General features: G+C 44.2%; 1 protein-coding gene, 1 long non-coding RNA gene and 4 other non-coding genes across 11 annotated transcripts; 5 read left to right on the top strand and 1 right to left on the bottom strand.

The window, feature by feature from the left end:
- Positions 1 to 4,925: 4,925 nt before the first annotated feature.
- On the top strand, positions 4,926 to 23,788 carry LOC141371921 (uncharacterized). Its single transcript, XR_012377269.1, has 4 exons — positions 4,926 to 5,257; positions 17,958 to 18,103; positions 19,075 to 19,168; positions 23,657 to 23,788. It is a non-coding gene; the product is annotated as an uncharacterized lncRNA (long non-coding RNA).
- Positions 20,332 to 49,429, bottom strand: ZNF184 (zinc finger protein 184). 6 transcript variants are annotated; one of them, XM_073890146.1, is made up of 7 exons: positions 45,082 to 45,474; positions 44,424 to 44,551; positions 34,296 to 34,363; positions 34,018 to 34,093; positions 26,212 to 26,338; positions 25,803 to 25,898; positions 20,332 to 22,779 (listed from the first exon to the last, which is right to left on the bottom strand). In XM_073890146.1, exons 6-7 carry the CDS (start codon positions 25,841 to 25,843, stop codon positions 20,793 to 20,795), a joined length of 2,028 nt encoding a protein of 675 aa, XP_073746247.1. In that variant the 5' UTR covers positions 25,844 to 25,898; positions 26,212 to 26,338; positions 34,018 to 34,093; positions 34,296 to 34,363; positions 44,424 to 44,551; positions 45,082 to 45,474; the 3' UTR covers positions 20,332 to 20,792. The 6 variants fall into 6 exon arrangements, with proteins under 6 accessions (XP_073746247.1, XP_073746244.1, XP_073746243.1 ...); XM_073890143.1 differs by lacking the exons at positions 34,018 to 34,093; positions 45,082 to 45,474 and adding an exon at positions 49,307 to 49,429 and having other exon boundaries at positions 20,332 to 22,750; positions 44,397 to 44,551; XM_073890142.1 differs by lacking the exon at positions 34,018 to 34,093 and having other exon boundaries at positions 20,332 to 22,750; positions 44,397 to 44,551; positions 45,082 to 45,477.
- Positions 49,066 to 49,147, top strand: TRNAS-AGA (transfer RNA serine (anticodon AGA)). Its single transcript has one exon. It is a non-coding gene; the product is annotated as a tRNA-Ser (tRNA).
- Positions 49,430 to 61,127: 11,698 nt separating the features above from the next.
- TRNAS-AGA (transfer RNA serine (anticodon AGA)) lies at positions 61,128 to 61,209 on the top strand. The gene has a single exon. It is a non-coding gene; the product is annotated as a tRNA-Ser (tRNA).
- A 7,040-nt stretch (positions 61,210 to 68,249) lies between these two features.
- Positions 68,250 to 68,331, top strand: TRNAS-AGA (transfer RNA serine (anticodon AGA)). The gene has a single exon. It is a non-coding gene; the product is annotated as a tRNA-Ser (tRNA).
- Positions 68,332 to 68,760: 429 nt separating this feature from the next.
- Positions 68,761 to 68,832, top strand: TRNAD-GUC (transfer RNA aspartic acid (anticodon GUC)). The gene has a single exon. It is a non-coding gene; the product is annotated as a tRNA-Asp (tRNA).
- The last annotated feature ends 2,794 nt before the right edge of the window (positions 68,833 to 71,626 follow it).

Below are 71,626 nucleotides of genomic sequence, written 5' to 3' on the forward strand. Positions count from 1 at the left end.
CCAAGACACAGCACAGGAAGCCGGATCCAACCAGACAGGTCCAAGATGACTGACAAAGTAGGCCAGAAACCCCTGACCAAATAAGAAAGAAAAGGCAGAAAACCCTGCTTCCAAGAAATTACCCCCCCCAAATAATGAATATTCCATCGCCTTGTTAACAACTGTACATAAAAGATAGAAACCCAAAGCCCATAGCACGCAGCTCACTCTCTTGAGCTTGCAGCTCAGATATGGAGAGTGTACTTTCACTTCAAGAAACTCTCTTGCTTCTCTGTTGTGTTGTCTGTCCTTGAATTTTTTCTTGTGATAAGACCAAGGGCCTTTGGTGACATCTTTGGGGTGCTCTGGATCAAGGCCTCAGGGTCTGGAGTCTCCCCAGTTCACCCAGCAACAAAACAAATAATTGTAAAAATTTAAAAATTATATAAAACAAGAAAATGTGAACAGGGATATTATCTGGATCCAGTGAGGAACATAGAAGCAGTGTAAGTACCATGAAACACGAAACAAACATAAGGTGCCATTATTTTAGATTGAAAGCAGAAAGTACCGTAGGTGAGGAAATTTGAGTCATGGGAGAAGCGAGTATTACCTTGTGCTACCAGGTTTTGTAGTTTTCGAGCATCACATCTCTATCTGTGTGTCTGAGCAAGGTTCATTTGTTGCCGCTTCTTCTGGGTGAAGTCTACAATCATGTGGAATATTGTCAGTTCCTGAAAATCAAAGATACATAGACCTATAGATAGGTCTAGTACTAGGATGAAGAATGAAGTAGCCAGAAGTGAGATAGGACCAAACTGAAATAACACTGAGAGTGTTCAAAGCTGTAAGGCCAAATAAAAGACTGCCCCAGAATGCTAACTACGTGGTAAGCCTAAAGAGTCAAGGTGGGGACAGGAGGCGGCCCCCAAAGGGTTGTCAGCAAGGAAAACAGTCGAACTGATAGTCTGCTGTGTTTGACCGTCCTGAGGTTTTCATGGATCTACCGGTGAATTGATGCATTGGTACATAGAACACTAAGCAGAAAAAAGGGGCAGTAACTACCTTTAGGAAAAACAAAAATCTGTACAAAAAAGGAAAATTAATCATAGTGTACTGTGTGGCTCAGCTGTGAACAATATGTAGTCCTAGTTATCAAAACTGATTTCACCCAGCCTTGTGATATCAGTTTATTGGAAAGGTTGGGGAGAAGATACGTATGGGAAGGTTGAGAGAGGTAAAAATGCTTATCCTCCATAGCAAAAGCCAATATATAATTACCTAAAAATGAAAAATCAGGAATAAAATCAAGAATAAAAAATAAAATAAGTGTTTCTTCTTAGAAACATTCAGGGTAACACCAAAATAGCCAAAAGACTTAATAATAGTTCCTTTGGACAGCAGGTCATGGACGTAGGGATAACTGTTTTTCCTTATAAACCTAATAGTACTGTTTGGCTTTTAAAAATATGCATAGATAGTATTTTGTTAAATAAAAAAAAAACCCTATTTTTGTAAATGTTTCATGGACAATTATGGAGAGATTTATTATTATTAATTGCCTACATAATTATTCACACTACCTCCTTGCCCAACAATCTCCCAATACACTTTTTTAAATCATTAGGAAATATTCAAGATGTTCAAAATATTACAAATGTTAACATAAAGAATACACACGTAACCACGTAGCTGAGGAAATCAGCATTAACAGTACAAATGAAGTCCCTTCTTCCTTCTCTTCAGAAGTTATAATGACTATACCCAAACAGCTAAACTTTCTGATTTAAAACTAGTTATCCATTCCCTCTCTTTATTTTACTAAGGTTAGAGTCATCTGATGTGATTTCTCAAGTATCTGCTTAAGGATTCGCTAAAGGTTCTTAAAAGCGTTTTCTCTGCTCGTTGATGTGATATCTAGATTCTTCCCATAAAAAAGCCAAATCTCCTGATTTCCCTTACCTATCAGTGGTACAACCCTCAGGCTTGAAGTATAGCCATTGCCCTTGACTTCTGTCTCTTTGACACCCCAACTCTGTCTTGGCCGGTTCTGTCCTTACATGGGATGAGGTGAGGGAAAGATGGTCTAGTACAAGGGAAGGAAGTTTGTTCCCACTGCACAAGTCCAGGAGCAGAAGCTCAACCTCACCCGGGTCTCCGCTGGCGGGAGAATGTTAGCGGCTCCCTGCTCCATACCCTACAGTTTTCTTTGCCTGTTTTAAAATGTAGGTTTTATTTATTGTTTAGGTATGATGACATCAAGAGATGATTGCCACTGAGAAGAGAGCTTGTTACTCACTGTTCCTGAGGTGCATGTATGCCGTGCCCGGCCAGGCAGCGCCACATGTGGGGGGAAGCACCAAGGTTGGTCAGGAGGCTGAAGAGGTGGGAGGAAAATGTGGGCAAAAGCCTTTATTGTGGTTTCCATATGGAAAAGAACAGACGAAGGAGGGTAGGCAGGTTTAGAATTGGCCAGTTTGAATTATTTCAGTGGGGGAGTGTAGGGACCTGGGGTGATTAGGAAAGGTAAATAGCAGAGAGTAGCAGCCAAAGGGGAGGTGGGGAAGGGCGTTTGGGGCCCTGGATTGGTTAGTTTGCCTATGAAAGCTATGCTGGGGGCCCGGCAAATTGTTGGCTATCTCTAGGACTCTGCTAATCCTGAGAAGGGACAATCCCCCTCGCGTCTGTGAGGTTCCAAATATCAGAGCGTCAAGGAAGAAGAAGAAGAATACGGTTAATACAACCTTTAGTCTTCCTCACCCACGAGCTCTCAGCTCATGTGGCACTTCTTCAAGGGAGCTTTCTGGGACTCCCAGGCCAGGGCATTTTACTCTCACAGCTCCTTCACAATTTGTAGCTTATGTGATTATTTGATTAAAGTCTGTCTTCCTAACCAAACTTCTTAACCAAATCCAACATGAGGGCAGGTAATTTCTTTTTTGTCTACCTTTGTACCCATAGCTACAAAACCGTGCTTGGCACACAGTAGATGTTCAAGAAATACCTATCAAATAAATAAATGATCGAATGTCTCTGAGCCTTAGTGATTGGCACACCAAAATGAAAAACTACAGGAATTTCACTCATACCTACAAGTTAAATCCCTGAGACCAGCAGCTTAGAAACTATTTTCCAAGGAAATCATGCTTGGCATTTAGGGTGCTAGGTCAAACTTAAATAAGCTTATGCAATGAATAATATCCCTAACGTGTCTGACTCACAAACCATCGTTAACAGTGTGGGAAATACGGATTCTGAGTTCTGGACGGGAGAAGCCCGCACTTATCAGTGCAGTCAGCTCCTATGGGTGCATTCTAAAATTAGCAAGGATCTGGAGTGAGGCTCCATCCCGTGCGGAGGGAGAGGGTACCAAGCAATTCGATTTGCTCTCAGTTTACTTTTCCATAAGAGAGGTCTGTCCATAATCCCCTACTGTAGACATGAGCATGAATCCTAATGAACTTTGTCCTAAGACGTTTTGAAACATGCAGAGATCATCTTAGGACTGAGAAATTTCTGTGCAGCCCATGCAGAGGTCAGTTTCTGTTTATAAATTGAGGACCGCCTGAATGCCCAACCCATTACTTGACTCTGTGTGTACAGAATCACTGCAGCTTTGTAGCTTCATAGATCCAAGCTAGAAGAATGTGAGCAAGGAAGTCATGGTGTGGTGGTCGGAAGAATGATCCATTAGACGAGACTTGTAGCCCCAAGAGCGCTACTTGTTCCCCGAACACAGGGCAGTCATTTAGCCTGAGTGTTTCCTCATCATTTCCACTTACTGCACAAAACTACTAAGAAATTTAAAACACATAGAAGCGCAAAGAGCAAAATGCTCAGATCTTATTTAATAACTCCTAACACTGGAGTGAAGACTAATGCCGAGTGCTTATCTGGGAGCCACTGCTGTCAAGCTGTACAGGAATGTACTCAGTCGGTGGAACCCTAACGAAGACGTCCGCGACGTTACGCATATTTTGAACATGAGCAAGGTGAGGCAGGCATAGTAGTTCCAGCAGGCCACAGAGCCAGCGCTTGAGTCTGCGAAGTCTGGGGCCGGGGAGCCCATTCTTCTGTGCTACCGTGCGTCCCTGCAAGGAAACACACTTTGGGAAAGTGGGCCGGGGCTCTGATGATTGTATTGTCCCCTCCCCCGAAGCACGGGAGGCAAGGCGAGCGTTCGTTCTCCGGACCCACAGGCCACAGTGGCACACGCGCAGCGCCGGAGGGAGAGAAGGGGTTCGTGGCCTGATGCGAGGGCGACATCACGGAGCAAGACAAGAGTTGTCTCCCGAGATGTCCCCTTGGAGGCTGGTTTCACCTGGTCTTGCATCATCCTTTTGTTCTCCATGGCCTCCTCTGAGGCTCTGAAACAACAGAACCTGCCCCTCACCATCCCTTTGACACAGACGATTTTGCGGTTTCACCTTAATCCTAAATTTCCCTGGTAAAGCAACCACAGGTGGCTTCGACCTCAGCGGCTTCAGGATATACTCCTTCGTGAGGGTCTTCTTCCAAAACCTCAGGCTGGAACGCTGTAGGCCAGGTTCGCGGTTCCAGAGCGGCGGGCACGCGGCCGCTCGGCCTCCCGGCCCCGCCCGGGCCGCAGCTGCGCAGACGCTGGGCTGGCAGACGGGCCCGATTTCAGCCTCACACAGGAACTTGCCTCCCGGGGCGGCACCCGGCTCTACACGGCCTTGGCCTCCTTCGCGGGCTGGCACAACGCGCGCAGTCGCGCGTCCCTCCGGCACAGGGGAGGTGGCCTCTCCGAGCGACGCGCACCCTCCCGGCCCGCTGAGAACACGGCTGAGAACTACAGTTCCCAGAAAGCCCCGCGGCGTCCCGGCTCCCGGACTCCATCTCCCAGGAGTCTTAGGGACAAGCCCCGCCCACACCGAGAACCCTGTGTGACGTCCCTGCCCCAAGCTCCCGCTGGCGTGGGGTGGGCGGCCCTCGGCAGGCGCTGGGCGTGCCGGTGCGCCCCGTTGGGGGCGGGGCGGCCGGCCGTGGGGGAGCGGCTGCCTTTTCTCACCAACTGATGAGTCGGGGTGAAGCCGTCGCCCTTGCTCGTTCCCCGGCCTGCCGCCTGCTGATGTGCGTCCCGGATGTGTGCGCTGGCGGACTGAGCCCCCTCCCGGGTCCTGACTGCGCCCGACCGAGGGGGCCGCCGCCCTGCCCGGAGCGAGCAGCGCACGGTGCTCCTCCCGTCGGGCCGATCCAGTAAATGTGCGCCCAGCCTCTCTTCCTCCCTGATACCTGTTTGTACCTACCCAGCTAGGTATGGAGAGAGAGGCGTGTGTTTATATGCAACAAATTACGGTGTACATGTAACAGGTTACATCCTCAACTCCCCCACGTTCGTGTTTTACACTGTAAGTTTTAATAGTGCTGCCAAAGACCCAACTAATCCTGCCCTGTGTCAGCTTTCCTTCTCAGGCTTTCTAAACGCCAGTGTTCTTATTTTGTACCCTTAGCAAATGCTTCGGTCACGTATTATCAAAACAACTTTATAAAATTAGTTTTATTAGTTGTGATAATGGCATTATGGTTATGTTTTAAAAGGAAGAAAAAGTCCTTTATGGGTTAGGAGATACAACTCATATAATATCTGGGTCTTATTGAAAAATACTCCAGGAATAAATAAAAGGGGAATGAGGGGGCGATCACTAAACAAGATTGGCAAAATATTGATCAGTATTGAAGCTGAGTGAGGGATACAGTGGAGTTCACTATACTAGCCTGTGTCTAATGGAAATTTCCTTTAATGATTTTTATGTGTACCAGTATTCCTCATGGAACAGTGAGGTCCACCAATTCCTTCCTGCCTCATGTTCAAGTCATCCCTTCACCACTGCCCAAATGAAGAATTTTTCCCTCCAGTCACCTCCGTGATGCTAGCGATTCCTTTCCCTGGGACCCATCTTGTTACTAGATTTTCCACCGTACCTCTGAGGCTAAAGTAAATCTCTGCTTTTCCCAGAACATGCCTTTTATCTTCGTGCTCCCCCACTCTCTCTCCTCCTGGTCTCAGACATACGTGACCTTGGCATCTGACTTACAGCCTTCTGCTCTATTTCTTGGTCTCGTTTCATTCTGAGTGACATCAGTGTGGCTCACAGGGTAAACGCTCGGTAAATATTTGTTGAATCTCCGCGTCCACATGGATGAATCATCCAGCAACCATTCTGCCTTTTCTCTGGAACCCTGGTGTTCTTGGCAGGCAGGAATCCCCATGCCTTTGGCCAGTGTAGCATCTGCGCCTTGTGCTTTTCCTCTCCCACCGGTGAATCTAATCCTTCCCTTTTTAATTCTTGTTCCAAAAGTTCTCCTCCTCCTCTGCCTTTAAAAGGTGCCTGCCGTCTGCTCCCCACCCACCAGCTTCTGTCCTCCACACTTTGCACACCCACCACTTAGCTCCTCTCCATCCCAACTTCATTGGAGATCCAGTCCTTTATGTCTCCTTTATGACTTTGCTCTCACACTCTTCAGTTTTCAGTCTTCTTCTGGTGACTCATTTCATTATCACTTTAAACAAGTCTAATAGATCTCTTCTATTTAAAAACATCTTCATTAAACCCACATGCTACTCTAGCCACCAAGCTAATTCTCTCCTAATATTGCCAGATTTCTGTCCCTTTAGACTGTTTCTTCAGCTCTACACCATGCCATCATCCGCGTGTTCCCAGCCCCCGGAATTTGACCTGTCCCCTTGCAGCTCAGCTACATCTGCTCACAGGGAAAGGAGAATTAAAACTCCATGGGGCTATCATTTTCACCAATCAGATGCAAAAATTCCCAGATTTGACAGCATAGTTGTTGTCAAGGCTGTGGGGAAGAGTCGGTCTCAGAGGTCGCTGGTAGGAGCAACCCCACGAAGGGGAGTGTGGCAATATCTGACAGTTGCATATATCTGCACCTATTTAAAATGACATATATACGAAGTGATTCATTGAATAGTTTGTAATAGCAAAAAAAAATTGATAAGAAGCTAAATGTCTTCCATCTACGGAATTGGTTGAATAAATTCTGCCTGTCCATACAATGAAATACTGTGCGTCTTGTGATGGTTCATTTTATGTGTCAACTTGGCTAGGCTCTGTGCTGAGTTGTTTGGCCAAACCCTAGGTGTTTCTGTGAAGGTATTTTGTAGATGTGATTATTGAGTAAAGTTGATAACCCTCTGTAACGTGGGTGGGCCTCATTCAATCAGTGGTAAGCCGTAAGACAAAAACAGGTTTCTCAGAGCAGAAGGAATTCTGCCTCAAGACCTTAACACCGAAATCTTGCCCGAGTTTCCAGCCTGCTGGCCTGCCCTAGGGATTTGGGACTTGTCAGCTCCCATGATTGCATGAGCCAATTTTTTAAAATAAATCTCTTTCTGTATCTAAATCTGTATGTCATCTATATGGATTCTGTTTCTCTGAAGAGAATGAAACACCACCACAAAAAAAAAAAAAAAAAATCTCCAGAATATATTTTTGAGTGAAAAAAAGCCAGGTGAATAACATTCTATGTGCCATATCCAGTGTTAAAGAAGAATTAAAACAAGAATATGAATTTATGTTTGCTTTTATCTGCACCAGAATCCTTAGAAGGGTACACAAATTAATTAAAGTGGTTACTTGAAAGGGACTTCTGGACAGGTGCAGGACAGAGGTAGGGGTGACAAGTACAATGTATTTTCGTGATTTTTGAGCCATGTGACTATTTTTACCGGTTCAAAAACTTGCATTTTCTGTGGATTTCAGGAGCTCCTACTTGCCACACACAGTCTTGCCTTGGAATTTCATCTCGCTTCTCAGAGCTTTGACCCTCCTAGTACTCTGACTTGCTTTATCTCTTTCTCTGACTCTTCTGTTTCTTGACTTTGGACATTCTCCAAAGTTCTGTGTTTAGCATCTTTCCTCTGGCTCTCCGCAGCTTAAACCATTAACTCTGCGGTCCTGGTCTACATCGCCACACAGCCTTCCTCATGAGCTTAAGACCTACGTTTCCACCTATTTCCTAGGTGTCTGCAGATCACTATTCTGTTGGCGCCACAAACTGATGTGTGTGAAAAGGAACCCATCATCTTCAACCCCACTTGTTAGACTGGCTACCGTGTCGAGTGGTATCCCCAGCCCTTTAGAGGGCATTTTGGTGGTCACAGTGACTTGGGAGTGTTACTTTGATTTAGCGGGCAGGAGTCGGTGATGATAAACATCCTAAAATGCGTGTGGCAATCTGGCACAGTGGGAACTGTCCCCCTCAAATGCCAGTAGGGTGACCGCCTCACCTGCCAACCCATTGTCTTGGTTCAAGCTATGGTGCCATCTGCAGCTCTTCTCTTTTCCTTACTCCTACAGTTAGCCCATCACCCAGCCCTGTTGATCCCCCTTTTGCTGCCGTCTCTGGCTTAGTTCACATACGAGCTCTCAGCTACAACTTTGTGAAGGCTTCCTAAACTGGTCTCTGCCTCTGGGCTTCCATTTCCTGCTCTTCACATTTGCTGTCAGTTATCTTCCCCCAAAACATAGCTGATCGTGGTACTCTTGAGTAAGCATACACCCGAGACTGAAAGCCCGCTTTGCCCACCTTCTCTCCACTCCTGACCTGTGTGGGGCAAAGCATCCCTTTCCACCTCCTCTGTGCTCCCCTCTGGGGAAGGACCAAGGTGCTACTCAGGAGCTCCTAGATTCCCATGCGAAAAAAATCACCCTCCTGGGGCGCCTGGGGGGCTCAGTCGTTAAGCGTCTGCCTTCGGCTCAGGTCATGGCCCCGGGGTCCTGGGATCGAGCCCCGCATCGGGCTCCCTGCTCGGCGGGGAGCCTGCTTCTCCTTCTCCCTGTGCGCCTCCCCCCCCACCCCCGGCTCGTGCTCTCTCTTGCAAATAAAAAAATTTTTTTTAAAAATTCTGGATCTTGAGATGGGGAGATGATCCCGAGTACGAGGGTGGACCTCCTAAGAGGGAGGCAAAGAAGAGGAGGCGGCAGTGGGGACCGAGGCTGGAGTGATACCACCATCTCTAAGAGGCCAGGAATGGTGTCTCCCGTGCAGCTTCCCGAAGGAGTATGGCCCTGGCAATACTTTGATTTTGGCCCAGCGACACTGATTTCAGACTTCTGGACACCAGGAACGTGAAAAGGAATGTGCTGTTTAAAGCCTCCAAGCTTGTGGTACTTTGTCCCAGTGGCCGTGAGAGGCCGTACTCTTCTGCCCTTGCCCTTCCAGGCTCGGGGGTGTCTCTGGGATGGCTCAGTGCCAGTGCTCCGTTGGCCTTGCTTGGTTCCCCATCTTGGGGGAATTTTCTTCCATTGAACTGCTTGAGGGGGGCATCAGTTTCTCTCTGGGACTCTGCCCGGAGGTGCGGCAAAGAAAGTAAGGGAGCAGCCAAGAAGAGGCCCCCGAAAATCTCTTCCTTTACCAAGAGACCCACGTTTGTTTCCGGATCTTCTTGGGCAGTGATGGGGCCATCGGCCGTCAGAGCTGTGAGTCCAGGTTTTGCTGGCCCTAGAGTGTTCTGCTCAGAACTGCCTTTCTAGGGGGTCTTAGTAACCATACATTCCCTACTTCCTGGGCCTTGAGCCTGGATATTTTCTTGCCGGTCCAGGACCGAGGTGAGTCAGGCAGTGGTGGGTTCATCCACAGCTCAAGCACCTGGACGCCCATCTGAGGCACAGGGTGTGACCGAGACAGTGTCTGGAACACAGGTCCCATCCCATTGTGAGGGCATTCTTTCCCTCCCTTCTCCACACCCCTTTACAGGGACAAATCCAGAGAGAGAGAAACTTCTCTGACCTTTCCCTTGTTGCATCAAACTATTTTTTCCTGGGAACCCCTCTCTACCAGCAGCTGGAAAGAGATCTAGCACCACTGAAATCGAATAATTGCAGTTCACAGAGGAAAAAGTTAATGGATTGTTGTTTTTTTCTTCCCATCAACACTAATTTGCTCTGCCATATTTCTGAAACCTTTAGCAACTGCCAACACTCTCAGCACTGATAGACTACAAAAGGAAAGAACAGGGAGCAAAGTAATGATGCGTGGTGTAACAGTATGTCTTGTTCCAACGCAGCAGACAGGCGTGATCTTAGTTTTACAGGATGTTTTTGTAGAAGAGCCAGAATTTTTGCAGGCAGGCAGTTGGATTCCTAACACCTATGCATGAAGATCACCAGCTGAAACCCAAGCTGTGTTCGCGCAAGGACTCAGATGGAGGTGGTGGCCTGGTGACCGGACGCGGGCACAGTGGATCGGATGTCAAGACTGATGACTCCACACCGGCACCAAGATGGTGTGAAAGTGAGACTTTCTGGGGAGAGCACAGCAAGCTCCCCACATGGTCAGAAAATAGTGTAGAGGGGTTCCTGGCGTGGGGTTTTATGATGGATGGGGGGACTGGGTGAGAGTTCTCACATGTGAGCCAGGGATTGTGTGGGTTGAACACCCTGCACCCCAGCATGCCCAAAGAAGAAGCACCAGGACTACCAGGCGGGGGGTGGGGGTGGGTGCCCAAAGCCAGGAATCAAAAATAGAAAGACCCTTAATTACAGGTGGTTTCTGCATGAAGTCGAGAACCTTACGGGAAAGAGTTCACGCTCAGGGAAGTGAGTGGCTGTGTATCAGACGTTCAGGACAGAGGTTCAGGAGCCGATTAAAGGGTGATTCTGGCACAAAAGAGTGCCACTTGCTGTCTGGGGTTTATACAGTCCTCTTTGTCAGCTGCTTGGATTATGGAGAGAAAACAGTAATAAAGATCAAGTCCAACTTTTCAAAGAACTCTCTCCAAACATCTGTTTCCTAGAAGGCGAGGGGACGTCTGTGCTTGTGTGTGTGCTACAAAGGATCGGGGCCGGGGGGAGGATGGAGAGGCAGTTTCTGGGATGGAGGGAGAAGTGAGGGCAGCGGGGTCTTCTCCTTTTTACGACCTAGACCTGGAAACCAGGTCACTTCTGCTGAGTGCTGCTCAAGGAGGGGTGACAGCCCCCGAGTTGGGGAGGTTGAGTGGGAGAATGGGCTTTCTGGAAGATCATGTTTTAGGACCGGAAATACTGCTAGGGCCATTTTTGGAAAATAGTGTTTCCAGCCAGGGAAGGATCTGAGAGACGGAGCTTTCCAAGCAGAAGCCACAAGGACCACTCTCCCTCAGTCACTGTGGTATTCACTCAATTCCTCAAATTTTGTACTTCTAGCACCCAGATTTATAAATGTTAACATTCTGTGTGGGTAGGATTCGGGAGGGTACTTTTGAGTTCTTTCATGTTTTTGAGTGTTAGTTGTCATTTTGCCGATCTCCAGAAAATGTTGCCATTATTCCATCAGTGTGGTAAATGGCAGAGGAGCTCTGTGTTTTCGAGCAGTTCGTACCAGAAACTTCGCTGTTTCATATTGAAGAGGGCACTGCAGGGCCGGTTTTAGAGTGAACTGCATGGATCAAGCGGCTCGTGAGAAACTCTGAGACCTTTCCCCAGCCTGCTGAAGAAGCAGTAACAAGATCCTCAGTGAGTCACGTACTTTAAAGCTGGAGAAGCACCGCCCTAGATGGTTTCTCAGCAAATCGATGATCAAGGTCCATGGGAGTATGAATGCTACACTGAAGTTTTTGGTTTTGGAGTCTAGTCTTTTTTTCATAACCGATTAGAAGATGAAACTACCTTATATGATCTTTATGTCCCCAAATTGATTGTTTTTTTTTCAACATTTTTGTATGCTAGAAAAATGAAGATTGCCCAGCTTAAATTTTACAGTAATCTTAAAAAAATATTAGAATTCATGTATCCAGTCTTTTCACTTTCATCATGCCCTATTTTTTCCCCGTTTACTCAACTGTAACTTTATAATTAAATGCATTTTTTTTTTTGGAAAATGGGTGAATTGATTTTTCAGCCAATTGGTCATACATTGATTTCTGTCTAATTCCCTTATGACAAATTGATTTCAAATGAATTGGTCTGATTCCACAGGAGGAAAGGTTTGGTGAAAGGTGGTGAGAAGTGGCTCAGGCACTGAAAAGAATCAATTTTAGGAAAACTCACAGTATCCATTTTATTATTCTGTAGCTCTCTGATGTATAGACAGGTTAAAAACCTATAGTTCTATTGATGGTCAGGATATTTAATTTCAGGGTTAAATGGTAATGCTACTTTCTGTCCATTGCTTCATGATCATTACAGTATAGACATTCATTTTAAAAGTATTGATCATTTGCTTTTTTTTTTTTTTTCAACTGAGGGTAGACTGGCAGTCCTCTGGTGCACTGAGGCAATGAAGTTTGCCTTGATGCTGTGATTTAGATTTTCAAAAGTTTTGTCAAGGAGCTTCATCAAAGGTTGTTACTATTTTTTTTAAGACTCATCTTGTGTTTGGGGAAACATTTTGGCAAGGAAAATGTCACGCAGATGGAACGCTGAGTACATACAACTATGGTGGAGATTGAAAGAGGTGTGTGTCTATGCGTTCTTGCCCCTGGAAGAAACCCAGTCGACTCAACACTCAGAGGGTGGCATTACTTTTGGTGACTTGCTGGTGGGCACCGTGAGGAGGTAGGAAAATAGGGACTTGGAAGCAAGCGGGAATAGAATTTGAATGCCCATTGCACCCTTACTATATGATTGACAGGAAAGTTAGTTACCATTTAAATTTCAATTTTATCACCTGTACAAGCAGGTATAGCAACACAAACCTCCTAGGGTTGTCGTTTTAAAAAAATGGGATAATGCATGTGAAGCGGCCTGGAATGCTGCTTTTTAATAAACAGTAATTATTATTGCTGTGGTCATTGTCCGGGGCCTGGTCCCCAGGGTTTGAGGCCAGGTGTGGCCGGACTATAGGAGTTTCTTCACACGGACCAGCGGAAATCAGATCCGTCATTTGAGACTCCCGTAGAACACAGGCCGCTCCTTTGTTCATTAGCTGCAGGACCGGCGCCTGTCGGGAGGGCTGGCGGGTGTGACGAGCGCAAGCCCCGCGCTCTCCTGGTGGGCAGATGTACAGCGCCAGCCAGGCCGTCACCAGAAAATAAGGATGCGGAAGAAGTGTGAGATTGTGCAAGGGGCGTCGGCTGTGTGATTCAGAAGGTTTGGGATCATGCTGAAGTCACTGATGCCGAGCGCCCCACACCGTCCCATTGGCCTCTGGCTCTCTAGGTCCCCCCAACTCACCTACGTACCCTTCCTTCAGGGGCCCCTGCGCCTCTCTTTCCTTCTTAGGGCCCATCCAGTTTCACTTCCTATTCTCTTCAGCCTGGAGGCTCGAATTTATCTAGGGACTTGGGCCGTGGGCCCTTTCCCTCCAAAACATAGGATCCTTAGGATGAATACTGACTCCTCTCCTCCCTCGTAATGTATCTGCCCTACTTTTTTTTTTTAAATTTTTTAATTTATTTATTAGAGAGAGAGAGAATGAGAGATAGAAAGCACGAGAGGGAAGAGGGTCAGAGGGAGAAGCAGACTCCCCGCTGAGCAGGGAGCCCGATGCGGGACTCGATCCCGGGACTCCAGGATCACGACCTGAGCCGAAGGCAGTCGCTTAAACAACTGAGCCACCCAGGCGCCCTGTATCTGCCCTACTTAACTTCCAGCCAGTTACCCAGTTATAAACACAAACTGAGTAGCTACCATCTGAGGGGGTGGGCCCCCTCCCCCTGCCCTTCTCCTTCCTGCTTCCGGTAAACAGAGCCTAGGCTCTGTGATCACTCTTTAGTCTTGATCCAAAATGTTCCCAGATTATCAGTCTACTTTCTCATTTGCATTTGTCCCAGTGCGAGAATTCACAAGAAGATGGATCAGACTCTGAAGACAATTCTTCAGGTAATTCTGGCACTTCTTTTAGAATATTTCCTTTGCCTTCTTGCTCTTCTTCCCTTGCATCTCTCTTACGTAAGCAGACTTAACTGGGCCTGGAGGTGAGGTAGGTGTCCTTGCCCCTCATTGCCACTTACAGGCCATCCTTTCCGCCTCGGCCCTAGACCCCCCCCTGCCACCAAGACATCCGCCATCAAACTAGACCACCCACCACCCCTTCTTGGAGCCATCTCCTGATCCCAAGTCACCGCTTCATCTCCTGAGATCACAGCACCTGCCCCACTCTTCCCAGTTACAGTCATGTAGTCAGTCCACCCAACGCCCGTGCTCTCGGGTCTCAGCTTCCTCTCCTCCAACCGTCTGCTTTTCTCTTTCTCTTCAGGCATCTCCACCCGGAGGCACACCCTAGACCTTGCGTCCTCACCAGTGAGTACACGCCTCACAACCTCCATGGCAAGCAGCCCGCTTCCTGACTGCCATGTCCTTCCTACCTTTTCGGCTTCCTCCCTCTAGTACGACATATCTGTTTTCAGCCTCAACAAAACCTAAAACAGTAAGACCTGTGGGTTTTTCTTTGCTTCCCTCCGTTCTCCGCGTAAATGCCACAGGTCATTATTATAATCCATGTCTCTCAAGCAGCCTTGCTCTCTTAACCCTCTCTTGGGTCACACTGTCCTGGGAAAATCCTGGTTAAATCCAGTTTTCAGCTTATTCTATCCCTGCCCCCATGCAGCGGAACATCAAAGGGAGCTCAGAGATGGTGATGGGTCTCCTTGGAAATTCCCTTTGACTCTTCAAAGGGCCTGTCTGTCGCCCTCTTCCGTTGGTCACTCCCCCGCGCTGTCCGAGGTCCCCATTCGCGCCTTGTATCCTCTCATTAGGCCTCTGACAGCTCATCACCCACTTCTCCGTCTCCGCTCATGACCTCTAATTCTGTGAAAAAACAGAAGCAACTGAAGGAGAACTTCCGCAGCCTTCCTCCACCAACCTCCCTACAACCACAGCCAAACACTCTGTGCTCCCTCCTGTTTCTGCAGCCATCCTGGTCACGCTCCTGTTTTAAGGGCAGCCCTCCCCCTTGTGCCCTGAGCTCACTGCGTTCTGCTCCCTTCGGGACTTCCCTTTAACTTCACTCCTCTCTGGGTCATCAGCTTTTCCCGCTCTACTGGGTCAGGCGTAGGAGCATTCAAACATACTGTCCTACCTCCTATTAAAAGTCATCACCTCGGCGCCTGGGGGGCTCAGTCGGTGAAGCGTCTGCCTCCGGCTCAGGTCACGATCTCACGGTCCTGGGATTGAGTACCGTGTCGGGCTCCCAGGGAGAGCCCTGGGAGCTTCTCCCCCCGCCCCTCCCCCCCACTCACTCTCACTTGAAAAAATACAATCTTAAAAAAAAAAAAAGTCATCAACTCAATATCTGCCTCTAGCAACTACCCCAATTTTCTTTTCTCGTTCTGGCAAAACTCAAGTGCCCAAACTTGCTTTCTCCAGTTGCTTCCTTCCTACTCTCATGTTCACCCCACCAGTCAGGTCTTGGTTCCTGCAGTCCACCAAAGCTGCTCTTCAGGTCAACATCGATCTCTTCCCTGCCAAATCTAAAGGTCAGTTCTCAGTTTTCATCGTTGGCAGCCTCTCAGGAGACGAGTCGATCACCTTCTCATCCTTAAACACTCTTCAGCGGGCTTCCAGTGCACCCCTGGATTATCTCACTACCTCACACGCTGCCTGCCTTCTGCGTGGATCCCCACCTGATGTCTAAAAGCTGGGTTTCTAAGGGCTCAGTCCTTGAAACTCTTGTTTCTCTGTACTCTCCTCCAAAGCCACACCATCCGCTCCCATGATTTTAAATACACACTGTAGACTCCCAGCAGTGGACCTCTCCTCCGTACTGCAGACTTGCGCATCCTACAGCCGACTTGATGTGTGCACTTGGGTGTCTAAAGTATCCGGAGCAACACTTGGCCCAGGTAGCTAAAATAAAAACACCATGAAAACGTCGGCAAAGATGCAGAGCAGTGGAAGCTCTCGAATATGGGTGGTGGCGGTTTGGCAGTGTCTACTGAAGTTGGACCTACGTATACCCTGACACGATCATTTCACTCCCAGGTGTACTCGGAACAGAGATGGGCACATATGTGCCCAAAAGACGTGCAGGGATGTTATCAGGTGGCGTTATTCCCAACTGCCTCGAAGTGGAAACAATCCACGTGATACACCTGTGGTAGAATGGAGTGCGACGTTCACAGCTCCTCCCAACAACATGGATGAGCCCCGCAAACACAATCTGAGTTTAAAAAGCTAGTCACACAAGCCTGTTGTATGAGCACAGGTCAAAAACAGGTGAAACTGATCTCCGGTGTTGGAACGCAGGACGGTGGTTCCCTGGGGGACGGAGACAGGTTGTGACTGGAAGGGGTAGAGCAGGGGTTTACTGGGACGCTGGTAATGCTCTTCTTTCGGGACCTGAGTGATATTGTACCGATGTGTTTTGTACACTTGTATCCTGTGGGGTTTCCCATGTTTTAACAGGTTCCCAGACTGAATTCAGATTCCTCACCCCTTCTGTGAACCTGCTCCCTCTTTGGTCATCTTTTCTCCAGGACTCGGCAGCTGCTTTCTTCATGTTACTCAGGCCGGAGCCCTTAGAGCAGATGTAGGAAAGACGTTAGGGTTCGAGGCAGACGGCCAGGAAGGAATGCTTGAGACATCTTTGGTGCAAAAAGGTGGTTTTCGTAAAGCACGGGACAGGACCCGTGGGCAGAAAGAGCCGCGCTGGGGTTGTGAAAAGCGGCCCATTGTATACCTTCAAGTTGGGAGGCGGTTAGGGAGAGCGTGAGTCAACTGGGAATTTGGAAGCAAGGTTTCTAGGACCTCGCGGGGGCTGGCTGTTACTGGGGAAAGGTCATTTATTACCGTCTAATAGAACCTGAGTCATGAGACCCTTCAGACGTCTATCGGTGGACCGTGTGCTTTGCTTGGGGGACGATTGCCAACACGTGTCTTGGGGGAGGGTGGTAGAGATCGAGGAAGTTTCCAAAGGAATTCTTATATTTTAAAGTAGACTCACAGGGTCCTGGGGGCCGGGCTAGCATTGCCTTTTGCCCTCAGCAGAGTAGTAGTATACATTGCGCTCGGCTCAGGCAGCTGAGCTCCCAGAGGAGGTCTCTCTGCCCGTTTCAAGGACTTGTCAGTGGGCTGTGGGTAGTAAGGAAATTTTTCTTTTGCCTTTGCTTCCCACGTCAGAGCCATTCTGGTTTCTTTCTCTCGCACTTTCATGTCCAAACCATCAGCAAACCTGGTCTGTTTTTTCAGAGTAGCGCCTCAACCCAGCTACTTCCTACGTTCACTAACCCTTCTTTTTTTTTTTTTTTTAAAGATTTTATTTATTTGAGAGAGCGAGAATGAGAGAGAGCGAGCACATGAGAGGGGGGAGGGTCAGAAGGAGAAGCAGACTCCCTGCTGAGCCTGATGCGGGACTCGATCTCGGGACTCCAGGATCATGACCTGAGCCGAAGGCAGTCGCTTAACCAACTGAGCCACCCAGGCGCCCCATTCACTAACCCTTCTGTCCGGGTCACCTGGGCCAGCCGGGGTAGCATGCCACCCAGGCCCCGCAGTCTCTTCCCTCCACCACAGCCAGCGACCCTCCTAAAACCTAAGAAAAATCCTGTCACTGCCCTGCTCAACAGCCCCCGGTGACCTCCCATCCCGTTCAGAATAAAATGCCCAGTCCTTCCCAAGGCCAGGAAGGCCCCGTGTGCACGCTTCTGCAGCTGCCTGACCTCATCCACCACTCACCGGGCTCCGGCCAGTGTCCTCCAGCTGCCGAAGACGCTCTGTCTCAGGCCCTTTGTGGCCACAGCCCGGTGCCCAGGAGGCTCTCCAGATACCGTCATTCCTTCACTTCCTCCAGCCTGTGCTCGGCGGTCTCCTCAGAAAGGCATGTCCCAGCCAGCCTACTTCCACAGCCCTGGTGGGATTTCTCACCAGCCATCCATGCTGCTCCAGTGTTGGTTCAACCACTTACCCCATCGCTTGGCATTCTACACATCCATTTATAATGTGAATTCTGTGGAAGCAGAGGTTTGGTCTTGTCCACATCTGACCCCCAAGCACTCTAAGGTTAGGTAGCTCATAAGCACTGGCTGTGGTTGGATTATTTTTGATGGAAAACCCCAATTTTTTTTTGCTTTAAAGATTTTACTTTGAGAGAGCACAAGCAAGGGTGGGGGCAGAGGGAGACGGAGAAGCAGATTTCCCTGCTGACCCCGGGATCGTGACCTGAGCCCAAGGCAGCCGCTTGACCAACTGAGCCACCCAGGCGGCCCTGAAGACCCAAATGTGTAAGAATGATGAGGTTATTGATATTTCCCCTTTTCCCCCAACAACGTATTTGACAAAAACCTGGTCAGGTGGCCCTTTATCTATAATCTGGTGGCAGATAAGGAAATTGCCAGTCTAGGACTGAGGGAAAAATGTGTGGTCTTTACATGCTCAGTCTTGGACGCTGAAACACCCGAAGAAACTACATTATGAAGGTCATAGAATTTTTTGTAAATAGTAGAGAATTTCTCGTCTCATATTGTCTGGTTTTATTGGTTATTTCTGAGACCCTTTTATTTTGGGGCAGCTTGTCAGTGGATGGTACACCTCTCATGTAAACTGAACTCCTAGCTTTCTGGGCTGGTTATAAGTTCAAGGAAAAGGCTAGAACTTCTAACTTCCAGTTTTCCTCTTTAGATTTTAATTTTACTTTGCCGTCTAGTAAGACATAGTGGGATAGAGCATGTTATTATCCATAGTTACTTTATAGATGTTTGTGGCATATAAGTGACACAATTAAGAAAAAAGGACTAAGAAACCACTCGCAGGAACTTCCTCTCTCGGCTCTTAAGATGGGGGGGGAGGGAGGAATGTACATGGCGAGGGGGCAGCTCAGGTCACCTTCACTCACCACCACCGTGTAGGATTAGGGTGTCTGAGCAGAAGCGGCAGTTGCAAATCTGCCCCCCTGGGGACGTGGAATGTGTTCTGGGACAAATAATAAAGAGGGTTTCTGGAGCTACTCAAAAAGAAGATAAAGAAACGAAGGTCATGCCAACCTCTGGAGGGCCTCTGCTTCTGCGTCCTGCAGGCCTGTATGATCGGGGAGAGATCTGGGCAGATGGGGGACAGGCAAGCAGAGGAAGTAAGCTGGGCAGTGACCATATGCTCCGGGTGCTCTGGACCTGACGGCATCTGTGATGAGTGGAACCAAGTGGGATCTTTCAAGGTTGGTGACACATTTCCACATAAATTCTACTCCTTCATTTAGGAATTGGTGGCACAAGGACAGGCGTCCTCGCATCCCAGACTGTGGTGTTTTCCATCTGGGGGTCTCCTTTGACACGAGAGGACCCTTCACGCAGGTACAGACACTTCATTTCCTTGCCCTGTGGGAGGGGCTCCGACCCCACCCCAAGCTTACTCCGTGCCCTGCCCGTCCCCACCTCCGAGGTGGGGGGACTCTAACCCCCACATGATGGAAGCCTTGAGGGATTATGAAATTCCAAGGTGGCATTCCTTTACAGATGTTCCAAATTACAACAGAATAAGGTCGTGAGATTTAAAATGGCTACATTTTTCCTGAATTCAATCTGTTTTTCACTGTCTGGCACCTCCACTTAAGGAGGGGACAAGACTCCAGTGTAGGTCACTGGCATTTATAAAAGCCACAAAGACTACACTGATTTTTTTTTTTCACTTGTGAGAATCTGCAGCACCCACTCCCCACAAACCTTGCTGTAGGAGAGGCTAGAACTTTGCTCTGCTACCCTCTGTTCTCCGAGCTCTCCATTCTCAAGGCCCAGCTGGGAAGTCGTTAGTTGCCCAGAAAAGAGCTACCTGGTAATCTGACTAGATCTGGAAGAAATCAAAGGGGCCTGTCCCTTCTGGGCTCAGCCCCTATGGATTTCTGGCTCGCACGTTACCCTGACCGGGTCTGCCTCAAATGGCCGGGCAGGCCGGAGCCACACACGGCCAGGGAGGTCGTTAACACTGTCACCTGCCTTTGGTATCTGGGGCCAAGGAAAAGCAGGTAAGATGACCTTTACACAGCGGTTTAATTTCTGCACTTTGGTGAGGAAATAAATTAACCCTACCTCCCAGAGCATGAGAACCCAACTTATGAAACAAGATGACAGTCGAAATTACGTGTACGAGTTATATGAGGCTTCTAGGAGGAGCCACTGGAAGCTACTGACTAAAGGAGTGGGTCATCTAATCCAGTTGTTCTTTCTGGGCTGCACATTAGGAGTTTAAAAAAATAAATACTGAAGCCTGGTCCCCACCCACTAGGCCAGTTAAATTAGTCTCCGAGGGTGGGGCCTTAGCAGCAAATTTTATAAAGTTCCTGAAGTGACTGCACTCTTCAATGAGGGTTAAATAACACTGGTTTCGCTACAGAGGAGGATCTCTGTAGTTGTGATAAACTCCTAGGATGCTAAAACATACTAAAAGAAATAGGAACAGGAAGGTTTAATCCTTGCCCTGAGGTAAGCCAGTATATACTAATGAATTATTAATTTAAGAATGCTTTTTAATTCTTTTTATTAGGAAGCAGTTACTTAACTTAAATGCATTAGAACAGGAGCATAATAGATCCCCCGTCTAGTTACTGAAGCACAAATGCTTTCTATTAGCAAAACATGCATAAATATACACACTGTAGATGCAACACAGCAAAATGCTGATGTACAGTAATCCTAATCAAGAGTATATCGTGAACATACAAAACTGGAATATAAAACTCCAAACTCCTGAAACCCATCTACTCCAGATCCCTCATTCACAGAGCAAACTGAAACTTAAAACAGTTGAATTTTCCAATGTCACCGAGTTGCTTAACAACAACATCACTGGATTCCTTCAGCCCTTTGTGTCCTTTCCATGCCATAGTGGATGGTGAAAAGTAAAAATATTTTGAGCAGTTTGCTTACTTCACTCTGATTCCTCGGTACTTAACCAAAGGACAACGCGGACTTCCCGGAAGAGTCATATGCCCGGGTGCAGTCTCTGATGTTTGTTGAGAGCAGAACGGTATCTGAAGGCCTTCCCACAGTCGTTACACCCAAAGGGTCTCTCCCCTGAATGAATCCTCTGGTGCTGGATGAGGTACGTGCTCTGGCTGAAAGTCTTCCTGCATTCGTGACAGTTGTAAGGTCTCTCCCCCGTGTGCGTGTTCTGATGTTCCGTCAGGTGGGTGCTCCGGCTGAAGGCCTTGTCACACTCGGTGCACTTGTACGGCTTCTCTCCGCTGTGGATGCGCTGGTGCTGAGTCAGGTGAGAGTTCTGGCTGAAAGCCTTCTCACATCTGTTACACTGGTAGGGTTTCTCTTCGGTGTGAGTCTTCTGATGCTGAGCAAGAGAGGAACAGTGCCGGAAGGCTTTGCCGCACTCGGCACACTCGTAAGGCTTTGCGCCTGTGTGAATTCTCTTATGCTGTGTGAGGTGGATGTTCTGGTTGAAGGCTCTCCCACATTCGTTACACTTGTATGGTCTCTCCCCAGTGTGTATTTTCCTGTGCTGAATGAGGGATGAGCCGTAACTGAAGGTTTTCCCGCACTCGTGACACTGGTAGGGCTTCTCGCCGGTATGGATCCTCTCGTGTTTGGCCAGAGATGAACTCCGAATAAAGGCTTTTCCACACTCCTTACACTCGTACGCTTTCTCCTGGGTGTGCGTCTTCTGATGCTGATTGAGGTTGGAGAGGTAACTGAAAGCCTTCCCGCACTCGGTGCACTCGAAAGGCTTCTCTCTGGTGTGGATTCTCCGGTGCTGAGTCAGGGAGGAACAGTAACTGAAGGCCTTGCCACACTCGGTGCATTTGTACGGTTTCTCTCCAGTGTGGATTTTCAGGTGCTGAGCGAGGGATGACCAGTAACTGAAGGATTTCCCGCACTCGGCACAGTCGTACGGTTTCTCCCCCGTGTGTGTTTTCTGATGCTGAGTGAGGTTCGAGTGCTGACTGAAGGCTTTCCCACACTCATTGCACTCATACGGCTTCTCCCCAGTGTGGATCATGTGATGGCGGATAAACGTCGAGGGCCCGTTGAAGGCCTTCCCACATTCATTACATTTATAGGTTTTCTCGCCGGTATGAATTTTTTGATGCTGAGTGAGGTGTGTGCTCCTGGTAAAGGTTTTATCACATTCATCACATTTAAAAGGTTTTTCTCCTGTATGAATTTTCTGATGTTCCATAAAGTGGCCTCTCTGGCTAAAGGCTTTTCCGCACTCATTGCAAGTATATGGTTTCTCGCCAGTATGAATTCTCTGATGCTGAACAAGATGGGTCCTCTGACTAAAGGCTTTCCCACATTCATCACATTTATAGGGTTTTTCTCCAGTGTGAATTCTTTGATGTTGAGTAAGAGATGGACCCTCAATGAAGCCTTTTCCACACTGATCGCATTTATACGGTTTATCTCCAGTATGAATTCTTTGATGGTTTATAAGGTTTTCACTCCGGCTGAAGGCTTTTTCACATTCATTACATTTGTAGGGCTTTTCTCCAGTATGTGTTCTCTGATGGCGAATGAGAGCTGAACAATAACTAAAAGCTTTCCCACATTCGTTGCACTTACAAGATTTCTCTTTTTTAACTGGGTTTGTATTCTGTTTGGCGCTTGTTTTAGTAGAGGTCTCTTCTGGAGATTTTTCTTGTGTTGCAAGGTTTGAACTCACACTGATGCGTTTTTCAGAGTCCTTAGTTACAGGGCCTCTCTCCCAGGTGGGTACTGTCTTTTCAGTGATTTTTATTTCTCTTGCCCGTGTCTGGTGGTTTGCCTGATGCTTCTCCACACTGCTTCCACACCCCCAGCTTTCTAAAGAGTTAGAACTACAAGGATCATCCCTTCTGTGTCTTTCCACTACTGCCTCTTGACTTGGCTGCTCCCCAGAGATGTTCAGCACTCGGACTGAACTGCTATTTTCTGGTCTTGTCTCGCAGTCTGAAAGATAAAGAGAATGTCTCTGTTCTCTAAATAGAAGGGAACAAATAATTGCTGTTGTGGGAAGGACCTAATGAAGCTAAAAAGAAAGCCCTTAGGAAATCTTGAGGGTTTTCAAGTGTAGCCAATTATATCTGGGGAGAAAGTTGGAAAGAGCGAAGGATAATGATAAATAAAACACGAAGTGGCAAGAGAATGTCTCACTCAGTTTCGTAGATAATCTTGAAGAACCAGGAACATAATAGTTAAATTAGAAGCTGACCATAGGGACGAGAGATGGCCCAGGAGACACCATCAGACGAAAGCAAGTCTGAACGCGGATTCCTTGCCAACGAGCAGCAAACAAAAATCTGAGAACAAAGATTTCAAGTGAGGACAACTAGGGAAGCCCTGGCTAACCGGGACCACGGTCGTTAGCCGGGCACACTGAGGGAACAGTTACATCTCTGCCAGGAATGGGAAAGGTGCAGGCAGAGGACAGACTTTAAGGGAGGAAGACAGCAAGTTCAACTCCAGGCATTCTGAGAATCAGGAAGAGAACTGAGGGACCAGACTGCAGTGGTGTTTGTGGGGGTGGAAGATGCCAAAAGTAGAACCACCCAGATGTTCAGACAGAGGAGAGGAGGGATCGGCCCTAAAAAGGGAGCACAGGGTAGGAGAAACCACGGGAATGTCTGAGAAAAAAAGAGGGCAGGGGGGACCCTGAAAGACAGGGTGATGGGCGGGGTCAAACTTACTGCAGAAAGGCAGCAGAGGGACAGGCAGGCAGGCGCATAACCGGGGGGCGGAGTGTTGCTCAAGCCCAGGGAGGGGACAGCTACACGCAGCAGGGCAGTCAATGCTGGTAGATTCAGTAAAGAAACAAAGCAGCTTAATTACACATCTCTGTGGTTCTGTTGGTGACAGGAGGGCCGCTATCACCACCATCGTCACTGCCAGCGGGCACTGGGAGGCAGAGATGCAGGACAGCCTCCGCCCCCTCCATCCCGGGCGCCCTGGCTACGGGTGTGGCGTCTGGAAGCTGAGGCCGAAGCCGAACAGCTGAGCTCCCCCAGCACAGACCCGAAGAGTCGGGGGAATGGCCAGCTGTGCAGTACAAGAAATGGGTGTGTTTCCACTAACGGACTAACACCAAGAAAGACCTATTTGTACAGCACTTGGCCGTGAAGAATACCTTCTGGAAGTATTCCACAGTGAGGAACACAGAGATCATGGGGTCTGAGGCTGTTAAAGAGGAAAAGGGTGTCCAGCCCTGAGGGGCAGAAGAAGGCCACAAACGTTATCCACGTTGTCATGTCTTAGATCCGTGGTGGGGCAAAGAATGAAGGACTGGAGAGAGTTCCAGAAGGCCAGACTGAGCAGCACCATTCCTGCTGCAGAAAGGAATTCTCACTTTACTAAAGCAAAGCTGTGGGCCTCGACCACAACACTGCCACACCCCTGTGCGCTGGGACCCGAGAGACACAGCACGGGTCAGGGCTACCGGTCAGGATCCCGCAGGGGCCAGGTCTCCACCGGCCCAGAGGAGATGGCATGAGGAAGGTAAGGAGAGGAACCCAGACAAGGCCCAGGACGAGCAGCCACCTCACTGTGGGTGCTTCTACAACTCCCAACTACCCGCACGTGTCTGTGAAGCTGCACGTTGTTCTTACAGAGATAAAAACAGCCAAATCCACAGTTGAGAATGAGTCCGCTCTGGATGCTGAAGAGCGCAGGGCTAGGGGCGAGAGGCCAGCTTACCAAGACTACCATCATGTCTCATTCCATAGTAAGAAGTCAACCAAGGAATGGGGCCAAATATTTCAAGTGTTTGTCTTCTGCCTACCGACCGGATCCCTGGGATCATCTACGTTATCTACGTAACAGGAGGCATCTAGTGTTATTTTTACCTAAATAAATCTCTCTTTGGTAATGACTAAAGCATTCTGTGAAAAACCTAGGATTTTTCAGTACACAGTTAAATATTTTAAAATTGCTTTCTATCTGCTCAAGTTGGGATTTTTAAAAACTTTAATTTGTAGTAAAACCTGACAACTTTTTTCCAAAAGTTAAGCATGACTTAATAAAGCTCTTAATTTTTCTAAAAAATCACTTTTCTAAACTGTGTTCTGAGAAACCGTCTTCTAAGAGGAAGATTTTAAAGGTGCAGCATGAAAAGGCGCCACGGTTGGGGCGGCGGGGGAGGAAGAATGTTACAGGCTATGCAACCCTGTTGGGAGTTCACACCGCCCCATTACGTATTTAAGAAATCCCTGAGTGGTCTTTCAGTAAGAGACCTGCTAAAAGTTTGATGACCCAACAATTCTCAAATTTGAACATGGAGTACTTTTTTTTTCCTCCCCATAAAAAGAACCCCTGCTCCCACCTCACTGACTTTGGAGATCTATCCCTCACCTAGCGAGACTAAGTCTGTATATTTTTTCAGGGTCAGATCCTTGAAGCGCCTCTCTGTGCACTTTGGGAATTCATGGTCTACAAGAAAGTTATTCACAATTTCAGGGACAGTCTTAGATTAAGTTGTAGAGTCAGAAGCTTAAGAAACAGGTGATAAAAAATGAAGACTGCAGGTATGGAACTGACTTTTGTAGAGTTTGGCTGGGAAAGCGAGGTGACAGACTGGATGGTGGCCAACAGGATGAAGAGTGTTGAGTAAAAGCATCTGGAAATTTAGGGTACTATTTCTGTTTGAAAGTACTAGTCACCAAGCCTGGAGATCCAAAACAAACAAGCGGTAAGGGCTGAAAAGTGAGGTGCGAATTAAGAGACCAGGGTCCCAAAGGAGGTGGGAAAAGAGGGAATCCAGAGTCCAGGTCAAGAGGCTGCCTTCAGAAAAAAAGCAGGAAGGATACCGCCTCTGAAAGGAGTATCAAAATAGAATATATGTTGAGACCATTAGTGTTTTGACAAAGCCCCAAGAGTCCAGATGGATTCTCATTTCTCCACGGGAGATGGTAAAGAGAAGCAAATACATCTGTATTTCAGACATAAAATCCTCTTATCAGGCTAATGGTTAGAGTTAATGATACTCACCGAGCGGGTATCCATTACTTACCTCCCAAAGAACCTACTGGGATGCCAGGCTCCACGATCCATGGCTCCGTCCCTTGCTCTAACTGGGAAATCACATCAGGTTTGGAAACTTGGAGTCCTGCTCACGGGGGGAAAAAAGGTGCCTGATTACAGTAGGAAGAAAGTCCTACATGAGACAAATCCGAGAGCAGTGAATAGCACATAAAGCCTTGATGTTACAAATTCCCAGACACAGTATAATTTGGGAACCAATGTGGGCTCAGAGAAGTTACTAGTTTGTACTTCTACTTGCTAGGAGAGTAGAAACCTTTTCAAAGCCTTTCAAAATTTAGGAGTCTTAGGTTCCTTAACTTCATTAAAGGCAAAAACTCACCTAAGCACAAGAGACCCCTCTTCCTCCACACCCTGAGATACTGAGAAATCATCCTTACCTATGGAGACCAGGTGTGTATAATTTTCCAGTGTCACATCCCTGAACAAATCTCTCTGGACAGGATCTAGCTGTTTCCATTCTTCCTGGGTAAAGTCCACTATCACATCCTTGAAGGTCACGGATTCCTGAAATACCAAACAGATTTGTCCTTAGCCATAGAGCCTTCACCTGAGAGAGGGGTGAGGTTTGCGGTACGGACAGAAGGAAGGCAAGACAGCCATGGGGCTATCCGAGAAATGACCCTGATGTTTCTTCTTTGTGAAATGAATATAAAAACAGTACCTCACGCATAGGGTGACTGTGAGAAATTAGTAAGAAATGTTCAACATGAAATGCTTCATTTAGGGCCTGGCATACAACTGGTGCTAAGTCTGTATTGGCCCTGTTGTAGTTCATCATCATCTCTGTGTTCTAAGATACACAAAGTATTGATAGCATACCTATACCAATATCAATAAAACGTCTTACCTACCTACAATGTTTAACAATAACCAAAAACAGTTTTGAAAGAATTCAGGGAGGAGACTTGCCCTACCACATTTTAAAATGTACCAAGAGATAAGGTAAAAGAGAGTGCCTAGTATGGAATAAAACTCAATGAAACAGACTCAGGATTATAAGAACTGAATAGGATTAAGCAGCTGTCAAATTAGTTAAAATAAGATGAATTAGTCACTAAATATTGTCATAACAAATGACTGAGAAAAAAATTTAAATGAGTTTCTTACTTTCACGGCACACATGAAAATTTCTGTTGGAGTAGAATTTTAAAGAAAAAGCAAAAACAGAATAAAAGCGTTCATAAGCTTGAAATACAGAAAGCAAAAAATCCTAAGACAAAGAGACTGACAGATATAACCACATAAAAATGCAAAACTTCTAAAATAAACCATAAACAAAAGGCAATATTCCAAATTCCCATAAATAGCAAAAGAGATGAACCCACAACAATAACAAAAAAGCCAACAACCCAAACAAGCAATTCACCCACGACAGTGTCAAATGAGCCACAAGAGAATGCTCCACGTAAAACATGGAGTGGGCGAGGCCCAGAAGCACATGTGGGTGGCGTGGCAGGGACGGAACCTCGCTCTGTCCACCCAGGGGGCAGTCTGACAGGACAGGAGCCATCAAAACTTATAAATGCACCTATCACCCAGTCCAGTTTTGTTGCTGGGAGGGATTGATTGTCCAGAAGCACCGCCGAGGGCAAAGACATAGCACAAGCACCCTGCAACCCTCTGGAGGATAAAAGGCAAACTTAAATGTCCGTTAGTAGGATCGCAGTTGACGAATGAACGGCATATCCCTACTAAAGCGCCTTCTGTGGACATTTTAAAATGACGTCTCTTTCTATGCACTTATTAGGAAATACGTGTGATATTAAGAATGGTATATGTGGCGTGATCCTTTTATTTTTACGAAAAGGAAGGTTTATATGTAAATGACAGAGAAAACCCGAAAGACGACATTACCAAGTATCATCAGTGGGAGCTGGAGGCGGTACAGGGGGCGTCCTACTACTTATTCTTTAGTCTGTATTCAAAACTGGGTGAGTTAATTTTGTTTTAAAATTGGTAAGTCACCTTGTGAGATTTGTTTCTAACACAGGAGCAAGTGGACTAGCTCTGCCGGTGTCACGAGCTACCCCACTGAACGATCTGGAACAACGGTTTCCGTATTTGAACAGCAGTGGGACAGAACAGTGACCCTGAGAGAAGGGAGACCACGACATGACCCCAAGCCCCCTCGGCACCCTGCCAGCAGGCTCCCCAGGCTGCAGAGCAGGGAGGCAGGGCCCCTCAAGAACAGCGGTCAGACAGAGCCGAGGACACGAAGGTGACAGCTCGGGACTGCGGATGCAGGGCATCTATGGGGCAGATGCAGGAGAGGAAGTTCATTAATCTGGTGGAAGCACCGCAGCTTCCACGGGCAACAGGAAGTCACAGAGGACAGAACCCAGTGTGAAGACAGACACGCAGACCATTCCAGCACCTTCCGCAGCAAGGCCAGTGCACCCAGGAGGAAAGTGCAGCCGTGAGTCTGGTCTGTTCGATCCTTACTGATCAACAGGGAGAACGGGATCCACGCTTCCAAGCCTTACGCCGTCAAAACTAAGGCTTACGTCGTCACGCACCGAGAGCGTCCCAGTGCACCTGGAGGGTGATGTCCCCAACTGTCCGCACTGTTTCAAGCACACACAAAGACGTCCTGCAGGACGGTGCCTCGTCGGGGGTCTGCCCCATAGCTGCCCGACAGCAGGTGCCTGCCAGAGGGGTCAGCTCCTTCTAAGAATTCTGGACTCCAAGGCTCAAGCAGGCTTCCCCGGGGAGAGACATTCTCACAGCTAGAAACAAAGGGCCTCCATGCGACCCTCACAGAGGGAAGACTCGGAAGCCTGCACCAGATTTCTCTGGATTCCACTTGCGAGGATCTTTTTTCCTTCTTGATCCTGTTTCATGCCCTTTGTAGTAATCATCTTTAGCCCTAAGTCATGCCACTGAATTGGGTGAGGCATTCTAGCAGATCACTGAGGTACACGGTGGTCATGGGGCCCCTGAGAAATAGTCCCAGAGTGAGGTTGGGCTAGATCAGCCCTAATAAAGCTTATGGTATGAATAAAGGGTAATAAATTCAAAGAAAACAACCTCAAAAGGATCAAGCTGTGGTCAAGATAAAATTAACAGGATTGGATCCACACTCCTACGCGAAATAACCAAAAAATTCCAGACAAAACAAAGGAAACACGTTTCCAAGACAATGAGTTTCCTACAACAAAGAACAGCAATCCCTAAGAATCAGTAAACCAATGAGGTGAGTCACACAACTGCTCCAGCATATTGCCTTGAGTTTCCAGGCCAGGGTGCAGACAGGGGGCGCCCGGAGGCTGCCCAACAGACTCCCCGAACTGAGAGAGAATGCTTAGAGTTCGGGAAAATCAGGGGGACTCGAGGTCACGGGACTGCAGATGAAAGCTGCACAAGGAAAGAAGCAACGAGAACTGCAGAGGTTCCCACTCGAGTACTCAGTGAAGTACCCATCAGTGCGTGGGTGTGATGAGACCACCGAGGCAGGGGAACAATCACCCAGAAGGATTCAAGGGAGCAGTACCGGTGCTCAAAAAGGGCTGGAAATAGAGTTTCTGTTCCCATCAGCCAAACTGGCAAATTTCACATTCATTAGACGCTGGTTCCAATACTCAGGAAGGCGGGGCCCCAATGGTGGGACCAGGCGGCCCTACACTACACACTGTTCTGCTTCACCTAATACATCTTAGAAGCCAGATATGAAACAAACACACTGTTTTAAGTAACTTAATCCCAGAATAAGGCTCAACACAAAAGTATGCAGAACCCAATAAAGTAAAATTTACAGTGTCTGCCATTCAATCAAAGATTATCAGGTCTACAGAGAAGCAGGAAAATACAACCTATAATGAGGAAAAAAAATAATCCATTAAAGCCAACCCAGAACTAACACAGATGCTAAAATTAACAGATGAGAACATTAAAAATTATGACTGTATTCCGTATGTTCAAGAAGTTAACAGAGGGGCTCCTGGGTGGCTCAGTCATTAAGCATCTGCCTTCGGCTCAGGTCATGATCCCAGGGTCCTAGGATCGAGCCCCGCATCAGGCTCCCTGCTCAGCAGGAAGCCTGCTTCTCCCTCTCCCACTCCCCCTGCTTGTGTTCCCTCTCTGTGTCTCTCTCTGTCAAATAAATAAAATCTTTAAAAAAAAAAAAGTTTGGGGCGCCTGGGTGGCTCAGATGGTTAAGCGTCTGCCTTCAGCTCAGGTCATGATCCCGGGGTCCTGGGATCGAGCCCCGCATCGGGCTCCCTGCTAGGCGGGGAGCCTGCTTCTCCCTCTGCCTCTGCCTCTCTCTCTCTCTCTCTCTGAGTCTCATGAATAAATAAATAAAACATTTAAAAAAAAAAAAGTTTAAGAGAGACACGGAAGACATTTTTTAAAAAGACCTTAATGGAATATCTAGAGCTAAAAGTGAGAACGTTTGGAGATGAAAAGCATACTGAATAGTCTTCATGGCACATCAGGCATCGAAGAAGAAAAAAGTAAATTCAAAGACAACAAAACAGAAAATATCAAAAGTAAAACAGACAGAAGACAAGAATTTATAAAAAGAGATGGCAGGATGCCTGGGTGGCTCAGTTGGTTGAGCGACTGCTTTTGGCTCAGGTCATGATCCCAGAGGTCCCACATCGGGCTCCCTGCTCAGTGGGGAGTCTTGCTTCTCCCTCTGACCCTCCCCCCTCTTGGGCTCACTCTCTCTCTCAAATAAATAAAATCTTTAAAAAAAAAAGAGAGAGAGAGAGAGATGGCACCAGGGACTTCAGATGGCCCAGTATGTGTGCAACGGGAGTCCCTGAAAACAAAACGAGGGGAGAGCAGCAGAAAAAAACATTTGAAGAAATAATAGCTCATTATTTTCTGAACTTGATGAAGGTTCAGAGGTCTAAGAAACTCAATAAACTGCAAGCATACGAGACACAAATCTACACTGAGGCACATCTTAATCAAGTAACTCAAACCCAGTGTTAGAGAAAATCTTACAAGCAACCAGAGGGAAAAAAAAAACACATAAATGTAAAGAAACAAAGACAAAAAACAACAGCAGCTTTTTCGTCGGAAGCAATGCAAACAAGAAGAAAACGGAGCAACAACATTATATACTAAAAAGAAAAACTGTCAAATGAGAATTGAAACACAATGGCAAAATAAAGACTTCCTCGGACATAAAAACTGGAAAGAATTCATGAACAGCGGACTGCACTGTGGAAATCTTAAGGAAGCCCTTCATGCAGAAGAAAAAATGATACCAGATCTACAACCAATGTTTCTCAACCTTGTTGTTACTGAATGATTTTGGACCAAATCATTCTTTTAAATCATTGCGGGGAGAGCATCGTTGGCATCAACCCACTGGGAGCCAGGAGCCCGTCCCAGGAAGTCCTAACAGCCAAAATGTCTCCTAACACTGCCAAACGTCCCGGGGTCAAATCACCCCTAATTATCACTCATTGATAGACATCATAAAGACGAAAAACACCAGAATAGTAAGTATGTGGATATAATTTTTTTCTTACTATTTACATGATAATTGCTTAAACAAAAATAACAAGCATTGTGGGGTTGACAACATGTGCACAAGGAAAGCATGTGCCAACAATGCCATTAAACACTGGGAGGAGAGAAGTGGAAGAACATTACTGCAAGGTTCTTCTGTTCACAAAGGGGAGTATCACTTGAAAGTAAGTGGCGATAAATACGTATACCTTAAGCAACATATAACAAAGGCATAGGGCGCCTGGGTGGCTCAGTCAGTTAAGCGTCTGCCTTCGGCTCAGGTCATGATCCCGGGGTCCCAGGATCCCAGGGTCTCCCTCTGCCTCTGCACCCCCCTTGTGCTTGCTCTCTCCAGTGCTCTCTCAAATAAATAAATCTTTAAAAAAGAAAATTAAAAAATAAAATAACAAAGGGTTACGGCTAATAAGCTAATGAAGAAGATAAACTGGAATCCTAAGCAATATTTAGTTTCCAAAAAAAGGTAAGAATGGAGGAAAAAGGGAAGGAAGGCAATATGAACAGAAAAACAAAAGCTGGATGATAGACTTAATCCCACCAACAATCACATTAAATGTAAATATCACATTAAATAATTGGTCTCAACACCCAATTAAAAGGCAGATTGCCAGACTGGACTGAAATAAGCAAAACCCAATGAACTACATATTACCTATATGTAAATATGAAGACACAAGTAAATTAAGAGCAAAAGGATGAAAGAAGATACGCCGCTGACACTGTCAGATAGCACAGTAGCTTCAAGGCCAACAACAGAGAGTTCATTTCTCAATGATAAGGAAGGTCACTTGATGAAGAGGACATAACAGTCCCAAATGTTTATGCATCGAGTGGCAGCTTCAAAATACATGAAGGAAAAACTGACAGAGCTGCAAGGAGAACACACAAATCTACATAATGAGAGCCCCAAATTTCAACATCCCTATCACATTTGATAAAACAAGTAGACAAAATCAATAAGGATATAAAGCATTTGAACAACGCTCAATCGACCTGACCTAACTGACTTCTGCGTGTGCGGAATACGGGCCCCTCCCAAAGACGGCCACATCCGGATCCTCCAAACTATGAAATTATCGAAAACAAGAGGCACTGCCAATGAGATCATGTTGAGGACTTTAAGATGGGGAAGTTAGCCCAGATTACAGGGGTGGGCCCAATGTCCATCAAGAGTCCTTATAAGAAGGTGACAGAGCAGGAGATGTGAAGAAAGATTTAAGGATGCCACACCGATGGCTCTGAGGATGGGGGATTGCGACACAAGCCAACGAATCCAGGCTGCCTCCAGAAACTGGAGGGTGAGGGGACAGATTCCGCCCACAGCCTTCAGAGGAGTGCAGCCCAGCCAGCTCATTTTGGACTTCTGGCCTTTGTGACTGTAAGACAATAAATGTGTTGTTTTCAGTCGTTAAGCTTCTAAAAGGAAACTAATCCATTCTTAGAATCCTCTAGCCAACAAAAGCAAAACATACATTCTTTTCAAGTGCTCACTGCTCATCTACCAGATCAGGGCAAAAGGAGTGTCAAGTTCAGAAAGAGTCAAGTCATACAATGTTCTCTGACTGGATGTGTTCACGATCTTGATTGCGGTGATGATTTCACGGGTGCACGTGTATGTCGAAACGTATTGAGTTACGCACTTTAAATACATGTAGTTTATTATCACATTATACATCAAGAAAAAATAAAGTGATGCCAGAAGTACTTGAGCTCAAAGTGGAAAGAACTGGGGTAATCTCTCTGATGAGATGATTACATTGTGGGACAGGAAGTAGGGGCAAAAGTCTAAGAAAAAGCCTGATAAGGGAGGGCTTGAGGTAAATTATACCTGGTGGAACAACGGTTACCGTTTTTGTCTAAATTCTCAGTTACTGGTTTTTCCTAAAACAGTACCCTGTCCCTTTCTTCCTCAAAAACCATTAATGGGGGGGGTGGGAGGGGCGGGGGGCTGGGGGACGGACCTCGGGGAGGGTGTGTGCTACGGCGAGCGCTGTGAGGTGGGCTAGACTGATGAATCACAGATCTGCACTTCTGAAGCAAATAATGCAACAGATGTGAAGAAAAAAGAAGAAGAAGAAGATAGCAGGAGGGGAAGACTGAAGGGGAGTAAGTCAGAGGGGGAGACGAACCATGAGAGACTATGGACTCTGAGAAACAAACTGAGGGTTCTAGAGGGGAGGGGGTGGGGGATGGGTTAGCCTGGTGACGGGTATTAAAGAGGGCACGTTCTGCGTGGAGCACTGGGTGTTATGCACAAACAATGAATCATGGAACACTACGTCAAGAACTAATGATGTAATGTATGGTGACTAACATAACATAATAATAAAAAAAACCATTAATGGTTCACAAATGGCCTACAGAAAAAAGCCTTTAACTTTTCATCTAGACATTTGAGGAATGTCATATTCCAACTTATTTATTCATCTGTTTACCATCTGCCAAAATAAACCAGCTCCCCCAATTTTTCTGATTCCTATGTAACATCCGTTAATTGTTGTGAACCTTTGCTCAAAATCTTCTCCGTCAGCTAGAGTCCATGCCGTCCCTCCCACATTACTTGTCTAAATATCCAAATGTCCCCCATCCTGTGAGAGGTAGTGCAAATCCCATACCCCTTGAAACTCTCCTGACCCTTCCAGACCACACATTTTTGCATTCTCAAATTTCCATGGTACTCATTTAGCTTTGTTTATATTTACCTGTTCCGGTTTTTAGCAGTCATTTGGTCTATTCAGGTAAAGGATCACATTTTGTACTTCCTTTGCCCTGTCACTGCTGGAGCGTGACAAGATACGAAGCAGGAGGTTAAGTGGTAAATGTATTAGTGAAGCTGGAGAGGCAGAGGTTCAAACGTCACTGGGCAGGTGGGAGCCCAAAATGAATTCCCAAGATTGGTTTTTAAATGAACATACCCCACAGCAGAAAACACACAATTCACTCTTAAGGACTAAATGGCATTTCAGGAATTCCAACTTACTTGAAAACTGGCTGATGCGAGCAGAGTATGTTCCCCTTGGAGAAGGGCAGACTCCGAAGAGGACAGATCTGGAGAAGAAGAAGAAACCACAATGAATCGTGTCCAAATTAGCTATTACCAGCAAGCTGTTAAATCCAGATTATCTTTCCACGTGAAAATAGCAAGAACTATGCCATTTCCTTTACTTCTCCGAATCCAAAAACAGAAACAGGGTAACTGCTGACTAGGGCCCTGGTACCCTCATCAGTAGACTCAGGACGTAAAGCGTTACGTCAACGTTCACAGCTCTGTCCCTAGACACATACAGTAGCCTTCAACTCAATCTGTTCCTTATTAAGAAGCAAAAGATTTCTGCTGCTTTCTCTGCTATGAACAACATCTGAATAAATAATACGATTACTTCCCAAAAGTCTTCACAGGCCCTTTAAAACTTTGCTATTAATATAAATTAAATATCACAATGGCACAATTACTTATACTACCTACCCACCAGAATATCTAAAAATTAAACTGACATGGTCGATACTAACTGCTGGCAAGCATACAGAGCAACTGGAACGTTGTGCATTGCTGTGGGGAGTAAATGTATCAATCACGTAGGAAAACTGTTCGGCAGTTGTATACTAAAGTTAAACAAATGCTTGTTCTGAATTCAGCAATTCCACTCCTGTGGCAGGACTCATGACCACCCAGAGACTTGTACAAGACTGTCTGTAGCAAGTGTATTCATAATATCCCCAAACGGGAAACAACCCAAATGTCTTTTATCAGGTGAATGGATAAATAAACCACAGTATTTTCATACAACAGAATATTATTCAACAATATAAAAGAATGAGGTATTGATATACCTAGTAACATGGACGTACCTCATCATGCTGAGCAAAACAAGCCAAACACAAAAGAATACATAAATGTATAATTCCACTTACATAAAAAGAGCCAACCAAACTGATCGATGGTAATGGAAGTTAGACCAGTGGATAACTCTGGAGGGATAATAATAACTGAACAGGAGCATGGCAGAAACTTTTGGGGCATCAGAAACATCCTACATTTTACCGTGGGTGGTGATTCCACTGGTATATAATACATAAAAATCAGTGCACTTAATATATGTAACTTATATGTCAATAAACAAAAACAAACTTTGCTCTTGGAGAGGTCTATTCAGAGTAATGGTTCACAGGAAAGCCCAATTCTCAGAGAGCAGAGGAAGCAATAAAAGGAACTATGTATTATTCTCGACTTAAGATTTGATCAGTAAGGGAAAACTGATTTCTAATAGAAATCTTGAGAAAAAAATGAAGGTGTGATTTTAGAGTTTTTAACAGGAGAAGGGAATGTTGTGCATGAACAGATATGTAACCTAGACTTTAGGAAAACAGAATCAAGACAGATGTCTCAGATAAGATGCTTCTGATTTCAAGTAACAGAAACCAATAGAACCAACAACAGTGAGACCTGCAGAAACCAACTATGTTGGTTATAGTAAATGGCAATAACAAACGCTCAGTAAATATTACAAATATTATGACTCTAAGGGACAGAGGCACACGAAAAGTAATCCTAACTATACAACTGTGAAAAATCCCAAGAAGAAAAAAAGCAAGGACTTAATACCATTTTGGCTGGTTTACATTTATAAAAGATAGAATAGGCAAAGCGCTGAGGAGTGATAACATGGCAAAATAAGAGTCTTCTATCATCTTTCCTGCAAAGAACACAGACCATCACCCATGCATGAGAGTGTCTTTGTGGAAGTCCAAGAGTCCAGCAGGGAAGTTTCAATACATGGTAGAAGCAAAAAAAAATAAAAATAAAAATAAAAATAAAAAGGGCAAGCCAAATAAACAAACAACAACAATAACAACAAAAAAATGAAAAAAAAAACAGAAAACCCAGGACTGGATGCACTGAAGATGTAAGAGGCAGTTTCATTTTGTCTGTGTCACACCCCCCACCCCCAAGGTGATAAAGCTCAGTGTCAAGAGAGACCTTCTTGGCCCATTATTTCTCCCACAGGGGAAAGGGAGTGTGTGAGCACTCAGCTTCCCTAGCTGTGTGGGATGCCACCAAAAAGACCCACTTCCCTCTCATCCAACCAGAATACTGAAGTGTCCTGAGTGCCTGGGGGGCGGGGGGCAGGGAGCAGCTGGGGGAACAGCAGTGAGTGTCCTGGAGGGTAACAAAGGACCGCAGATCCTACGAGCCACTTCGTGGACTCCATCAGGAAGCCTGCCAAAGAGCCACTGGGGATGCTTCAGCTGCAGATTCGCCCAGGCTCTGCATGCCTCACCTGCACACACACACCCCACCCCCTGTGGTTGGCTCCCTGGATACATCCCTGATTGGCGGTGAGAGCAGGACTTCAGAGACAGCTAGTGAGCGCACACAGGCCAGCCTGACTCTGCAGGACTAGGGGAAAAGCACTAAAGCCTGAGTATTCAGTACCAAAGGAGAGTAAATGTGAGTCTGTCAGCACCCGGCCTAGCTTTGCAGGACTGAGAGAAGGCATACAATTTTAGGAAATCCTCCCCACAAGGCAACAAGAAGAGTGGGGCAGACATATCCACAGAAGATCTGAGAACACCTCAGAGTCCCTAACGGGGCTGACAGAAGGTATTTTCTCCCAAAGCCAGGAAGTATAGACAGGAGGAGGTGACTGCCTCTTCAAATGCAAAGATGTAACACCAGACTTCAAGAAACATGAAAAATCAAGAAAACATGACACCACCAAAGGAATACAATAATTTTCCTTTAGCCCTAAAGAAAGGGAGATTTATGACTTACACGATAAAAAAAAATTCAAAATAGTTGTTTTAAAGATGCTCAGTGAGCTATAACAGAGAAAAACATTTAAATGAAATTAGGGAAATATACAAAATTCGAAGTTTAACAGATAAAATCATAAACAATAAAGCAAAACAAGACAAATTCTAGACCCAAAGAACATAATGAAATGAAAACTGCCAATGGAAGACACCTATTGCCAACTGGACCACGCAGAGGAAAGAACCTGGGAGGCAGGAGGCAGAAGACAGGTTATTTGAAACTAGCCAGTCAGAGGAGAATACAGGAGAAAAAGAATGAAGAACTCCTATGTAAATAATAGGATACCATTAAAAGAAGCATCCACACATTACTGGAGTCCCAGAAGAACAGAGGGAAAAAGAGACAGAAAGGTTATCTAAACAAATAATAGCTAAGAATTTCCCAAATCTTGGCAGAAACTAGGACCTCCAAGTTCATGAAGCTCACAGGTCTCCAAATGATTTCCAGTGAAAAATATCTTCTCTACAACACATTATGATAGGGACGTCTGGGTGGCACAGTCAGCTAAGCAGCTCAGGTCATGATCCCGGGGTCCTGGGATCAAGTCCCTCATCGGGGAGCCTGCTTCTCCCTCTGCCTGAAGCTCCCCCTGCTTGTGTTCCCTCTGACAAATAAATAAATCTTAAAAAAAAATAAAACACATTATGATGAAACTGTCTACAATCAAAGACAAAATTATAAAAGCACGAAGAGGAAAAGAAAAATTCCTCCCATTTAAGGGGAAGCCCTGTCAGGCTACTGGCAGACCGCTCAGCAAAAGACTGTCGCCAGGACACAGTGGGATAACGTATTCAACATGCTGAAAGAAAAAAACCTGCAAACCAAGAATACTTTACCCAGCAAAGGTGTGCTTCAGAAATGGGAGAGAAAGACATTCCTATACAACAAAAGCTGAAGGAGTTCACTAGACTTGCTTCACAAGAAATGCTGTAAGACATCTTTCAAGTTGAAATGAGAGGATGCTGATTAATAACATGAAAACATGAAATTACAAAACACATTGGTAAAAATAAGTGTACAGTCAAATTCAAAACACTCTAATATTGTAATACGGTTGTGTGTTCAACATTAATTCTTTTTTTTAAATTTTATTTATTTATTTGAGACAGAGAGAATGAGAGACAGAGAGCATGAGAGGGAAGAGGGTCAGAGGGAGAAGCAGACCCCCCACTGAGCAGGGAGCCCGATGTGGGACTCGATCCCGGGACTCCAGGATCATGACCTGAGCTGAAGGCAGTCGCTTAACCAACTGAGCCACCCAGGCGCCCCATCAACATTAATTCTTATGTAAGGGTTAAAGGACAAGAATGTTAGAAATAACTATAGCTACAATAATTTATTAATAGATACAAAATATAAAAAGAGATAAATTGTGACATCAAAGACATAAAATGGGAGGAGCAGTAAAAAGGTAGAGTTTTTGTATGTAGTTGAAGTTAAGTTCGTTATCAGCTTGAAAAATGTTTTATCTATGTCTTATGGAAGCCCCAGGATAACCACATAGCAAAACCTACAGGAGACACAGAAAAGATAAAGAAAAGGAAATCAAAGCATACCTCTCTGAAAAATGGTCAATTCACAAAGGAAGACAGCAAAAGAGGAAGAAAGGAACCCAGGAAGTATAAAACAGCCGGAAAATAACTATTAAGGCATCAGTAGGTCCTTACTTACTAATAAACAGAAACGGACTAAATTCTCCAATCAAAAGGAAGAGAGTAATTTAATGGATAAAGAAAATAAGACCCAACTATATGCTGCCTTAGAAGAGACTCACTCAGTTTTAAGGGCACACTAGGCTCAAAGTAAACAGATGGAAAAAGATATTGCATCCAAATGGAAAGCAAAAGAGAGTAGAGGTAGTTATACATATATCAGATAAAAAAGACTTAAGAGTCACAAACCGTAGAGACAAAAAGGGCCATTATATAATGAAAAAGGAATCAATTCATTCAGAGAATATAATAATTATAAATACATATGTACCTAACATCAAAGCTCCTGAATCTGTTAAGCAAACACTAACAGATCTCAAGGGAGAAACAGACAACAATGCGTAGTAGTAGAAGACTTCAGTACCCCATTTTCAGCGATGAACAGATCATCCAGACAGAAAATTAACAAGGAAACTGGACTTGAACCTACTTTAGACCAAATGGACCTAAAAGACATACACAGAACATTCTATCCAACACCACCAGAATACACATTCTTCTCAAGGACAGAGGAGCATTCTCCAGGATAGATCTTAACTTTGCTAAATTAAGAAGACCAAAATCATACCCACAGTCTATCCCAACAAAAATAGTATGAAACCAGAGATCAAAAACTGGAAAATTCACAAACATGTAGACACTAAATAACACACTCCTGAACCACCAAAAGGGTCAAAGAAGAAATCAAAAGGGAAATCAAAAGATATCTTGAAACAAATGAAAATGGAAACGAAATATCAAAACCTACAGCATGTAGCAAAAGCAGCTCTGAGAGGGAATTCTGTAGTGCTAAATGTCTACAGTAAGAAAAAAGATCTCAAACACACAACCTGTATTACACCTCAAGGAACGAGAAGAACAAACTAAGCCCCAAGTTAGCAGAAAAAAGGAAATAACAAAGATCAGAGCAGACGTAAATGAAATAAAGACCAGAAAAATAACAAAAAAGATCAATGGAACTAGGAGTTGGCTTTTTGAAAAGGCAGACAAAATTGAAAAACTTTTAGCTAAACTAAGAAAAAAAGAGAAAAAGCTTAAATAAAATCAGAAATAAAAGAGGAAACATTACAACTGATACTGTAGAAATACAAAGGATCAGAAGAAACTACTAGGCCAACAAACTGGGTAACCAACCTATAAAAAATAAATTCTTAGAAACATATGCCCAATAAAATGGAATCATGAATTAACAGAAAATCTGAACAGAACAATAAGGAGTAAGGCGATTGAACCAGTAATCAAAAACCCCCCAACAAAGACAAGCCCAGTATGAAACTGTTATGCCAGTACTTCTCAAACTCAGCATAACAGCAGGTATAACAACCCTACAGCTAATATATACTCAATGGTGAAAGGCTGAGATCTCCCTCTGAGATCCGGGACAGGGGGAGGGTGCCCACTCTCACCTTTTCCATTTAGCATGATACCGGAAGTCCTAACTGGAGTAATTAGGCAACAAAAAGAAATAAAAGGCATCTACATCAGAAAGCAAGCAGGAAAATTATCTGTTTGCAGATGACATATTATACTGAGAAAATCTTAAAGACTCCATCAAAAACACTATCAGATCAACAAATTCAGTAAAGTTGCAGGATACAAAATCAACATACAAAAATCAGTGGTGTTTCTATAAAAGGAAGTATCTAAAAAAGAAGGAAAACAATCCCATTTAGAATAGCATCAAAAACAAAATACTTAGGAATAATTTAACCAAGTAGGTGAAAGATCTCTACTCTGAAAAGTCTAAGACACTGATGAAAAAAAAATCACAGAAGACACAAATAAATACAAACGTATCCCATGTTCATGGATCAGAAGAATTTTTTTTAAAGATTGTATTTATTTATTTGAGATAGAGCAACAGAGCATGAGGGTCGGGGGGAGCAGAGGGAGAAGCAGGCTCTCCGCTGAGCAGGGAGCCCGATGAGGGGCTCAATCCCAGGACCCTGGGATCATGACCTGAGCCAAAGGCAGACGCTTAACTGACTGAGCCACCCAGGCGCCTCGATCTGAAGACTTTCTATTGTTAAAATGTACATACTACCCAAAGCTATCTATAGATTCAATGCAATCCCTATCAAAATTCCAATGGTACTTTTCACAGAAATAGAAAAAACAATCTAAAATTCATATGGAACCACAAAAGACCCCCAAAAGGCAAAGCAATCCTGAGAAAGAATAAAGCTGGAGGCATCACACTTTTTTATTTCAAACTATATTACAAAGCTATGGTGATGAAAATAATATGCTCCTAGCATAAAAACAGACACAAATTAATGGAACAGAATTGAGAGCCCAGAAATAAACCCTCTCATATTTGGCCTGTTAATATTTGAAACAGGAGCCAAGAATACTCAATGGGGAAAGAATGGGGGAAGAACAGTCTCTTTAGAAAATGGTGGTAAGAAAATTAGATAATCACATGCAGAATAAAGAAAATGAACCCCTATTGTATACCGGTCATGAAAATTAACTTGAAATAGATTACAGACTTAAAACCTAAAATCATAAAACTCCTAGAAGAAAACTTAGGAGGAAAGCTCCTTGACGCTGGTGTTGGCAATGATCTTTTCAATATGACATCAAAAGCACAAGCAACACAAGCAAAGAGAAACTACACCAAACTAAAAAAAATTCTGTAAAAAGCAAAGGAAACCATCAACAAAATGAAAAGGCAACCTATGGAATGGGAGAAAATATTTGCAAGCCATATATTTGATAGGGGTTAGTATCAAATATGTTTAAGGAACTCCTACAACTCAACAGCATAAAAACAAATAATCCAATTTAAAAATGGGCAGAGGACCTGAATAAACATTTTTCCAAAGAAGACAGATGAATGGCCAGCAGGTACATAAAAAGGTGCTCCATAGCACTACGTATCAGGTAAATGCAAATCAAAACCACAATGATCACCTCACACCTGTTAGAATGAATACTATCAAAAAGACAAAAGATAAGTATTGGTGAGGATGTGGAGAAAAGGAACCTTTGTGCACTATTAATGGGAATGTAAATTGATATAGCCACTACGGAAATACATATATTGCAAATTCTTTATCCATTCATCTGCTGATGGAAACAATAGGTTGTTTCTGTGTCTTGGCTATTGTGATCAATACTGTGATAAATATAGGGGTGCAGATACTTCTCCAAGGTAGACTTTATATTCTTTGGATATATACCCAGATGGACCATATGGTAGTTCTATTTAAAAAAAAATTTTTTTTTTAGATTTTATTTATTTATTTATTTGACAGAGAGAGAAAACACAAGCAGGGGGCGCAACAGAGGGAGTGGGAGACGGAGAAGCAACGCCCCCCCCCGGGGCCTTGGTGCAGGGAGCCCGATGTGGGACTCGATCCCAGGACCCTAGGATCATGACCTCAGTGGAAGGCAGACGCTTAACCGACTGAGCCACCCAGGTGCCCCCTATTTTTAATTTCTTGAGGAACCTCTGTATTGTCTTCCAAAGGGGTTATATCAACTTACATGTCTATCAACTGTGGTGATATGTGTACACACAATGGGATACTATTCAGTCATAAAAAAAAAAATTTTAAAAGGGAAGGAAATCCTGCCACTTGCAACAACATGGATGGACCTTGAGGACATTATGCTAAATGAAATAAGACAAAGAAAGACAAATACTGCATGATCTCACTTATATGTGGAATCTAAAAAAGCTAAACACATAGAGACAGAGTTTCCAGGGGTTGAGGGGTGGGGGAAATGGGAGATGCTGGTCAAAGGGCACAAAGTTCCAGTTATAAGATAAATAAGTTCTGGGGAATCGCATGTACAGCATGGTGACCTTGGTTAACAATACTGTATTATATACTTGAAAGCTTCTGAGAGAGTAAATTTTAAAGGTTTTCACCGTGCACACACACAGAAGGCAAATGTGTGAGATGAGAGATGTGGTCATTAACCTTACTATGGTATTCACTTCCTAACATATAGGTATATCAAATCATCACACTGGACGACTTAAACTTACACAATGTTAGGAGTCAAGTATATCTCAATATAGCTGGAAAAAATGTTCCTCAGCAACGTTTTGTAGCTTTCAGTGTACAGATCTTCTTACACATGCTAATTATATTCCTGTTTCATATTTTTGATGCTATCGTAAGCAGACTATTTTTATTATATTTTATAATTGTTTACCGATAACATAGTGAAAGACAGTTGATTTTTAAAATTAAACTTTTGGTTTTGAGATAATTTTAGGTACACATGCAGTTGTAAGAAAGAGTTTCTCTGCACTCTTAAAAGAACTGAGAATTAATATAAGGTATGGCTCAAACCTATATAAATAAGTAACGTTAAGACTTCTAATGATATTAAACAAATTCAAAAAAAGAACTGTGTAATAGGTTAAACCAAACTTGAGTGCATACTGATACCTACAGAATGTAAAAACAATGACAATGCAGAGGAAAGTCTATAGTGACATGACACAGGGCTGTCCTAATTCTGACCTGTTCAACGACATGAAGGAAGAAATAGAATGAATACTTATTAAATATGCCAGTGACATAAAGTTGGAAAGGACAGTTAAAACCCTGAATAAATGAAGACTCATAGTTATTCTGACAAGCTGGAAAACTTGGCCAAAAAACTGAACAATCATATATGTGAAGTCCTGATATCAAGGATAAAAAGCAATTCTCTTAGACAAGGATGGCATAAATCTAGTTCACTATAGTGTATGTAAAAAAGATCTAGAGCTTACAGCATAATATCACCGATTTTCTTCAAAGCAAATATAATCTGATTCTCAACAGCAGAAGTATAATCCAAACCGAAAGAAGTACTTTTAGGTATTAAAAGTCTATAAAACTTACTATAAACATATCTAAATAACTATGTTTAATTTTAGGAAATGCATTTAAGACGCATGCTCTGAGGCAGGACAGTCTTGGGAAAAGAGGTCCAGATATATCATATGAAGATCCATCAAAGGAACTGTGGCTGTTTTGCTTAGAAAAGAATTTATGAGTAGGAGTTATAACAGCTGAATTCACATTCTGAAGGGCAGTAATGTAAGAGAGAGGACAGTCTCTTGCTTTTGGAAACTAAGAAATGAGATCCACCACAAAAGTTACAGGGATAGGCACTTCTGCCTAACATAAGGAACTTAACAAAAAAAGGAAACAGCCACCAAGGGAATAGTCTGCACCCAAAATGGAGAGTTTAATGCCACATTTCTCCAGGCATGGGCTTAACAAACGGCCATCTGCCACGGATACTTTAATATTTGTACTGAAGGGACGATTACCAAGATTTTTTTTCTGACTAAAAGATTATCATTCTAATATTTAAGAAATAAAAGTCATGTGAGGACCACAGACATTTGAATCATCGCTCCTTTTCATTCCCCGATCCCGAAGCCAGGGAGAATTAACTCTAACTGCAAGTCTCTTCATATAAACGATAAGTAAGAATCTCGCACCGTAATGCAAGGCATTTTCTCTAGCCTGAGGATAAGGTTCCCTCCTTCCACCTCTACCAGCTGTCAGGTACTGGATGGTCCAGTCCCGGCTCTTGCCTCCATCATCCCGGTCGTCCCCACTACCTTCCATCTCAGGAGCGCATTCCGTTCCTCTGGAACCTGGAGCCCAGGGTTTCCGAAGCAGCGTCCTTCCAGCTGGGGCCTCGGTCTGGGGCTCAGATGAGCCCTTACGCACGCTTCGGTTGGCGGCCCTAAAAGACACAGCCCGGGTCAGCAGCATGCGTCACAATCACACTTCAGAGTTTTGCACAGTGGCTAAGAGATCCCTGGAAAAGAGAAGTGCCCGCCGGGAGCCACTACACGGGCACTCCCGCGGAACAAAAAGAGAGCGGAGCTCGAGTACGCAGGGTCAGCTCCAGATGCAAAAACCCTCTCGGTGCCTACCCTCGAATCTGGCCAGAGGCGCCCCTAGACCCGGCCCGTTACCTCCGTGCACACTGCGGGCTCCCACCCCGGCTCGGACGCAGGAAGACACACCTGTTGCGGGGTGGAAAAGCTGGAAGGTGGGCAAGCAGGGCGGGGCCCGTTCCAGTCCTTCCTCCCAGACCGGAACAAAAGAACAAAGCCCTCCAAGGGATCAGGGCGGAACCGCCCCGCACGGAAGGAGGCGAGAGGCGCCCCCTTCGAGGACTCCCCAGCTCCCTCCTGCAGAGGCCGCTTCCAGCCAAGTGAGAAGGGTGACGTCACGCGGCCGCAAGGCTGGCGGTTGCCATGGTGATACCTGGGCTTCCCTCCCTTTAGGGCGATCCACACACTCGGATCCCGCGTCCGGAAGCGCCGGGACAATCGCCAGACCTAGCAAAGGGAACCGAAGAGGCTGCACTTGCCCAACGCCAACCTCTTTTCACGCCTACTGCCGGCTTCAACGGCCACTTCCGGTCGCGCGAAGAGAACCCCGCCCCCGCTCGTCGCGGGCTTTCGACCGCACCCCGCGGACTGGCGGAACTACGACTCCCAGAATGCTCCACGACACTGAACTCCATTTCCCAGAGGCCTCAGCAACGCGTAAGGTTTCCCATTGGATGGGGCGAGAGTTCTCCCCGCCAGTCACTGGCTTCTAAACGCCGCAGGTGGGAGTAGCGGGACGCGGGGACTTTCAAGTTTGTGTGACCGAACAGATGGGAAGCAATACCCGTTTACACACGTATATGGTTTTAAGACACGAACAAGCACTTCATGGTGCATTATTTGCCTCGTTACTTGTCCTGCATTCTGTTTAGTGCTCTATTCCTTTGTCATTTAAAAAATTCTGGTCGTGGCCCATTATGTTGCTTTCAGGACTCGCAGATGGGTCACGACCCACTTTTTTTTTTTAATGTTAAAGGAAACCGGGAGGAGCTGTTACCGTGTTTTTCCCTACAGCCCTACAGCAGGGCGTGCTTTTTGCCTGCGTCAGCCAGCTGCGAATGGAGTCCGACGCCAATTTGTATGTTCCTGGCAAAAAAAGAACCCCATAGAAGTCGGTAGGTTTTTCTATTTTCCCATGTGTGGTTCGCGCACGCACTTTACTGTGCGTCCCCAGCTTTTGGATAGAGGGCCTAAGATCAAGTCACTCCGTCTTTTGGCTGACAAAACACTAAACTTGTAAATCCTAACACTGAGTATATGAAAAAAAATTCACAAAGAAAAGGGAACTATAAATTAGAAGTCTCTAAGAGGAGATTTCAGAAAAGATCTAAGGTAGGCACTAGAAAATTTCAGGGAACAAGTTGGTACTCACAGGAGTTTGCAAGAAGACATGGCCTGAATGAAACAATAGAAAGATGTGAGAACAAGCTGGAAAACAAAACAAAACAAAATACTAAAAAGACATGCTAGATGAAAAAGATAAAAATATATAGCGAGGACACTTAAAACGAAGCAACATAATTAAAGTCATACTGGAGAAGAACTGAAATGATGCTGTGAAAAGTGAGTCCATTATGGATAGAATATTCTTTTAAAGCTCTTCCATGATTCAAAAGAGAAAGATGAATGAAGTAGAAGAAAAGAAAGTGATATAAAGGACAGCCAACACGTGGATAACTGGCCATCAGGAAAGAGACGATATGGAATCAGCTATGATTTAACACTTTCTTTATGCCAGGTAGTGTTCTAAGTGCTTTTTTGCCTTCTAACTTTTTTAATTCGTAAAACAACCTAATGAAGTTATTTCTGTATTATTATTCGTACTTTACAACAAAGGAAGCTGAGGCACAAATAAGTTAGTAACTTGCCCAAGATCACACATGGGGAAGCTGGGACTTGAATTTAGTAATTTGGTCCCAAACTCTCACTTTTATCTCTGTAACACTAGACTCCCAAGTAAAGACTCCAAGTAAAGTAAAGACTCCCAATTTCCTGAGTTTAAGACTACATCTCTCGGGCGCCTGGGTGGCTCAGTTGGTTAAGCGACCGCCTTCGGCTCAGGTCATGATCCTGGAGTCCCAGGATTGAGTCTCGCATCGGGCTCCCTGCTCAGCAGGGAGTCTGCTTCTCCCTCTGACCCTCTTCCCTCTCGCGCTATCTCTCATTCTCTCTCTCTCAAATAAATAAAATCTTAAAAAAAAAAAAAAGAATACATCTCTCATTCACTGCTGGTGGGAGTACTCTGGAAGACAGTTTACCGTTTCTCATAAAACTAAACATATTCTTACAATATGATCCAGCAATCTCACTCCTTGGTATTTATCCAAATGAGCTGAAAACTTATGTGTCCATACAAAAACCTAATTTCCAAAACTTGAAAGCAACCAAAATGTCCTTCAGTAGGTGAATGGATAAACAATGGCACATCCGGACAATGGAATATTATTCTGCAATGAAAAGAAATAAGCTATCCAGCTAACAAAACACCCTAGGGAACGTTAAATGCATATTGCTGAGCGAACGAATTTGAAAAACTTTGTATGATTCCAACCATATAACATTCTGGAAAAGACAAAACTATGGAGACCGCAAAGATCGATGGTTGCAAGGTGTTGGGGGGAGGGAAATAGGGATAAACAGAACAAAAGCGTTTTTAGGGCAGTGAAACTATTTCTGTGTGATAATGTAATGTTGGATATATGTCATTATATATTTGTCAGAACGCATAGAATGTACAAGACACAGTGAACCCCTCATGTAAACTAGGGGTCTTCAGTTAATAATTTATCAATATTGGCTCATTGGTTGTAACAAAGTTACCACACTAACGCAAGATGTTAATAATATGGAAAACTGGTGGGGGAAGGAGGAAAGTGAGAGTATATGGGAACTTTATACTTGTAAATGTGAATTTATCTGTAAACCTAAAACATTTTTAAAAAGTGTGTTAATTAAAAAATATATGACTGTTAGAGATGCTCTGGTAAGGTTTCAGAAGGAAATGATGGACATGTAACTAGAAACTGGAAAAAAAGTAATTGTTGCGGCTGAATTGTGCTCCCTAGTTGGGTGGAAAACAGAATTTATAAACAATGAACTTGAATATTTAGGGAGGAAATTGCCAAGCAAAGTGTAGAAGGGGCAGCGAGATTTCTCCTTGCTGTCTGTGGTAAAAAAAAAAATAATAATAATAATAATAATTTAAAAATAAAATTGTGGAAAGAACTGTTAAGCAAAAGACAACCGTTTTTTGATGATTTGGAAATTTTTTAGCCACACCTTATACAAATGAGGCTTTCAATACATATTGAGGATTACAAGAATGTGTGTGTGTACATATTTATTAGTTTTAGTGACTGGGTCTGCACCTAAAATGTAAGCAACCATAGGAACCCAGTACAGATGCTCCAAGTATATAGGTAAACTATTAATTGATCAGCTGTCATGTGCCACACACCAATCAAAAACACTATCTACATAGAAGGCATAATTTAGTGAATGAAAGCCGAAGTTTACTGAGTTTTTACTGGATACCAAGCTCTAAATATTGTATTTGAATTAACTCATTTAATTAACTCAGGGTGCGAAACAGAGAACAGAAAAGGATGGAAATTCATGAAAAATGCATATGTGTACGTGTACACCAAATAAAAAGTATGTGATAAGTGTAAATTATGGATAATAAACTACTTCACGTCTATCCCTGGGGAGCAGGCTGTCCCATTAAACCCTTTCTCGTCTCTTCCTTCTCTCTCTATAAGCGACGTGGTTTTTCCATTTGCGATCGTTTTCCTCTTTTCTTAAATTAGCACACCAAACCGAGAAGTAGACAAAAACCTGTGCTCGGTGCTCAGGGCGCCGGGAAACACCGTCACCCACAGCCTGGGACTCGGAGATCGAAACCCAAGACGCGGGGAAAGAAAACAGGCTAGCATTCGCAAACTTTCGGGAAAAATTCAGGCTGGGGTCTTGACCTTGGGGGGCCGCCAGGCTGCAGGGGCAGAGGACGCGCCAAGGGCCGACAAGTTCGGCTCCTAGGCCGCGCCGCGGCGCGGGCCCCGCCTCGCCCTCCGCCCGGGACTCCGGGACACCGGGCAGCGGCGCCGAGCCCCTCCCGGGAAGCCCCCAGCGGCGCGCGTCAGGCCCAGGACTGGGCCGGGGTCTGCGCCGCCGCCGCCGCCGCCGCCGGGGGGACCTTCTTCCCGTGGCCCCGGCCCCGCGCCGCGGGAGGGGACGGCCGTCCTGCCCAGCCTGCCGTCCCCGGAGGGGCCTCCCGCGCTCGCGACCACGTTCAGCCGCTCGCCCCCGCAGCGGCTGCAGTTTCTAGGAACGACTTAAGCAGCTGCCCCAGCGCCGGGTAGTCGTGGCCGAGTGGTTAAGGCGATGGACTAGAAATCCATTGGGGTCTCCCCGCGCAGGTTCGAATCCTGCCGACTACGGTTTTTCTCCGCCCGGCACCCGCTTGTCCTCTTTCGGAGGGAAAACTTGTCCTGGAGGCCGGGCGCCGGCGCCTCGCAGGCAGCAGCGGCCCTGCTGCTCTACCCTCGGGGAGCGGGACTCGCCCTCCTGCGCGGCCCTCTTTTCCGGGGGAGACCTGCCTGAAGCTTTGGTGGAGTCGGGAGTGTAGACACGTGCCCAGGCACCTGGGTTCCACCGCCCCGTCCCGGCTGTTAGTCCCGCGCGCCCGAGACGCGTGGCCGCGCTGCGTGCTCTGGGGGCGGCCGGGGGACGGGCACGAGGACCGAAGCCGGCCGTGGGTGGCGCCCGCTGGCGCTCAGGCCCGGGAGAGGCGAGGAGCGAGGGGCTGAAGGAATCCAAGGAGGAAAATGGCTTCCCTGCGGGGGCGGTGTCAGCGAGACGCCTCTGACCACGTGGTTGACGGGGCGGCCAATCAGAGTTACCTCCGGATGTGACGCGCTCAGGCGGGCTCAAAAAAATGTGTATTCTGACTGATCAGAGGAAACCTCAGACAAACCCAAATGAAGGGCCTTTCTACAAAATAACTGAATTGTACTCCTCAAAAATAGCGCTATTACGAAACACAAGGAAAGACTAAATATTTCAGATTTAAAAAATTAATGCAACACATGATCTGGGATTTTCTTTTGCTGTACAGGGCATTATTGGAACAACTGGTGAAATCTGAATAAAGCACATAGATTGAATAATTTTATCAGTGGTAATTCCTGAATATATTAATTGTACTTTGGTTATGTAAAAAATGGCTTTAAGAAAATACTGAGATAGTTAAGGGAAAAGAGTATGTGTTTTCCAAACTCAGTGTCCTACACTTTCCAAAAGTGTATATATACTTTTCTCTCATATATGACAGAGAAATAGAAAATACAGTAATATGCTAAATATGTTAAAATTTGGGGAATGAAGGGTAGCCAGAAATTCTTTATATTCTTGTAACTTTATTGTCAGTCTGAAATTATTTCAAAATTAAATTATTAAATTATTTCAAAATAAAAAGTTAAAAGAAGAAAAAAGAACTAATAAAACCATAAATGAAGACCATGTTCATTGAAATTTAAAAGCATAAATACAGTTTGCCCCATTGATAGGAAAGGGGCAATGAATAAATTACTGGATAGGAATTTAGGATTGATGAAGGAAGGAATGGGTGCAAAGTGCTAGAGTGAGCAAAGAAATTCATAACACACAAGAAAAAGCTGAATAAACAGTGCATGCTTAAAACAACATTGTTTAATAATTCACTACATTTTAGGATATGAAAACAAAATGGTGCTAAAATCCATAATAGCAACAACTTGTAACGTGGAAAGATGTGACCAAATCCAAATCATCCTGTGCTCCCTTATAATGATGAATAAGGTTAGAATTAGATGTACACTCAATACTTGGACCAAGCGCCGAATGGACAAATGTTAAAAACCTATATTTCTGTGAACCATGGCTAAAGGCAAACAGCATTGTTTTTTTAAAAGAAGGAACACCCTTCCAATAGAAAAGAATAAATCTGAAATTTTATTTTAAAATTAATTAATATTCTGTCATGAATTTCTGGTAGTCAAGCTTAAAAGGTATTATTACTGTGCAGCCCTGTCAGCCATTAGTTTATTTCTTCAGTAATTCTACTGCACAGGAGGGTGCCCCCTTCTTTTCACCTAACACTGAATTTCCTTTGTCTCTCTTACTTCTTTTCTTCAAAGACAAAATATTCTTTTTTTATGGAGGAAATATGATTCATCATGGATAAAAACTGAAGGCACTGATAAACAATCAATGCAGGCAGGGCTGGAAGGGCTACAATCCTTGAGAGAAGGGAAACATGATATGAAGTGCACAAGGGTTTCCCCTTGAGGACAAGTTCAATTTTGCAGTATTTTGGAATAGTGCAAAGAAGTAGATGCACTGGGCTGAGGAGACACTCAAAAGGAGTTTGGGGCTACCAGTGTCCATAGAACCTGAGGGACAAAGTTCCAGTGATGAGGGAACCACATAGAAGGAGCTCAAACTTCTATGTATAAATTCTTCTAACATCATTGACTAATTCCTAAACTGCACATATACAAACAGATATTCCAAAACTCTGTAGGAAAAAGGAGCTGGAAGACTGATAACATTCTGTAGAGATTCAGCAGCTGCATAGTTCTGGGGAAACAAGTTAAAGTTCATGCCTTTCCCAGTTGGAGGGAACTTGGTAAGTACTATCAGCTGTCATTTGAGACTTCAGAGGCATTACCCCTTAGCAGTAAGTGACAAACCCTAGTCATAAGAACCACAGAAAAGGAGTAATGGCTGTGTCTTTAAAGAAAAACTAACATAAACCAACTATAACAAAGGTTCAATCTTATGTATTTCAGAAAGACTACCAGAAAATTCTGAATGTTTGAAAAGAAAGTAATACACATCTATATAATCCATGGGTCAAAGAAGAAAAAACAATGGAAATTTAAAAAACTTTGGGCTGAATAATAATGAAATACAATATATCCTAATTTGTCTGATGTAGCTAAAGCTGTTTTTAGAGGGAAATTCTTACTTTTTTAACTGCATGCCTTAGAACAAGAGAAAGGTTGAAAAGAAGTGATTTAATTTTTTAACTCAATGGCTCAAGAAGCCATAAAATGTTGGAAATTTAAATGCAAAATGTGGAAGCCTCTGTAAAAATAAGTGCAGAAATCAATCAATGGAAAGCAGACATACGTCAGAGAAAAATCAACAAAGTAAAAAGTTTGGTTCTTCGAAAAGACTGATAAAACAGATATACCTTGAACAAGACTAAGCAAAAAGAAAATAAGATAAAACACAAAATACCAACGGGGGAATGAAATAGATGATATATATACATATATATCCTAAATATATTTTAAAAAACAAGAAAGAGGTATTATAAATCTTTATGTCAATATATGTGAAGCATTCAATGAAATGGGGACATTCCTTGAAAAACACAACTTACCACAGCTGACAGAAAAAGCAATAGGAAATCTGAATTGTCCTATACCTATTAAAGAAACCGAATCCACCATTTAAAAAGTCACTCATATAAACCTCTAGGCCTAGATAGATTCACTTGTGGTTTCTTCTATGCAAAGAGAGAGAAAATCAATCTTACAGAAACCCTTTCAGAGAATAGAAAAAGAACATCTTTCAACTCATCTTATGAGACTAACATAAAACCTGAGAAGAGTTTATGAGAACAGAATATTACAGGCCAGTATCTCTTATAAACTCAAAACTGTTAACTAAAATATTAACAAATCAAATCAAGCATATTTTTTTTAAAAAGCTAAAACATCATGACCAAATGGGACTTATTCTAGAAATTCAAGATTGATTTAACATTTTTAAAATGTAATTTACCACATCAATAGAATATAAGAACCAAATGATCATCTTAGTAGACATGAAAAACCATTTGATAAAATTCAACATTAATTCATGATAAAACCTCAAAAAATGCTGAATAGATGGGAATTTCTTTACTCTAACTAAAACTATAAAATAAAATACCTACAATGAACCCAAGTATGGGAACATGACAAAGATGTCTATATCATTTCTTCTACTCAACATGGTGGTGGAAGTAAAATCTAGCACAATAAAACAAGAATAATTGATATTAATATTGGGAAATAAAGCCTTCATTATTAGAAGATAACTTGATTATGAATGTACAAAACTGAGAAGACTCTAAAACCCATTGGAATTAATAGTTAAATGAATCGAGTTACTATCAGCTACTATTTAGAAGGTTATTGCCTTCGTGGTCAATATATAAAATATCAAATGTATAAATATATTCTAGCAACAAGAAAGTGAAAAATAAAATTTTCTAAATCCCATTTTCAATAACATTACAAACATTGCCCCAATCAAGACTAACTTCTTTTAAGGGGGAAGAAAGTGTAAAAAGGGGACAACATTAAAGATCTTACTGATATATCAAGATCAGAGTGAAAGGATAAAATGAATAGTTTCTGGGGAATAAATCTGACAAAATAGAGGATAAATTAGGTTCCTTCATAAAAATGACTTACCAAAGCAGACACAAAAAGAAATTAAAAATTCTTAGTCTGAACTCTATTAAAGACATTAAAATCATAATTACCCTCTGTATTAGTTTGCTATGACTGCCATTACAATATACCATAGAATCAGAACAACAGAAACTTATTTTCTCACAGTTCTTGACACTAGAAGTCCAAGATCAAGGTGCAGGTTTGGTTTATCCTGAGATCTCTCTCCTTGGCTTGCAGAGAGCCACTTTCTTCTATGTGAGGATAACTCTGTCCTTATATGGTCTTTCTTCTGTGTCGCTTATCTCTGGTGTCTCATTGTGTCCAAACTTCTTCTTTCTATAACAATACCAGTCAGAATGAATTAGCGCCCATCTTAACATCCTCATTTTAACTTAATTACCTTTTTAAAGGCTCTATCTCCAAATACAGTCACATCGTGAGGCACTGGGGGTTAGGTCTTCAGCATTTGAATTTGGGAGGGAAGACAATCCAGCTTTGAACACCTTTGACAAAGCAAACACTATGCAAAAATGGCTTCACTGTTGAAATCTTAAAAATTAAGGAAGAACTAATACTATATATAAACTCTTTCAGGAAACAAAAAAAGTAAAAACACTTCCTAACTCTCTTTATGAGGCCAGAAAAATCTTCATACTAAAATTTGACAAGGATGTTACTAGAGAGGAAATTGTAGGTCAATCTATGTGTTAAACATTCTAGATGCAAAACTCCTAAATAAAATAATAGCAATCAGATCCAGTAATGATTTACCAGCAATCCAGTAATGACACAATAGTCAAAAGTAAAGATATAATGTTTATCTTAGCAATATGAAATTTGTCTAATATAAAAATCAATCACTTTAAATGTATCACAAAGAGTAAGGGAAAAAAATCAAATGATCATAGCATTCAGTAAAATTCAACACCACGCGTTAAAAACTTTCACCAGTCTAGGAATAGAAGGGAGATTTCTTAATCTCATGATGGATATATACAATATCCTACATCTAACATCCTGACAATGGTAAATACTTTTTAGATTTATTTAGGTTACCTCTACACTCAATGTGGGGCTGAACGCAAGACCCGGAGATCAAGAGTTGCATGCTCCACCAACTAAGCCAGCCAGGCGGCCCCCCCCCTTGATTATGGTTAATATTTAACACTTTCTCCCAGATACTGGGAGATAAGTATGACCACTATCACCACTGCTATTCAAAATTGTACTGGGGGATCGTAGCCCATGAAATAAGACACGACAAAGAATTAAAAGATATTAAGATTAGAAATGAAGAAATAAGACCATCCTCATTTGCAGATGATATGATTACATGCTTTGAAAACCCCCCAAATCTATAAATTATTAGAATTTGCTGGATACAAAACCCAGTATTCAAATATATGTTGTAATCATATATACTGGCAAAAACAGACAACTTTTTTTTATATGCACACAATTTATTATTCTCAAAGATATATAAAAGCAAACAGTTTTATCCCTCAGCTACTTTGTATACTTACACAGATTTTAATACCTGTTCAAAGATTTTCAGTTCCTGCGTATACAGATTTTTGGGAGAAGGAATAAAGATAAAATTTAATTTTACAAGAACACACATTACTTTATCATCCTTCACAAAATAATCCATAGTCATTCGAGGTTGGTAAGAACTAATCTTTAAGAAAGCAACTGTTGTCTAAAGACTACAGAATAAGTACTGTAGTCCCGGTTTCTTATCAAAATTCAGTCAGCTGCTGCTCATTGCAGAAAAAGCCTATGCAGTGCTTCTACCAAAAACAGACAACATTTTAAAATATCATTTACAATAGCAAGAAAGCTATGAATAACCTAATAATAAATACAATAATAAATGTAATTAAAATGTGCAAGAGTGCTAATTAGTAGCTCCAAATCACCGTGCAGAGAATTTTAAAAATTATCTAAATAAATGAAAGGATATACCATATTCATAGATTGAAAGACATGGATTCAATGTAATTGAAATAAAATATTCAAACAGGACTTTTGGTAGAATTGACAAACTATCTCTAAAATGTAATTGCGAGTGGAGAGGACCTAGTATAGTCAAGGAAATCTTGCAGAAGAACAAATCTGGAGGACTTTCACTACCACATAACAAGACTTATTCTAAAGCTATACTGATTAAGAAAGTGTGTTACTATGGGCAGAAGACATGAACAGACATTTCTCCAAAGAAGACACACAAATGGCCAACAGGCATATGAAAAAATGTTCAACATCACTTGGCATCAGGGAAATACAAATGAAAACCACAATGAGATCCCACCTCACACCAGTCAGAATGGCTAAAATTAAGTCAGGAAATGACAGATGTTGGTGAGGATGTAGAGAAAGGGGAACCTTCTTACACTGTTGGTGGGAATGCAAGCTGGTGCATCCACTCTGGAAAACAGTATGGAGGTTCTTCAAAAAGTTGAAAATAGAACTACCCTGTGACCCAGCAATTGCACTACTGGGTATTTACCCCAAAGATACAAATGTAGTGATCCAAAGGGGCACGTGCACCCCAATGTTTATAGCAGTAATTTCCACAATAGCAAAACTATGGAAAGAGCCCAGATATCCATTGACAGACGAATGGATAAAGAAGATGTGGTATACATATACAATGGAATATTATGCAGCCATCAAAAAATGAAATCTTGCCATTTGCAATGACGTGGATGGAACTAGAGGGTATTATGCTAAGCGAAATAAGTCAGTCAGAGAAAGACAATTATCATATGATCTCGCTCATATGTGGAATTTAAGAAACAAAACAGGATCATAGGGGAAAAGAGGAAAAAATAAGATGAAATCAGAGAGGGAGACAAACCATAAGAGACTCTTAATCATACTGAGGGTTGCTGGAGAGGAGGGCGTGGGGGGGGTGGGGTAACTGGGTGATGGACATTAAGGAGGGCAGTGATGTGATGAGCACTGGGTGTTATCTAAGACTGATGAATCACTGACTTCTACCTCTGAAACTAATATGTTAATTAATTGAATTTAAATTTTAAAAAAAGAAAGTGTGTTACTGGCATAAAGACAGATAAAAAGATCAATGGAACAAAGTAGATATGCCTATACAAAACCACAGACACATAACAAAGTGTCACTGCAATTTAACGGGACAAATGATAGATTTTTCAAAAAGGAGAGCTGAGTCAACTGGACATACAAAGGAAAACAATGTGGACATCAATCTCTTCTGTAAACTATCCCCTAAACTAATTCAAGATGTATTAAAGACATAACTATGTAAGCTAAAACAATAAATGCTATAGAGGAAAACAGGAGACTATCTTCATGAGCTTTGGGTTAGCAAAGATTTCCTGTTTAATAAGCAGAAAAAGTGATAACCATAACAAAATTGATAAATTGGAATTCTTTAAACTTGAGAACTTCAACACATGCAAAGACACCACTAACAACATGAAAAGGCACAGAGTGGGAGGAGATATCTGTCATAAACATATTTGGCAAAAAAAAATTTATGTCTAGAATATAGAGAACTCCTTAAAATCAATAATAAAAAAAGCCTACAGGCAATAAATCAGATGGTGGGAATCTGGATAAAGTCTCCTGCGACAATGGCTGAAAAGCTGGTCACTGACAATGAGGACCCCTTTCAAGGTGTCCGTCAGCTTCCCCTCGGTGTGATGCTGGTGCATTATTTTTAATTCTCTGGGAGGGCAGAACATGTCAGCTTCAACGTCTATATAGGGTGTGGTAGATTAGCAGTAACCATCTAGTTCCATCTTCTGAGCCTTCCTGTGCTACAGAGGCAGGAAGGTTAAAAGTACATTTCCTTAGTTCCCTTGCAACTAGGGTTCTGGGTGTGATTTATGCTTTGCCTCAGAATCTTCAAATGTGGACATAAGGCAGCTTCTGGCTCCATGCTGCCAAGCACCATCATGGATGCGCTGGATGTTCTGCAGAGGAATACAAAGTGAGGGGTGTCAGCTGTTTTGCTAATTCACATCTAGGAGGCATGGCGTGCTCCTGAACATGTGGTTCTCAAAGAGTGGTCCCCGGTGCAGCAGCCTTTGGCAACTTGGTTAGAAATTTAAATTACTTTCTGACTCTTCTGTGTTTTCTTAGATTCTGTATTTGTCTCTTTGGTACCCGCTAAGACAGTGCCAAATTAACCCCGGAGGTTTTTTTTATGTCTCCTGCCATCCGGAGCCCATTCCCTGGACCACCTCCTTTATCTAACGCTCACAAACCAAGCCAATGTTTCCCTGCCCTAAATTAGTCCAGGGCCAGGTACCAGACAACCAGGGAGAGCCCTGACACCCCTAAAGCTCACTGGGATTATTCAAATTAGCCCATCCTAAACTGTTTACCCTGCCCTGCCTTTCCTTTCCTATGGAAATCCCAATAAAGACTATGGCTCATGCTTTGCCCTTGCTCTTTTCTGCTTCCTGACCAACACTGTGCTTCCCACCGTGACCCTGGGTAGTTTCTCGTTTTCAGGAGAACTGTTTCTAAGAGAACTCAAAACTGTTTCTAGGGGAACTGTAACATTAAACTTTTCTTTCAATATTGACCTCTCCTCTCTGAGTGACCTCTCATCACCCAGTCACCTTTATAAATTAAGATCAGGGCACAAATCACTGACTGACTTGCTTTCTGTCATGACAAATCATGTTCATTCTACATTTTGAGAACCACTGCCTTAGAACGAACACTCCTATTGCAGAAGCCTCCAGATGCCTGAAATCAACAATTCCAGTGGCAGCATCTTAATTTCCTAATTTCTTCTTTAAAGATTTATTTATTTGTTTGAGAGAAAAAGAGAGCACAAGTGGGGGGAGGGGCAGAGGAAGAAGGAGAAGTAGACTCCCCGCTGAGTGGGGAGCCTGATGCAAAATGGGGCTTGATCTCAGGACCCTGAGATCAGGACCCCAGCCAAAACCAAGAAACCAAGAGTTGGATGCTTAACCAACTGAGCCACCCAGGCACCCCAATCTCTTATTTTCTTGACTGTAGAGACAATAGCAGCCTCTCTTGGGAAACCATTCCTGCAGCGTTGGATTAGAGCTTGCACTTTCCTCCATCCCTCTGTTCCAAAAATTTTATAAGGTTCTGTACTCTTTTTTAATCCCCTTTTGTTTAAAATAGCTTGAGAGGTTTTAAGTAAATTTTTATTGACATACAATATAGTATCAATGCAAGAAAAATAGATAAACTGTAATTATACAGCTCAAGAAATTTTCAGAAAGTGAACACACCTATGTATCCAGCACCCCAGAATGAGAAACTACCATTCTCAGCATCTCCAGCAGGTCCCTGCATGGACTTTCTCAGTCATAAGTACCTTCAACAATCACCCTTCTGATTTCTGACACCATAAATTTGTTTTGTCTACTGTGAACTACATATAAATAGAATCATGAGGTATGCATGTCTCTATGTCTGGTATCACTTTAATATGAGGTGAGATTTTTCCAATTTGTGTGCAGTTGACATTCATTTTTTCTCATTGCTCTACTCTCCCTTAGTATGAAAACCAATTATTTACCCTTTCTCTTGTTGACGGACTTTGGATTGTTTCCAGTTTGGGACTAAAATGGCTAGAATGGTTTTGTTTCCTGCAGCTGAACTCCAGTTCACTTTTGTCTGAATCTATTGTCCTATGCCCCTTCTTTTCCTTCCCAGTCCACACATGTTAATGGGGAGAAAAATAAAAAGGGTGAAACTGTCAGGGATCTCTGTTACTTTTATTCTAAGTAAGAAAGAAAAAAATCAATTCAACAAATTCAGTTCATATTAATTGCAGCCATCTTTTTTTCTCCTGTGGTTTTTGAAAGCATGAAACATTTCTTTTCTGTTATTTCTTAGGTATATAACTTCCTTCAAACTAGAGTTCCAAAGGAATTTACTTAAAATGTTGTAGCTCTGTTACAAATGTGAAGACTGTAGGCAACAGGTTTAAGCAATGGAAGCTTGGTCAAGGCACAACGGCCCACAGTGACCACCTGGCTGAATGCAGAAGGCCCATCAGGTGACCCACTTCAAAATACCCATAAGCCCTAGCTGACCAATGGGCTACCTACAACCAGGCACAGTTACCAACAAGGGACAATTCCATACACCCCTATACCTCCTCACTTTCCCATTTTTTAATTTTATTGTATTTATTTATTTGAGAGAGAGTGCGAGAGCATGTGATGGGGGTGGGGAGCGGAGGGGCAGGGAGAGAATCCCAAGCAGCCTCCATGCTCAGCTCGGAGTCCCCTGGGGCTCCACCTCACGACCCTGAGATCATGACCTGAGCTGAGATCAAGAGCCCAGCGAGCTTAACTGACTGAGCCACCCAGGCGCCCCTCACTTTCCCATTTTGAGTACAGCCCCTACCCACTGCCTCCTTGCAGCCAGTCTCTCCTCTTCTGTCCTGTAACCCCCCCCCCCATGTTGTATTCAGTAAATTTCTACCTCCCTTGTTCTGACCTCAGATGAATCCCTCACCGCCTGCGCCACCGGCTTCCACCTGATTGTCCCCGCACATATGGGGGCCCCCATCCAATCCGACAGACACCACATAGACCCAATAGAACTGTCATGATATAACTAATTATGGCAACATCTATATCACAACTTCGATTTTACTTTAACTTTGCACTTAGTCATGCTTTTTAAAGAATGATTATGTGATTGATACTCATTTCGATAGCAAAGGCCGTTCAAATATGAAGCTGCTCAGTTAAATACGGAGTCCAGCTCCTTCACCCAAAACTCGGGTTAATAGGGCAGACTCCCCTCCATTAAACTGGGGGTTTCTTAGAGTTGATCTCATCTCAGTGGGAGAGGACTCTCCCTTCATCTCCCCCCCACCCCTTCACTCTTCTCTTCACCTCTCGCTCCCCCTCCTTCTATTTATCTTTGCCTCAAAAAGTGACATTTATTCAAAGAAAACAAAAAGACAAACAATGACAAGCTGTCCCTCCTTTGTCACCGTTTCCTCCCCGCCCCAGCTGCTCTCCAGCCTCCCCCCCCGCCGCCCCCGGACCGAACCCTGCTAGCCTAGGCAGCAGGACAGCCCCTCCCGGATGGGGTCAGCCTCGCTGAGGAGCATCTTCTCGATGGACAAGTTGTCGAAGGTCTCAGTGTCTCCAAGAGTGCCCTGTCTTCTGTCGCCGTGTTAGCAGCCGTCTGCGGACAGATGCTCCACCACGGCGCGTTCTATGGCCACAGCTGCCTACGCTACACTTCAGTCCTCTGTTTAGATGGCCCGCTAGAACCTCTGTCTTCCGACTCCAATCCCCCCTCCTCTCCCTCCTCCTCCTCCCCTCCCCCCGCTCCCTCCCCCCCCCGTCTCACCATGTCCTCCCTCTTTAAAAAATTAGATTAAGATCTTCTAAGCAGGATAGACAAAAATCAGTTTCAAGACTCGGGGAAACACTGTGACAGAGAAACTAAGGTCGAAATATAAGAGGAAAAACAAAACCTGTTGCGTGGATTAAATTCGAATACAAGTAGCCCCTGCGTCGGCCCAGAGAAACTAAAGGCTTAGCAATATGCTGGCGAGAGGATGCCTCACTTTGAGCGGCCGCCACCGGGGACGCCTCGCGCGGGGGCATCCAGGGAGGAGCGCGCGCGGAAGGAGACCGCGAGGCCCCGGCGCCTGCGCGCCCGCGGGTTTGGCGCCAGGGAATTGCGCTCGGAAGCCCGCGCGCCCGGCCGGCCCCGGAGCAGGCAGGGGTCACCTGAACTCACCCGGGACTGCTGGTGGCGCTGGTGCTCTCGGGTCCCGGGGGTCCCGGCGGTCGCGGGGGCCCCGGGGTCGGCCGCTTTCCTCCATCAGTGACTTCCCCGCGGCGCGGCCGGGGAGCTCGGGAGGGTTGGTGCGCGTCGCCCCAGAGCCCCACGGGAGCGCGTCCGTGGCTCCCGCTCGCACGTAGTCGTGGCCGAGTGGTTAAGGCGGCGGGCTAGAAATCCGTTGGGGTCTCCCCGCGCAGGTTCGAGTCCTGCCGACTGCGGCGTGTTTTTCTCCGACCCCCTCTGGGATTGCCCCGGGAGGAGCGCGCTGGCCGGTCCCGCCACTGCAGGGGGACCCCGGTGACCGAGTGCCCTGCTCCGTCCCTCGTAACTTTGCTGCCCCCGAGCTCCTGTCCTACGGTGGTTTTCTTAAACGGTTGCCTTCACGGGCAAAAAACGAAACGCACGAAACTAAAGAAAGCCAACCAACCAATTTTTGTTTGAGCGAAACGCCGGGCTCGGCGACGCCGCCTCTCTACCGTCCTTGAAACCCCACCGGGATTTTCCTCTCCACCCGCGCCCTGTGGCGAGATCACGGCTGTCACTTCGAAAGCCAGCTCCGTGAGACCCCAGGCCGGGCTGGGTTTGCAGGAGTCCCACCCGAGGTGTGGCGCTCACCTCCAGCCGCAAAGCCAGCAGAGCTGGGCCTTCCCGTGGCGCTTCCCGTCCAATCTCGTGGCTCCGACAAACCGTGCTTGTTCTTCCACTCACATATTACCTTTCTTCTTCCTTTACCTTTTTTCCTAGACAACCAAATGTAATGAAAAAAAGCGAAACGCATAAATCATATGATGAGTAATACCAAAGGAGAATCGTAATTTGACCGTGGAGAGCCGTGGCACACACCAAGTAAATCAACTGATCGTAGTCAGCATCTCCAGTATCGGGCCAATCAACATCACGCACTTCCCAGTGATGAACTGCGATGGGTACCACCTCATTTGTGTGGTTTTCTGCTAAAAGCGCATAATCTGAATTTAACTCTCAGGAAACATTAGACAAACTCAAGTTTAGGGAGCATTCTACAAAATACCTGACCAATTGTTTTTTAAATGTCAATGAAATGGGGCGCCTGGGTGGCTCAGTTGGTTGGGCGTCTGCCTTTGGCTCAGGTCATGATCTCAGGGTCTTGGGATCGAGCTTCCCCCCCACCCCCCCCCCCCCCCCCCCTGCGCTCCCCGCCCAGCGGGGGGCCTGCTGCCCCCCCCCTCCCGCTTGTGCTCTCTCCCTGTCAAATAGGCAAAATCTTTAAAGAAAAAAAAATTAAATGAATGTCAATGAAATGAAAAACAAAGAGGGGAGCTCTTCCAGATTCAAGGACTAAAGAGACAGGACAACTGGATGCCATCTATTTTTCTTGAAATAAAGGATCCATACAATTGGCAAAACATTAACAGCGTCTGTAGATTAAATAAGAGTTTTAATCCTGATTTCGTAATTGTTCTGTGGTTAGGAAAGAGAAGGTTCCTGTTTTTAGAAAACACTGAAATACTTAGGGGTAAAGGAACATCTTGTCTGAAACTCACTCTCAATACCTAAGAAAAAAAATTGTGTATGTGCAAATCTATCTCTATCTATTGAAAATAAAGCACATGTCATAAATTGTTAACATTTGGTGAATATAGTTGAAGGATTTATGAAAATTCTTTGTACTATTCTTGCAACTTCTCCATAAATTAGAAATTATGTCAAAATAAACAGTTGAAAGAGATCAATTAATTCAAAAATAATGCTCCTTGAAATAAAAACCCAAGCACAATTTGAACATAAGATGTAACATAGGTGATGAGGAAATTATTAAATATGAATTTATACCTGATGAGAGAATAGTATGCAGAATTCAATAGTAAGCAAGGAAATTGATACACATTATTTTAATGACTATTTTTTTAATGTTTTATTTATTTATTCATGAGAGTCAGAAAGAGAGAGAGAGAGGCAGAGGCAGAGGGAGAAGGAGGCTCCCTGCCTAGCAGGGAGCCCAATGCCCGGCTCGATCCCAGGACCCCGGGATCATGGCCTGAGCCAAAGGCAGACGCTTAACTATCTGAGCCACCCAGGCGCCCTTAATGACTATTTTTAATAAAGGCACAAGATGGGCATATCACACAACAGTATCATGCATGATTGAAGGGTGAATATAATCAAATCATTCTGGGGTCCCATGATTTTGTATCAGGAAAAAATGAGAAGTGTATTGAATGGCTGAGTGTTACATCAGCTTTTTTTTTTTTTTCTAAGATTTTATTTAAGAGCGAGAGCAAGAGAGAGAGCATGAGCAGGGGGAGAGGCAGAGGGAGAAACAGGCTCACAGCTGAGCAGGGAACCTGACCCAGGACTCGACCCCAGGACCCTGAGATCATGACCTGAGCTGAAAGCAGACCCTTAACCAACTGAGCCATCCAGGTGCCCCAACATCAGCTTTTCTATGAATTCACCATCCAAGTTCATAATCAAGAAACATCCTTCTAGGACAAAAATAAACCTGACATTTTAATCAACACTTTAAACATTATTACAATTATGTTATTTAAATGTTAGTGGGTAAAGTGTAAATGAGTGTTGTTGTGCAGCAGGGTTATCACTAAATTATTTCTTCAGTCCCTCTGGTTCATATTTGAAGTAATATGTAGATCCCACTTTCAGCTAAGATTAAACATTATTTGTTTCTGTTTCTTCTTTTCACTATAGACCATATATAAAATGCATATGTGTATAATAAGTGGAAATTAAAATTCAAATATTTCACTTGCAGCCAAACCTTAAACATCTAGAAATAAATCTAACAAAAGATGTGCAAGAATCTGTGTTAAAAACTACAAAATATTGCTGGTAGAAATTAAGTGGAGGGAAACACTATGTTTATTTTTTGAAAGACTCAGTTTTTTTGACTCAATTTTATCAAGATGGCAACTATTTCCAAACTAATCAATAGATTCAATAAAATCCCAATCAACCTCCAAACATGTATTTTGTGGAAATTAACTCACTGTTTTAAAAACACATTTGGAAATGTATAGCAACTTAAAAAACAAGAAGCTAGTGAAGAAGATAGCAAAGTTGGAAGACTGGCACTATATTTATATCAAGATCTATGTAATTACTCATAAATCTATAGTAATTAAGACACTATACTATTGACTATTATATATGTAAATACTAAAACAATATCTTCATATCTGTATCAACTTGGCTAGGTTGAACTACATTCCCCAGAATTCCCTCTTCTAGATGTTTCTGATCAGATGGTCCCCAAGAGATATTCTTGCTGTGGATGCAGAGGGAGAAGTCAAGTGGCAGCTATTCTGTAGCTCATTCTAACTCATCTGCTGACTTACCTCCTCATGAGGGCATGCCACTGCCCCACCTTCCCCTGGATCCTCCTTCAACCTCCTCTTTCCTGGATAAACGTGTGTGTTTAAGTCTAAATGAAGGACCCTGGCTTCATTTAGAAGGACAGCAGGGCAGAAGGACACCTGCACCAAAGTGACACAGATTTCAGTCCGTCCTGTGGGGCTCCCATTCATGCTTGTGGGTTCCAGCTTGTTCTAACCCATCTTCCTTCCCTTCTTGATCAATTTGCCCTGTGGACTCTGAGCCATGGCACTTCAACATTTATGTAGACTACTTAACCAGCCTCTACAAATCTCTCAAATACATATACGAATATAGGTATATATATATATATATGTGTGTGTGTGTATATATATATATATATATATATATATATGTATATGAAATGTATGTAACCATCCCTGTGGTTCTGCTTCTGTTACAGAATGCTGACTGCACATCTTTGTTCATGGACTTGTTCCAATTGTTAATTCTCATGGTGTTGACCAGGAATAAAATGCAGAAATGTCTACAGTCAAGAGGAGGATCATGGAAGAAAAGGATGAATAAACACTACATAAGGGAAAGGATGATGTCCCACCAAGATTTAAAGTCAGATTGGTGGGGGGTGCCTGGGTGGCTCAGTCGGTTGGGCAGCGAGTGACTCTTGGTTTTGGCTCAGGTCATGATCTGGGGGTCATGGGACAAGCCCCCCACCCCGCTCTCTCTAAAATAAATAAGTAAATCTTTGAAAATAAATAAAGTCAGATTGGTGGATTTAAAATGACCAGTGCCAAAAGGACTTGTTTTTCACCATGGTAAAACAACTGGGACCAGACTTAACTTAAATTAAAAAACGGAATAAAGTATACAAAAATCATGTTCTTCAGACAGTAGACATCTTCAGACAGTAACTAACTTTGATACCTGGGAGAAGGAAAACAAATGAGAAAAAAATCAAGCCACCTTAATGCTTGAAAACAGATCAAGAGGGACATTTCATAATGATAGAGGGGTAAATACAGCAAAAGGACATAATAACCCTACATATGTATGCACTTAATCACAGCATTTCAAAATACATGTAGCAAAATCTGATAAACTGATAAGAGAAATAGAAAAATTATTCAAGTACAGTTGGAGATTTTAACACTTCTCTTTCAGCAATTGATAGAACAACTAGTCAGGAAAATCAGTAAGAATATATTATCTAACCATGACAGAATTAAACCAGAAATCAATACCGGAAATTAAAGAAAAGACTTCTAAATAACCCACAAGCCAAATAATATATCACAAGGGAAATTTAAGTTTTTCATTAAGAAAACAAAAGCAAAACATAACAAAGTGTCTGCAGCTGAAGTTTTGTATAGAAAGCAATTTATAGCCAGAAATGTTTATATTATAAAAGAACAAATTTATCTAATAAATTAATTATACTTACACCTTAAGAAACTAAAAAACATACCTGAAACTAATATAGCACTGTATGTTAACAATACTGGAATGAAAAAACTTAATTAAAAAAAAGGAAACTAGAAAAAAGAGCAAATTAAACACAACATAAGCAGAAGGAAAGAAATATTAAATAGAAAAGCAAAAATTAATTAAACAAAACAGAAAAACAGTAGAGAAAATCAATGAAACCCAAAGTCTGGTTATTTGACAAATTGAATAATACTGACAAATCTTTAGCCAGACAGATCAGGAAAAAAAAAGAGTCACATATTACCAATATCAGGAAAGAAAGAGGGGACATGTGTGCAGATTCTACAGACAATAAAAGAATATTATGAATAATATTATGTCCATTAATGTGACAAATTAGATGAAATGGATCAGTTTCTCAAAAGACACAAACTACAGCTTACTCAAGACAAAATAAAGAATCTAAATTGTCATATATCTATTTAAAATAGAATTTGTAGGGGTGCCTGGGTGGCTTAGCCAGTTAAGCATCCAACTCTTGGTTTCAGCTCAGGTCATGATTTCGGTGTCCTGGGATGAGCCCAGAGTTGGGCTCTGCATTCCATGAGGAGTCTTCTTGAACTTCTCTCTCTCCCTCTTCCTCTGTCCCTCCCCTTGCTCGTGTGGGAAATAAATAAATAAATAAAATCTTCAAAACTAACTAAACAAACAAATAAAATAGAATTTGTAATTAAAAACCTTCTCACAAAGAAAAATCCAGGCCAATAAAGATGGCTTTATTGGTGAATTCTACCAAACCTTTAAAGAAGGAAGCACGCCATATCCACATAAACTTTAACAAAAATTAAAAGAGAAGGGAACACTTTCCTACTCATTTTATGAGGTCAACATTACCCTGATAACAAAAACCAAATGACAGTTAGACTCATGTTCCCCATGAAAAGAGTTGCAAGTATTCTTAACAAATTTTAGCAAATTGAATCAAGTAATTTCTGAAAAGGATGATATGCCATGACCAAGTGGGGTTATTCATGGGTTGCAAAAAGTGACTATTGCTTTTCAGGTCTCAGGGAAGTCATTTTCCCTGTCCCTCAGGAAACATGGGGACTAAGATGCTTTCATTCCAACATTCAGTAGCCCTGTGAATTGATGAACTTCTCTGCACACCTTTCTGTTTGTAAACGAGGGTGTCGGCACTTCATGGGACTGTTCCAAGGATTTAACGAAGTTATTCATCAGAAGGCACTTTGTAAAATGTGAAATAAAGAGCTGGGAGATACCAGATCAATTTTTTTTTTTAACCAGATCAGTTTCCATGCCACACCACTCCTTGTTTCTTCAAACAGATGACGAGTGATGTAGAATCATCCTATAATTTTAAAGGAAGTGTGGGGACATTTTAAATCCAAATACAAAGAAATACTATACTTTGCCTCCAAATTTGAAAGAGAGAGAAAAGCTGAAAGAAGAAAACAGAGAATAGCTATGATTCCAACACCCCAGGGAAGTTAGTATTCAGTTTTTTGTTGACACATCTAGTTTTCTAATGTAAGGGTATGTAGTGGCATTTAAGCCTGTTTTCCCATTTTTATATTTTCCAATTACATAAATAATGCAGAAAGCAATGATTATTATGAAAAATTTAAAGAATACAAAAGTAATTTAAATATTTCTATCCCTCACTTCCATTCCACTTGTTTGCATTCTTGTTAGATTGGTGAGTATCCCATCAGATTTTTTTTAAGTGTTCCTGTGTAATTTGGAGTTTCATTTTATATAAATGGGACTATTTGTATTTGTTGTCTTGTGTATTAAGGTTCACACACATTTTCCAAGTAAAAGGATAAAGATCTAATTCTTTAACGACTCCATGGTACCCTGTGATACGAATAGCATCATACTAATCCCTTAATGATGAATACGTTACTTCTTTTTAATATTATTATTATTTTTTTAAGCTATTACAAACAATGCTGCAGTGGGCTGTAACCATGTACATCACTAGCTGTTTCCGCCGGTTCCTTGGTCAAAGTGGTGAACTCACACAAGGCACAGCATCTCCCACTCCCTCCTACATGTGGTTGTGAGCGTCCAGGCCTGTTGGAAGACAAGGTGTTCAAAGGCCGTGGACCAGTGGGGGCTGGAGGCGAGGGCCTGTTCAGCCGGGAGAAAGCAAAGTTCGGTTCTTGGGGCTCACGCCCTGGCGCCCGGGCTCAGACCACCGCGCGTCCCCAGGGCCGCTAGGCGCTGGCTCAGGCTTTGCCGAACTGACTTGTTGGCTTCAAACACGGATGCTCGCGCGGTGAGGACTCTCATCTCAGTGCTCCCGATTGTCCAGGGGCACGAGAGGTTGGACTTTTTAAATTTCTACAAAAATCAAACCCAATTTTACCCGAAGGTTTGTGTTCCAGCCGCAAAATTTGCTTTCCGGTACAGCGGACAGGTTATCCTGGTCTGTGTTCTTTGTCATGCACAACTTGGAAGAGTGCCGGAGCGTCGTGTAGTCGTGGCCGAGTGGTTAAGGCGATGGACTAGAAATCCATTGGGGTCTCCCCGCGCAGGTTCGAATCCTGCCGACTACGGAGGCTTCTTTTTGGGCTGGATTAAATGCCCGCGGTGCGGCCGGACCCCGGCCAGAACTGCCCCGCCCCGGGGAGTCACTTTTACTAACTCGAAGGAGCGGCGAGCGCCGCCGGGAGAGGGGCCTCGGGGACGCCCGGCGGGGAGCTCTCCGGGGGGGGGGGGGGGGTCCTGCGCGGAAAGGCACGGGAGCAGAGCGGTCGGAGGTCCGAGGTTTCGGTACAGCGGCCTCGGTCGCCTGCGCTCGCCGCATGACGGTCGGTCGGGGAAAGCCTGCGGGGCAGCGGGCGCCGTTGAGCGGGAAGGGCGGGCGGCCGGGGCGCACACGCGGGCTGGGGGTGGGATCGCGAGCCTCATGACGAGCGCGGCGCACACGTCCGCGCCCTGCCGCTCCGTTGATGTGGCATCTTTAAGAAGATACCGCCAGGTCTTCCTCGTTAGTATAGTGGTGAGTATCCCCGCCTGTCACGCGGGAGACCGGGGTTCGATTCCCCGACGGGGAGCACCGACGTTGTTTTTGTGTCCATCGGTTCATTTTAGAATTCCTGGCCATCAGGGCTGCACTGCTTTGGATCAAATACTGTGGTCTTTCGCGCTTTCGTCAGAAAGCTGCGGGGCTCGCCCCGGTGGGGACCGAGAGCGGCGGGCCTGGGGCGCTGGAGGCAGGGGACCGGGACCCCAGCGGCGCCCTCCCCGGCTTCCGCCGCACCTCTCCCCCGTGACACCTGCCCGGCAGAAGGCTGGGTCGAGGATCCGACTGAGACGTGCAGACGTTGTCATGACACTGTTACCTTAACATTTGTTAGGAGGAGTGCGAGGTGGCGCATAGTGAGTCAACAACGGACCACAGCAGAAATCACGCTCCAGAAGTTCCTGACTCCGGGTCTCGGAGGAAGTGCACAGTACTCTTTAAAGCGCCGCAGGGGGAGGTCAAGGCAGAGAGCAGAGCAATGGGGCCGGGGGAACCTGCCTTGATTAGGGTCCTAACAGGAGCTGACGCTGGCTGGTGAGTCTGTGGGCTGCTCTGTAGGGCAGCCCTTGTAGGAGGGCCTGGTGTCCACTGATGGTCCCTGCGGGCCATGGAAAGTAGATACCACGGCAGCCACACCGGGAGTAGCTTAGCTAGCCTCTCGACATGTACAGGTCCCTATGGGTGGGGATAAGAAAAATGAATATGAAATAGACAATCCAATAGAAAAACGGGCAAAAGAGTTCAACAGGTCCTTCACAGATAAGGATATCAAAATAACCAATAAACATATGAAAGGGTGATCTTCATCAATCATCAGAAAAGTCAAACAATTCGATTCCACTACTGTATTCCTCAGAGTTCTCCAGAGAAAGAGAACCAGTGGGATGTGGATGTATATAGAGCTTTATTTTGAGGAATTGCCTGGCAAGATTATGGAGGCTGCAGCAAGTCCAAAATCAGAGGAGTGGATGGCGGGCTGGGAACCCAGGAAGAGCTCACCTGTAGTTCAAGCCTGAAGACTACCTGCTGACAGAATTCCTCCTGGTGGGGGTGGGGGGGGTCAGTCTTTTGTTTTCTTGCTGCCCACCCACATTATGGAGGGCAATCTCCTTGCCTCAAAGTCCACCAGCTTAAATGTTAATCTCCTCCCAAAACACCCTCATGGAAACAAAACAGAAACACAGAATAATGCCTGACCACATACCTGGGCACCGTGAGGTTGGCACGTAAAACTAACGGTCACAACTAGTTTCCTCTTTGAAAGGTTAAAATAACCAAAGGCAGGCGATACCAAGTGGTCTCAAGGACATGGGGCACTCTTAGATGTGGGCACGCCAGTGGGGTCAATCACTTGCAAAAACATTTTGGCATTAGAGGACTAAAGCTTGAACCTACACATTTACTGTGATGCCACAGTCTCATCCATGGGTATGTCTGCCCAGCAAAAATCCCTCCTTCTGCTCACTCGAACGACGCGGATGAGAATATTCACGACAGGGCCGTTTTTCATAGTCCAAATTAGAAGCAATCCAAATGCCTTCCTGGAGGGGGCGGACTTTAAGAAATGCCTTAACATCTGTGGCTGATGTTGAAGAGTGGAAATGGTGGGAAAATGCCTGTCAGAACGAGAGTGAAGGCCCTGGGGGACTTCTACGACCCAGGAAGCTCAGAATAAGAGTGGCCCAGAGGGGTGACACTCCAGTATTTGACACCCTGGTGGCTACTCCTTCCAACTCCCATTCTTCCTCCTCCTCCTGTGTGTGTATGTGGGGAGGGGGGCTGTTCTGTTTTGTTTTTCTATAAACAAAAGCTCTGTCCCTACCTGGACCTTTTCTTTCCACTTTCATCTGCATGCAAATCAGAGTACTGAGTCTCTGAATTCATGCTTTGTTTCCCAAATCAACCAAAAAGCCCAGATACATGTTCTTGGTCCCTGAATGTGCCGGAGAAGGTATGAAGAGAGAGGGCACGGACCAGAAAACCTTCCCCGGGAGTCTCTGAAGAGACGGAGACATTGAACATGGTGAGTACCGGCAGGAAACTGTGCTATGTGGTGATTCCATGCCACACACAACAGATAAAGCGTACCAGACCACGATACACGAGACAAACCACCTGAGCTCACCTTCTTTGTATTCCACTTTATTTATAGATTTTACAGCAGTATCATGGAGTAACTCTGCATGGACTCACATCCCAAAGATAAGACCACTCACTGTCCCAGTCATTTACTTAGTTTACATATTCTGATCACTGTTGCCACAGATCTCCTTCCGCAATTTCTGCTCTAAAATTATCATATGACTAATCCTGTCCCCGAAAGTCCCCTCCTCTAGGCACTGAGACTCTTTCAGACTAAGATTCTCCCTTGCTGGGAAAGTTCAGTACCCCCGTTTACCAGAATGAACGGGCTTCCCTGATGGGTTTTGTATGGGGCTCCACATGGATTTTACTTTTAGTCTCAAACTAGAAGTATTCCTGGGCTTGGCAACCAAAGCCTTAAATCCATGTCCTGTGGTTTAACAAAACTTTCCCACTCTTGGACTCCGGAGTGTTCAGGCTGAGAAGATAGAATGGGTGAGGCGCTCTTCTTTATAAACTAATCATTCATATGAAGCTACAATAGCAGTCACTTATTATCATTCAAAAACAGATATCACCTCATTGCTGTCGAAAGATATTCCCCAAACTTGGGCTAGCAGAACACTTAATACACAATGGGTAAGAACCTCATACTCCAGACCAACCACTTAGACTTATCTATGGAAGCAAAAATCTGAATAAGAGTCAGGCAGTTACATTAATTTCCAACAGTAGACAATAGC

The sequence above is a fragment of the Callorhinus ursinus genome, unplaced genomic scaffold, assembly GCF_003265705.2.
Source record: "Callorhinus ursinus isolate GAN/ISIS: 27379988/994484 unplaced genomic scaffold, GSC_fseal_2.0 scaffold129, whole genome shotgun sequence".
Lineage (NCBI taxonomy): Eukaryota > Metazoa > Chordata > Mammalia > Carnivora > Otariidae > Callorhinus > Callorhinus ursinus.

Coding starts and splice junctions, on each gene's coding strand:
- ZNF184 (XM_073890143.1), bottom strand. CDS start 44,430: ATGGAAGGTAGTGGGGACGACCGGGATGATGGAG. Junction 34,364..44,396: donor GGACGACCGGGATGATGGAG/GCAAGAGCCGGG, acceptor CTTCTTCTCCAG/ATCTGTCCTCTTCGGAGTCT. Junction 26,339..34,295: donor TCGCATCAGCCAGTTTTCAA/GTAAGTTGGAAT, acceptor TTGGTATTTCAG/GAATCCGTGACCTTCAAGGA.